Here is a 71812-nt window from a genome sequence, read left to right on the forward strand (position 1 = left end):
TTTCCATGAGACATGCATTTTATGGTGATTCCTAAAATCCTAAATTACCTTAGTAATAAAGACAGCTCCATTAGCGCACTATATAGATATAGGCAGTCCATATCCTGGAATAATTTCTTTGAATTTTGTCATGTTTTGTTGAGGGCTACTCCTGATTTTATATACAGGATATCATGTGGTCCCAAGGATCAAATCTGGACCTCTGGCATGCAAAGTATTTCTCCATCTTGTAATTCTTTTAATAAAACCTTAGCTTCTTCCCAAATTTTCTAAATTCAAGTGAGATAGGCCTCAATCTAGCCAATGAAGGTATCCACAAAGACCTATGTGTATCTAACATTTCTAGGCATTAACAGCATCAGATAAAATAAGTACGCAAAGGGGTCTGCTCTCAGTATTGGTTTGCTCTGAATTGGGGACTTGGTCTTTGGACCTAATGAGCACTGCTGGACAAATATATGGATCAATTTATATAAATTGGAGCTCACTGGGTACTTCTGAACCCACTGGAATATGACACCCCCCCAATAGTGAGTGCTTTCTTAATATCTTCTTAATTTCTTCTTAATATATCTTAATATTTTATTAATTTCTGGTATAGGATAATGCCCTTTCATTATATTTCTAACCAGGGTGGTCCTAAGAGGAAGCCTCCAAAGCCCAGTCTTTTAATCTTTTAAAATTTTACCTAGTATAATGAGACTAATAATGTCCAAGGCAAATTTGTGACATTCAAGGAGTTAGAAGAGCCTCAAAGTTTACAGCTCTTGTGTCTGAACTGGTTTGGATTTAATCATTGGCACGCTGGGAGAGACCCCAACTGAGCACAGAACCAGTGTAGCCCAAAAGAACCAATAAGGTATGGCCCAAAATCAAAACAAAATATCAAACAAACAAACTAAAAACCTATTTGGGGTCTGAGAAATATAGTACAGAAGGTAAGGCATTTGTCTTGCATGTATCTTACCTGGTTTGATCTCCAGTACTCTACATGGTCCCCTGAATACCACCAGGGTTACTCCCTGAGTCCAGAACCAGCACTAGCTCCAGATCACTACTGAGTGTGTGTCCCCCCACCACCAAAAAAAAAACTATTTGGAGATGAGACAGTACAAAGGTAAAAGCACTTCCTTGCATGATCCCTATCACTATATATGGCCCTCTGAGCTCTTTAAGTAATGACCTCTGAATATAAGACCAGGAGTAGCCCCTGAATACCACTGTCCAAATCCCATTCCCAAAAACATTCATAATTTAAGCTGCCTTCTTTGCAATTTGATCAGTCAACTGGCTACTTTTGGCTATAGCAGTCTCCCTTTTGATAGTCCAGGCAACGCATTATAGTCACTTTATTTCAATCATTGACTGTCTTCAATAGGGCTAAGATCTTAGGAACCTGTTTAACACTTAATTCCTTACTGCTAGACATTAACGAACTTCTTTCTTTCCAAAAGGTTCCATGACAATGAACTACAGAAAAGCATACCTAGAGGCCCCATAGTTGCTACCTTTTTTGAAGGGACGCATACCTGGTGGTGTTTCAAGCCTACTCCGGGTTCGTGCTCAAGAGTTATGCCCCATGATCATTGTATAACTGAAACCCAAGCACAAAAGTTTGTAAGTCTAAAACTTTACCTCATGGTGTTTCACTAACAAAAATTAAAAAAAAAAAAAAAAGTTATGCCCCAGCAGTGCTAAAAAAAGAATCTGTGGTTCTGGAAATTAAACCTAGGCCTCCCACATAAAAAGTATGCACTCAGATGATTGACTTATCTCCCCTGCCCATAATTTTTTTTTCTAATGTATACAGTTCTACAGCTATATTCACAACTGGCCTTCTGTGTTCAAGAGTCTGGGTTGACACAGAGACTGGCTCACATCCAAAAGAACAAAAGCAACCAGTGTTGGTGTGGATGTGGGGAGAAAGGGACTCTCTTTCACTGCTGGTGGAAATGCTGACTGGTTCAGCTCTTCTGGAAAACAACATGGACATTTCTCAAAAAAGTTAGAAATTGAGCTCCCATTTTACCTAGCAATACCACTTCTGGGAATATATCCCGGAGATGCAAAAAAGTATAGTAGAAACGATATCTGCACTTGTATGTTTATTGCAGAACTATTTACAATAACCAGTATCTGGAAAAAACCCGAGTGCCCGAGAACAAATGACAAGTTAAAGAAACTTTGGTACCTCTATATAGTGGAATACTATGCAGCTGTTAGAAAAGATGAAGTCATGAAACTTGCATATAAGTGGATAAACATGGAGAATATCATGTTAAGTGAAATGAGTCAGAAAGAAAGGGACAGACATAGGAAGATTGCACTCATTTGTGGAATATAAAGTAATAGAATGGGAGACTAACACCCAAGAATAGTAGAGATAAGTACCAGGAAGTTTGCTCCACAGCTTGAAAGCTGGCCTCACATGCTGGGGGGTAAGGCAGCTCAGATAGAAAAGGGACCACCAAGTAAAGGGTGTTTAGAGGGCCTGCTCAGGATGGGAGATGCGTGCGGAAAGTAGACTATAGACCAAACATGATGGCCATTCAATACTTGCATTGCAGACCACAACACTCTAAAGGAGAGAGAGAGAGAGAGAGAGAGAGAGAGTAAAAAGAAATGCGCCTGCCACAGAGGCGGGGGGTGGGGAGGGGTGGGATACTGGAAACATTGGTGGTGGAGAACAGGCACTGGTGGGGGGATGGCCTTCTGTGTTCAAGAGTCTGGGTTGTATGACTGAAACATAAGCATGAAAGTTTGTAAGTCTGTGACTGTACCTCACGGTGATTCATTTAAAAAAAATTTAAAAAGAATAAAAATTAAAAGGCAAGGGGGAAAAAAGTCTGGGTTGAGGGGCAGAGTTTGAATTTCATTGACTCCTATCAGCTGGAACTCAGCATGGAGTTGTCCCTGATCCATAAAGCTGCTGGTGTGTGTGGACAGTCCCATACTGGGTTCTTCCAGCAGTTAATCAGTCAGATTTGATAGGCTGAAAGCTACTGTTTAATTTTTTCTAGACAACTGTAGGCAGTACACCAAACTCAGTGGGCGGCAAGGCAGCAGGGTTCAGCTTGGAGACAGCCTTTATTTTTATAGTGGTGTTGTCCTTGTGTTTTCATAAATGAGCTGAAGTAGGACATTACTTTCCCCCTTTGTCTTAATAAAGAGAAAGGAGAAGTGTATATGGTGGTACACTATCCTAAAGTGAATTTTTCAGTGGGCTTAAAGCATGTCACAGTTAGCAATAGCTGCCTGGAGGCAGGGGACTATTCCTTGGCAATTAGACCCAATTGCTTTGAGAAATGTGGGTCAGCAAGAGAGCCAAAAGTCTCTTGTACAAAGAGATCAAGAGATTTTTCTTAGATATGGGAGGCCTACGGTTGGAGCAGTGAATGCTGTACTTGATTAAACATTATTGGCAGTCTTTAGTCTGTGGTAGTGATTATTGGTCTCCTCCAGGGCTTTAAAGAGAAATTTAACAAAGTTATCTAACAATGAAATAGAATCATTCCCAGAAAGCCTTGCTGCTGGCAGTAAGTAGTGAGAGTTGTTACTCAGGACATGCCTCTTTTCTGTAGAAAAGTGATCTTCTGCATTTCACATTCCTTAGATAATTGAAATCCCAAATATTTAAGTCTCTTGGCAAATTTGGCAAAAATCTTTTGGCAAACATATAAAATACCTTAGTTTTTAGATATTTTATATCTCCTCTCAGTCAAGAAATTTGAGTTCATATGGTATTTTCAACTGATGCATCCTTTTCCTTACTGGCAATTGAGATGTCATTCACATACTATTAAAATATTCCTTCCACTAGAAAAAGGCCCACTTAGACTCAGAACACAACATTCCTAAATATATTAGAGGGAGTTCTAAAACCTGTAAAGGAATACAGCAAAACTATTTATCAAAGTTATAAGGATATTTTTATAGGAAGATGCAAAAAGCATCCTGTAAGTCCAGAAATGAGGGTCAACATGATAGTACAATGGTTAGGGCACTTGCTTTGCATGCAGTCAACCTGGGTTCAATCCCCAGCATACCATATGATCCCCCAAGCTCTGTTAGGAGTGGTTCCTGAGTGCAGAGCCAAGAGAGACCCCTGAGCATTACCAGATGTGACTCCAAAAAAACAACCAGTAAGTCCAGAAAACAGTCAGGAGGCATACACTATTACATTATCAGGAAAGGGTAGGGGTTGGGAACAACTGTACTATATTTGTTGAACATCCTCCACTATATGGCAGCTTTGAATCATGCATGAGGCAATATTCTTAAGAGTTTGACTCTGTACCTGAAGAATGGCTATAAAAAGGAGAGGCATGACCTTATGATATATTACTCCAAAGAGACTGTTAAATATATATATTAATTATATATTATATATTATATATTATAAATATATATTATATATAATAATTATATATATTATATAATATATATAATAAATATATATATTAAATATATATTACTCCAAAGAGACTGTTAAAACAGGCAGTTTTATGCTTTTGTGCTTTCACTGTAAATGATACTACTTAGGGCTACAAGTCCAAAAACACTTTAGGAGTACCTGAACTTGAGTAGCCATCTAAGTGTATTTGGCGTCCCATCTTCCTTTAAGATGTCTTCTTGTACCACTGTGTCACCAGATTAAGCTGGTGTAGAAATAGGAAACTGCATGTTCAGAAAGAACAACTACCTCCATTCACCTTGGTGTGAAAATCACTTGCACTTTCTATGTTTTTTAAAAAATATATCGCTCTTTTTTTTGGGGGGCTTGGGTCACACCCGGCGATGCTCAGGGGTTACTCCTGGATCATGCACTCAGGAAGGACTCCTGGAAGTGCTCAGAAGACCATATGAGATGCTGGGAATCAAACCTGGGTCGGCCTCATGCAAAGCAAATGCCCTACCTACTGTGCTATCTCTTCAGCCCAACACCACTTTATTTTATCCCCTTCCTGACCCATTCCCAATGACCTATCCCCATTACTGACTCACTGTTTTCCTTACTGCAAAGTCTGATGTTCACTTGATTGTAGTGGTTTTTATTTTCACTTTTTAATTATATTTTTGTTTGCTTTTCCACCATGTTTTAAATTCCTACTTTCAAGTTGATAGTCCACAGACCATAGGAAGGGATTGGTCAGAACTTATGAGACCTCAGCTACAGCCATATGATTCTTACAGTTCTGTCTGTAGACATTGGCTACAGAACAGAACAGGCTACTCCTTTGTCAATAAGAAAAGTCAATTCATTTTTCCCCATTGTCATAATTGTATGCAGAAATCCTAGGGGGTTTTGGCCAGAATGAGACTGATAGAGCCCCTAGGATTCCTCAGTCTTTATAAGAACCTCTCCCAACCAATATTGTCATTTGCATAATATGGCTCTGCTGGATTATAGTTCTAAACATTTTAAGAAATAACATTGGTTTGTCCTTTCTTCCCCTGCTTAGGTCCCACTACAGTGCTCCTGATTCCATCCATCCACCTTATTCCTTCAGGAACTCCCAATCCCCTGTGTATCTTTTACCTCTCCTTTGTGCTCTTCTTCCATTAATCTGTTAATCACTTACGTGCCCAAATCAAAACTATAACTTGTAAAATCAAATTCTTCTAAGGGCTCTGGATATTATATATGTAAATGATATATTGATTTTCTCTGTCCTTTATGTCCTTTGCATAGTTTATTTTAGAGCAATGTTCTTTTTGTATAGACATAGGAAGACAGCTAATGTCATGCTTTTGTAAAGTGGAGGTTAATTGACTCTGAATAATGTTTACTCCAGGCATTTACTTAAGTCTCAGTTGCCCTTAGTTCCTAACACCCCAAAAGAGGATTCCCGGCAAGAAACAAGGATGGACCCAGGCAGGGCAAGTTGTAAGCTACCCTGGCATCAAAAAGGAACAGGCTAAGTGCCATAAAAAGTATAATTTATGGCACAAATTGTCATGGAACAAACTCAGTAATGACCCAAAAAGAAGCTGTGCATTTACTAAATAAAATACCAAGGTGCCTTGGTGGCAGCTCTCTCTCTTTCTGCTGCGTGTGTTCGGTAGTCTCACACCGCTTCCCCTACCCCGGGCAGGTCGATGGCAAAAGGAGGATGAAGGAGGAAAAGAGGGACAGTTGCAGTTGCAATTTATTCCAATCTCCTCTCCATTCTTCTCTGATTCTCCCTCTGCTTCTTCCTCCCCCATTTTTTCATTCTCTTTCTGGATCGTACTTCAATCTCCTTCTCACTCCTCAAGCCCACTCTTACAGTCTTAGTTAAATCCCAAAAGCATGAGTGGTTGGGGCTTACCCATAGGTGTGGTCATACAATCAACAGAGGTAAAGTCCTTCCCTCAGGGAAAGCTGTTTCTAGGACAGATTCTCACTCACCTAAGAGCAGAATCCAATGGGTGTGTTTCTCCTCACCTTGTCCAACAAATAAAACGTTCATAAATTCATAAAATATAAACATTAACAATATTAATCATTTTGAATGGACACAGTAAGAGATACATTAAGCTTATAGAATTACTCTCCTGGGGCCATCTTGCTCAGACTACTGTCAGGCCATATTAGTCTTTCCTAACCCTAGCAGGGTCCTAATCTCTTCATTACTTTTGGATCATCACAGCATTTGTCCATGACCATGCTCTCAATTTACAGTTGAATATCGTGGCCCTTTGGCCTGGCCCATTTCGATGCCAGGATAGCATGACCATGGTCTCAACTTACAGTTGAGTATTGTGGCGCTTTGGCCTGGCCCATTTCAATGCCAGGATAGCTCACAGCTTGCCCTGGGTCTATTCAGTCCCTCATCAGGACCTTGCTTTTGGGGTGCTAGGAACTAAGGGCATCTGAGGCTAAAGGAAAGGAAGCAGATGCCTCGGAGTGCGTATTGTTCAGAGACAACCCCAAAGTTACAAAAGCTTAATATTAACTGTCTTCCTTTGTCCATAAAAAAAAGGATATTGCTTTAAAGTAAACTATTCAAAAGATATAAGGAGAGGAGAAAGGTAATATTAACTTACAATACAAGTTTAATGCCCTTCTTAGAAGGATCTGACCTCAAAGTTAACAGAGTTTGATTAGGGAAAAAAGGTGATTAACTGATTGGGGAAGAGAGCACAGAGAAGTTACAGATAAGCACAGAGGAATGGGAGTGACTTGGGAGCACTGTGATGGGTATAATCCGAAAAACCAGAGCTCCTTGTGGCAAGGGAAAAAGGAAAAACCAATGTTATCCTTCAGAAGTAACTGAACAAGGACCCTGATGGGGTTAGGAAAGACTAACCTGGGCTGAGGACTGTAGTCTGGGATATATAGCGAGATGTCCCCAGGAAGAGCCAACCTTTAAGCTTAATATATCTCTTACTGTGTTCATACAAAATGACTAGAAGTATTAAGAAGTAAATATAAAGTGATTGTTTAAATGGATACTGACAAAAGAAAGGAGAAAGCAATATATCTTTAGATGGAATTCCACCCTTCGACAGATCTCCTAGCAGGAATCTAGCATGCTGAGCAATTAGATGAGATTTTGTCCTTGAGTAATTCTAGAAGAAATTTCCTTGACGGAAAGGCTTTACGTCTGTTTTTTGTTTATAGTGGTCTATGTTTAATTGCTACCCAACCCTTCATGATTTCTTTATAATTAACTTTGTGAGATTTGAATAAATGACCACCAATTACCAAATAGCCTGGTGGCCCCTGTTCCTTCATCCATAGCCATAGGCTAGTGGTGGGGGACTCTGGATGGCCCAAAGTCTCCAGGGGACCCTTGGGTGACCATAAGCAGGCTAGTGATCTGCTGGAACAGGGACAGTGCTCTCCCTCTCTCTTTCTTTTGAGGGAGGGAAAGATGCTACACCTATTGGTATTCAGGGTCTATTTCTGGCTCTGTTCTCAGTATTGACTCCTGGAGGTGCTCAGAAAACCATATGCGGTTCCAGGGATCAAACCCAAGTCAGTCCCATGCAAGGCAAGAACCTTACCTAGTGTACTATCTCTTCGACCCCCTGCTATTTTAAACCTTTAGAGCCACAAGTGTCTGCCAAAAATATCTCACATGTTTTTTTTTGTTTGAATTTCTTTGCTTTTCTGCTGAGGGATTTCCTTCCGGAAGCCTAGTTATATGCATACTCTATAATTTATTTGTTGGGGAGCATGCCAGGGATTGAACCCAGGGCCTCCGTCATAAAGGCAAGTCTTTACCACTTTACCATTGATCCATATCCTTTATAATTTTAGGGACTTGCACATTCTCTGTCATTTATATTACAATTAGGTTCCACTGTTGGAACAGCTTTATTTATTTATCAGGCCTCGCAAGATTTAAGATTCCCTGGATTTGCAACCTAGCACTTTCTGTTTTCTTCAATCACTTCCTGCTACTATATGGCATTCCTCCATAGCACATTTATAAGAGCCCGAGTATCAGCTCAGGAGAAGTGCCATGAAGTAAAACTAAAAGTAAACCAATGTTTTATGCATATGGGGGTTATTATTTTTCCACTTAAACAACAAATCAGAAGCAGAGAACAGAGAATGCTCCCAAAATACCCCAGTCTATTTCCTATCTGCATTTAGCTCCCAGTTAGGATCTGGTGAAATGGATAGTGCACTATCTAATGGCACCTTGATTGCTTTGCTACCCAGACAGGTACGTGATCATCAAAACATTCTTGAATCTTCCCCCAAAACTTGAGTGATCCCCTTTTCATTGTGCCCTTCAAATGTATGAGATGCCTCACCATTTAACTCGATGGGTCAATTGATGAAACCATTCTATTATATTTTGCTCCATGAAGTAAAGATGAAGACTTAAGTGAAGAATTTCTTTGTTGCCTTGACTTACTTGAATGGACCACTAGTTCAAAGAAATTTAATATTTTTGATGATTATCTTCAATGGTACAATAGAGTGCTGCCTTGCATGCATCCCACCCAGGTTCAATCCTCTGGCACCCAACCCTACTAGGAGTGATCTTTGAATGCAGAGCCAAAAGTAAGCCCTGAGTACCACCAGGTGTGGCCAAAAAACAAAGCTATCAATTTTTTTGGTCATTTCTTTGTCTTCCAATTTGTGTGAAAAAGACATTTTCAGTCATGTCAGTTATAAAAAACCACAAAGAGAACTCAAATGGATGTTTTGCAGCACTTTCTCTCAGAAATAATCTGTCACATATCAAACTTTCTAACCTCTAATCATCAGCAGATGTTTTGCTATCTAAAAATTGTAATTTAATGACATAGGATTAAATAAAATATTATCTACATTGGTGGGTGTTTCTGCCGTAGCTGTTAGTCAGTCTGTGAAATATTTATCCAACTTTCCATGGTCCTCAGTTGTATAAAGATTAAATAATGATGCTCTAAACCACTTCTGCAAGAAATATTAAATGGTCCTCTAAAAAATGCAAGGAATCCCAACTAAAAAGTAGCAAGACATATAATAACTTACAGTGGGCAAAAAAAGACTAAAAAGGGGACTTCCAGAATGAACTCAAGGTTTACCTGTTCTCTTTTTTTCTTTTTTTTTGGGGGGGGGTTCATGGTCACAGTCACGGTCCTCCCGTTGCTCACTGATTTGCTCAAGCGGGCCCAGTAACATCTCCATCGAGAGACTTGTTGTTACTGTGTTTGGCATATTGAATACATCATGGGTAGCTTGCCAGGCTTTGCCTTGCAGGCCAGATACTCTCGGTAGCTTGCCAGGCTCTCCGGGAGGAACGGAGGAGTCGAACCTAGCTCGGCCGGGCCTGTTTTAAACCTAAAAGGGGAAATACGCTTAAAATTTCAAGTGTAAACTATATGGACAACTCAAATATATATATATATATATATATATATATATATATATATATTCACATATATATGCACAGAAGAAAGTTATAGGAATATGAACGCTATTTCGAGGGCCCATATCAAAGGAAGTCACTGTCACTGTCTTCCCGTTGTTCATCGATTTGCTCGAGCGGGCCCAGTAACGTCTCCATTGGAGACTTTTGTTGTTACTGTGTTTGGCATATCAAATACATCACGGGTAGCTTGCCAGGCTTTGCCGTGTGGGCGAGATACTCTCGGTAGCTTGCCAGGCTCTCTGAGAGGGGCAAAGGAATCGAACTCGGGTCGGCCATGTTGGCTGCATGCAAGGCAAACGCCCTACCACTGTGCTATATCAAAGGAAAAGTGGAGAAAATAAGGGAAAGTCAAAAAAACAAAGTACAAAAGCACACAAAATTTTCATATAAAATGGTAATACACTCCTTATGACAATAATTTCTCTAATGGTAAAGGGACTGAACTCTCCAGTCAAAAAACACAGAGTGACTAAATATATCAGAAACCAAAATCCAACCTTTTGCAGCTTTTAAGAAACAAACTTGAACTTTCAGAAAACACAGGCTCAAAATGAAAGACTGAAAAACTATTATATTGATTCCAGCACTTGAGGTACCCCCTGTGTACTGCCAGGAGGGACCCTCAAGCACAGAGCTGGGAGTAGTCCCTGAGCATGGTAAAGTGTGGCCACTGATTTTTTTTTTAATGTAAGAGTACGGCTATTTATTCAGCCACTGATTAGCTGATTGAATTGAGCGTGAACTCTACCTTACTTTTTTTTCATTTTTTATAATTTTATTTATTGAATCACCATGAGAGCAGTTACAAAGCTTTCGGGTCTAAGTCTCAGTCATACAATGAAACACCCGTACCTTCACCAGTGCCCATTCTCCACTCCCAACAACCCGAGTATACCCTACTCCCACACCCTCCCGCTACCTGTGGGGCAGATGATTTCCACATTACTTTCTCTCTATTTTGATCACATTCAATATTTTGACACCAGACCCACCATTATTATTTGAGATTTTACCCCAACACTCAGATCTGCTGAAAAGGCAACAGTAGACAATTTGTTTTCTATTGTTGGTTATGTATAACATATGATGTCGCGTGGCTGCAGTAGTGGCTGTGCGATTTTGAAATTCTGAAATTTTAACTTAAATCTGGAGGGATTTCTGCCAAAACCTGCTGGGTTCCGAGATTTGCTCCTGAGTCTCTGGGATCATGGCCGTTAAACAGCTTGGTCAGGAGCCAGAGAGGCTGTTCGTGGGCGATGACTTGGGGTCTTATTGGGGTGGGGAGGACAGGACCGGCTCCACCCCATCCTGTGAGACCCAAAATGTCGCGTCACTGTGGGCCCAAACCTGACTGTCCAATAGCTTCTGGAGGATGACGGCCACTGAGCTACCAAGGGGAAGCAGGTGGAGGGACAACACCCTTTCCCCCCTGGGGTGGCCCGGCGACAGTAACCTACTGCGTGGTCTGGACGCATTTCTGCCAAAAGCCACTGAGTTTTGAGATTTGTTTCTGAGTCTCTAGGATCATGGCTGTGAAGCAGCTTGATCAGGAGCCAGAAAGGCTGTTTGTGGGTGATGACTTGGGGTCTTGTTGGGGTGGGGAGGACAGGATCGGCTCCACCCCCACCCTATGAGGCCCAACATGTCTTGTCACTGCGGGCCCTAGCCTGACTGTTCAATGGCCTCTGGAGGATGGCAGCCACCGAGCCACCAACGGGGAGCAGGAGGGATAGCACCCTTTCCCCCCTGGGGTGGCCTGGCGACAGTAACCTACTGCGGGGTCCAGACACATTTCTGCCAAAAGTCACTGGGTTTCGAGATTTGTTTCTGAGTCTCTGGGATCATGGCGGTTAAGCAGCTTGATCAGGAGCCAGAGAGGCTGTTCATGGGCGATGACTTGGGGTCTTGTTGGATTGGGAAGGACAGGACTGGCTCCACCCCCATCCCATGAGGCCCAACATGTCTCATCACTGCGGGCCCAAACCTGACTGTCCAGTATGGCCACTGATTTTTATAAATTTATTTTTAAACACACAAAGCAAGGGTATGGACAGTATCCAGTGAAAACAAACCCTTGGACACAGAACTGAAGTTGTTAGTCGGTAAATTTCCCAGCTAGTGGTTTCTTGCTCTGTGATGTAAAAGTGAATTATTGCACAACTGGTCTGGACTTGCAAAAAGGCCAATTTTATTTCTTCAAACCAAAGAGTACCTGAGATGGTCAGGTACTGAACATCACTCAGATAGTACAGGGCAGGATTCTCAAAAATGCCATGGTAGCATCAAGCTTTAATCTCTTCCCAGCTTGGGACAGGCCCAAGCTGTGATGTAGAACTTTAGTCTGGTCCTATGGGGTAAGCTAAAGAGACAGATCATTAAGATTCAAAACTCCCATTTGTTTCCTGCCCTGATTGGAAGGGAGAAGACGCCAGAATTTTGAAAGAGCTCTTTTCTTCTCAACCACTGGTTAAAATAGTTGGGTTTAGAGACAGAAAAAGCTGTGTTTCTTGGTAATTAATCTCAGTAAATGACTAAAGATAATAAAATCATCACTTAATCTTAATCACTTAATCACTTAATCCCCGTTATTCATCGATTTATTCGAGCGGGTGCCAGTAACGTCTCCATTCATCCCGGTTGCGTGCTAGCGTAGCCCAATGGTATCTGTTCGTTTTAGGAACATGTAGAGCCTCAAACCGATCATTTAGGGTCTTGACGAAGAAGTCTGACCATCTTATAGGTGGGCGTCCACGTGATCTTTTGATGTCTCGTGGAATCCAATCAGTAATGGCTCTAGTCCAGCGGTTGTCTGTAAACCTCATTACATGTCCAGCCCATCTGATTTTTGATGTCTTGGAAAATGAGACAAAAGATAATAAAAACATTATTAAAATAAAATAAAACTAAGAAGGTTGAAAGGGGAACACAACAAGAGAGGTAGTAGCCTAGAAAAGTCTTAGGGATAGGACTGGAGGATTTGGGGTACTTCAGCAGATGTGGTGGTGTTGACTATGGTACAGTAACTGTATACCAAAAGCATGAATACTATTGGTAAACTGTCTCAGCACTATAGCACTGTCCTCCTGTTGTTCATTGATTTGCTCGAGCGGGCCCAGTAATATCTCCATTGTGAGACTTATTGCTGTGTTTGGCATATTGAATATGTCACAGTTAGTCACGGGTAGCTTGCCAGGCTTTTGCCGTGCGGGTGAGATACTCTCGGTAGCTTGCCAGGCCCTCCGAGAGGGGTGGAGGAATCAAACCCGGGTCGGCGTGCAAGGCAAATGCCCTACCTGCTGGGCTATCACTATAATAAAATTTTTAAATTGAATTTGACTAAACACTTTTGAAAATAAATTAAAAATTTATTTTTAAAATTTTATTTTTTACCCCAAAGCAAACAAAAAAGCTGTCTTACAGATATCTGCTAATTGACTCATATTCCATTCCGAGGCAACAACATATCTGTGTCGGTTGTTTTGTTTTTGTTTTTCAGTTTTTGGATTTCGGGGCTACATTCATTGCCACTGAGGTGGAGGTGTGGTAGCGATGAAAGGCTATTTTCAGTTCTGTTAAGAATTACTCAAGGGGCTATTCCCAGTGGTGCTTGGAAGACCAAACAGGACCTCCCCAATATAAAACATGTGATCAACCTATAAGCTATCTCTCTGGTCCTTCTTTCTGTCTTTATATAAATTGGTCTTTTTGAACTTTTCATGGAAATGGGATCATATGCTCTGTGGTCTTGTCCATCTGGCTTATTTTTCTGGAATATTTTTGAAGTTCACCCATGTTTTAGTCTCAGTCGCTCATTTTATTATTGAATATTCAGTTGCATAAACCACATTTTGTTTTTCCAGTCACCATTTGATGAAAATTTGGATTGTTTCCACATCTGAGCTATTATCAATACTGCTGCTATGACTACTCATGTGCAAGTCTTTATTTTCACTTTTCTCAGGTAGAAACCTAAGACCAGAACTCATGGATAATATGGTAAGTGTATTTTTAGCATTTTGTGAAACTGTCAGTCGGCTTTCCAAAGTAGATGTGGAATTTGACATTCCCAACCAAAGTATTTGAAGTTTCCATAGTTTTCACATCTGGAAAATTTTAGCTGAAGAATGTGAGTTGGCTATTGCCAACAATAACAACCATTCATCCAGCGAATATTATCTCTGTATCTACGACAAAGAGAGTGGTGAGTTCTGGTTTTTAATTCTACAAGGGATCCCCGACAACACTGTTGATGAAAAAGATAGTACCCAATAACTATTTTAACATGCTGGTCCTGGTTCTCCCAAGGTCGTTCAGATAGAGGAGAGAGTGAGTTTACTAAAAAGAGTTGGGTGTGCTGCAACGGTCAGGGTCTACTAGTGTATCCCTATGATCCAAGTAAGTCCAGAGTGTTTTCCTCACGTTGTGCAAGGGAACATCATCCAGCCTTGAAAACTTGGGTACCACAGAGAGAAACAAGGTGTGTATAGTGCTTGGCAATGTGTTTTGATACCAATGGAAATCAGAGAATGGCCGTAGATGCCTTAAGAGGGGCCCAAGTAAATGGAGGAAGAAATGTGCTCAGATCAAGCAAAGATTTTCTGTTGTTGTTGTCATACTGGGTGTTGCTCTCGGATTACTCCTAGCTCTGTGCTCAAGGATTACTCCTAGCCGTGTTTAGGGGTTTAGGGGACAGTATGTGATGGCAGGAATTGAACCAGGGTCAACCTCATGCTGGGCAAGTGCCCTACCTCTCTGGACCAAGAAATTTTTTTTTAAGGACTTGTTCTTAATCATATTTGAGAGGCCCAAAGGCTAGAATTCTGTTGGTGCATGAGGGAAATCAGTAAACCAGGATATGCAGATACAGATGTAGATGCAGGGAGAAAAGAAAAGGACAAATGGCAGAAAATTAGTGGACACACTATTTTATCACTGGATCTTGTGGAAGGCTTTGTTACTGTTTTTGTATAGAACTTCAAGTTTCCGACAAAGATTTTGTATTAGTGGTTGTGGTTTTTTTTAAAGTAATGAATGTTAATTTTTTTTAAGACTTCCAGAATATTCCTTTCCAAGAAGCACAAAAACCCTGGAAGCTCTGCGCAGCTGGGATCCAGCATTTTCCTGTTTCTACTGCCAAGCCCCTTTTTCGCGCCCCTGGGCCCCAGCTAGCAGTTCTCGCCCACTCCCACTTGTGCCCAGTATCCAGTTGCCATGGAAACAAACCAGGTTGTGTGGAGACTTCTGAGGACCGGGCATTGAAGCTCCAACCCGACCAGCCCACTTCAACAACAGGCTGGGGGCCGAAGGAGGAGCCAGGGGAAGCGAAGCCTTTGCTGAGAGGCCCTGCAGACCCTGCAGAGGCCCCAGGCCCCGCTGGCTCCGCCCCTCGCCGCCCCCTCTCCAGTGGTAGATATACAGCCGCAGCCCCTGCAGCCGCCCACTGCGACAGGAGCTGCCAGAGCGCTGCCTCTACAGACCCAGCCGACCAACGAACCGCATTTTCTAGCGATGGCAGACGGCTTCTTTCAGCGCAAACCCTGGGACCCCGAGCACATTCGCCGAAGCCCCGACCCTGAGTCCGAAGGCCTGTTCGACAAGGCCCCTCCGGAGGAGCCCCCTGCCCGCAATCCCAAGTGGGGCGGCAAGAAGGGTGGTCGGCGCGCTGGGAGGGGACTGGCGGCCCGCTCTGGGCAGTCCCTGAAAGCTGTTGCGCGCCCCCAGCCCAAGGAAGAGGCGCCTCCACTGGATGAGGGCTGCTATCTCGACCATTTCCCGCACCTCTCCATCTTTATCTACGCAGCGATCGCCTTCTCCATCACCTCCTGCATCTTCACCTATATCCATTTGCAGCTTGCCTGAGTAGCGCGGGCAGGAGGCTGGGCGCAAAGCCAAGGTGGGAGGAGGGAGGGAGGGAGGGAAAGGAAGGGTCTCAGCATTTGATGTTTTGGTGACGCGATCTACCCCCTTCATTTAGCTTTTGATGCTTATTTTCACTGTATCGTAATACCTTTGTCTAAGTATCAGTAGGATAGCCGAAAGCGACGGGTAAATACGTAGGAGTCTAGCATACAAAGTTTAGAGACGGGAGCAGTTAGTTCCCAACATTTCGAATCTCTGAGTGTTGTTAAGGCGCATTTCCAGTTAGGGTGCTGTCTCGGGATCCTTCCACTTTGAGTGGTAGGGTACGCTCATCATTTTGTGTTCGGACCGCTAGAGCGGCCCCGCCTTCTCTTCTTAAAGGAATGGATAAGATGATCCAGGGCCGCGGTCTTCCAGAAAGAGCCGAGAATCGGCGCCCTGTCTAGTGACGCTGCATGGCCACCAGGAGGAGCCAGCTGTGCCCCTGAGCTGCTGCAGACCGAACTCGGAACGCGGGAGCTGGCTATTCAGAGCTTGCAGCTGATGCCAGCAGAGCGCAGGATAAGGTAAAGGTGTTCTGGGGTAGCGCACGGGTCGCCTTGGGGCCTGGGGGGAGACGACGGGATTTGGTGGGGGGAGGAGTGTTCTGATTGATTTGGATTTTTGTTTTTTTTGCTGCTGCAGGTTTGTCACCGCTGCCTAACCAAAAGGACCCCTAGAGACAGTGGGCTACCCTGCCCGAAGGCCACATCTCTGGTTTGTGCCGGACAGCGCGGGACCTGCGGCTGCAGGCTTCCCGTGACGCAGGATCACTTTTCTGCGCGGCTAGCGCAGGGGCGCAAGTGTGCGCACGCGCATGATGCGCCAGAAAGGACTCGGGCTGGGACTGAGGCGGGAGGGTTCTCTGGGGATTGCAATGGAGTTTGATCCTGACCCAAACCCTTAGGAGCCTAAGGGACCAAAGACAACTGGGGGAATTTGTTCTTGATGATATCTTGTGTTGGAAAATTGCCCGACTCCTAATGGTTTGTGATCTCAGACCCAAAAACCTAATACTAGAAACAACTTGTCAGGCTATTCACCCACCAGTCATCTGTTTACTCGTGAATGTTAAATGTAAAAATGTAGTGCTCTAATACTGCGTATACTTGGAAATGTAATTGTGGTATTTCTGATATAATAAACCATCTTTTTCAGTCTCTATATTCGTTCTATGTTAATTTTCAGCTATTCAAATGGTCCCTCAAATGACCTAATCTGTCCCAGGTTTCACCTCATAATCTTCACAATATCCCTTCTCGCTCCCAGACTAAGATCCCCATTATACAGTTAGCCAGTTCCAACATATATCATCTCCCTCCTTAATTTAAGTAACACTTAGAAGTCTCTCAGGTGCATTGTTCTCCCATACTAGTTCAGGCAATACGCCAATGCCCAGTTCTATCCCCTAACAGCAGGTTTGCTAATATCCCATTGTGGCTTTATCTATTGTTCCTCAATATTCAGTCCCCACTTCCTCCAAGATCCAGCTGTTCCAGAACAATGCTTTTATGGTCAAGAATTTATTCCCAATATACCTAGCTTTTGATAAGCTATAATTTCTAGTATTAGGGCCTCGTCATTCCCCAGTTTTAACTTCCTGCACTCCCATTAATGCTATATTTCTTAAAATCTTGCCTATCCGTGAGACAAGAAGCCTTGGAAGGATCTCTCATATATGGGATATAAAAAAATTTTGTAGGGCAATAGCAAATGCCCAAAGGCAATAGAAATGAAGAACGAGGAACAGTAGAACAGGTGGTCCTCAGTAGGAAGCTTACCACTGGGACAGGAGAGGGGTGGGGGTGGGAGGCTAATAAATTAGGGAAGGAAACACTAGGGCAATGGGAGAAGGGGAAACATGCTTGTCACAGAGGCAGGTTGAGGGGCTGGAGGGAAACGGGATGTTGGTGGAGAGTAGTGGAAACTGGTAAAGTGATTGGTACTGAAACATTGTGTGCCTACAATTCAATCATGAATATCTTTATAACTTTGCAATTCAGTGATTCAATTTAAAAAGAAAAATCTTGCCTCTACACTTTCAGTACCATAACTGACATACACAATTCACACTTTATAGCCAATTTACTGCAATAATTCACCTCATTTTTCCATAGTACAAAATATTCTCCACAAAATATTCAAAGTAGCCTATATTTTTCCAGCATTTAGTCCTGGATATTGGGTCTTCTTTTAATATGACTATTAATAGTCCATTTTTCTAAACATTTGGTCTCAGATTATCAATCACACAATATACAATCATATACACTGCACAAACATATCATTATGCAATCTTTCACTTAGTGCTCAGGATATAACTCCACCTCATCCACTCCCCCCACTACACACACACAAAAACACATACACACACACCTCTTCATTCAGAGAGTCCTCATAGAAACCCTCATTCCAACAACAAAAGCTCCCTGTTTCCGAATATTTGATATTTTTACATACGTATCATGACCCTTCCTGTGCTACCAAATTTAAACCTCTATTTTCTGAGTTCCATGATTATATCATTAGGCCCAAATTGCCTCCATATTCTGAACACTGGTTCTAATTGCCCGGTCCCATTATTTGAGGATTGTATTGCTCACAACTGAACTGTTAGTCTTGTCAATATTATGCTCCAGAATTTCTAAGCATCCACCCCATCATAGCTGTCTTCAATATTAAGTTCACCCAAGTCCCTAAAATTAATGCTTTATTTCCATAACCAGTCTCTATTAGTACTTATTTTCCTCTATATTTTGAATACGGGGTGTGGGTAGGGCAACCCCAGTTGGGGCTACTCCTTACTTTATACTCAGGTTTGCTCACAGCATGTGCTCAGCACTTTAAACTAGCTCCACAGCCCCTCCACCAGTTATACCAGGTGATCCTTTTGCATCTTCATGTGTCAGACCAAGCCAACATTCCCTTATAATAAACCCCATGTCATTTTATTACCCTTCACATCCCCATCCCACTGTAACTTCAAGATTACTGCTGTCTTTGCTGAGCTCTCAATTGTTTCCCAATTACTGTGCTTCCAATGAAAATTCCCTTATCAAAATGCCAAGTCTTCGGCTGAGATAATACAATACAGCAGGTATAGCACTTGCTTTGTATGCAGATGACCAGAGCCAACCCAGATCGGGTCCCCATCACCACATATGGTCCAGAAACTTGCCAGGCACTGAGCACACTGGGTGTAGCCTTAAAAAAAGAAAGAAAAAAAAAAGCAAACACCAAAAACCAAACCTTTTTTTTTCAAATAAAAATGAATAAGCTCATTTTAGTGTACCTATCTTTTGCCTTTTTATTTTTAAACCATTTTATTCATTTTTATTTATTTCTATTGGGTTTGACTTTTAGCACTGGATGATCCCTCGAGCACTTTCTGATGTGAGAACCATACCCCACACCCCTCAAATGTGCAGGGAACTTCTGATAATTGAGCTTATTTTTTTGATCCTGTGTTCTGTTGCTCAAGGATCAAATTCTAATAAGACTTACTGACCTGCTTAGTCAACTGCCCTTCATTAGACAAAAAGAGGGTATCTAAAAAGACTATCCTTTGATAATAACATGCAACAGTTGTTTGCCCAAAGAAAATGTTTTCAGTAATGTATACTAGACAAAGTTAACAGATAACTAGTAGGCCAACATTTACTAGATCAGAAATAGTCAAGGCAATTACTGTTTTATTTTGTCTTTTGTGCCACATCGAGCTATGCTCAGGACCTACTCCTGGCTCTATGCTGAGATTGGGATCACTCCTGGCAGTGCTCAGGGAATCACAGATGGTGCCAGGGATCAAACCTGGTTCATGTGTCTGCAAGCCAAGCACCTTACCCAAAATACTGTTTCTCCAGTCCAATTATATTATTTTTGTTTGGGGCAATAGGGGAGAGTCAAGAGTATTGGGAGACAGAGAGAGCAATCCTTGAGCACAGAGCTCAGTAGTAAACCTTAAGCACTGGCAGGTGTGCCCCCTTGTTCTACCACTGAAGATATATATAACTGGGGCTGGAAAGACAGTACAGTAGGTAAGGTGCATGCCTTCCATGCAGCCAACCTGGGTTCAATCCCTAGCATCCCATATGATCCCCCAAGCACCGCCAAGAGTGATTCTTGAGTACACAGGCAGAAGTAATACCCAAGCATCAGAGTGTAGCCCCAAAACAAACAAAACAGATATAATCATTCCACCCACAATCCTAATGGACTTTTTAGGAAAAAATATGAGGAAATTTTTTTTCATTTGGGCAAAAAGTTGGTACCGAGGGAAAAAACATCATAAAAAATTTAAAAAGTTTAAATACGTATTTTGGTTGGGAATATAGCTCAGTGGTCCAGTGCATAATTGCAATATGAAAAAAAATGGCATACATATCTCAGTTAGTATTGATTTAGCTATTACATTCAAATCAAGATCTTCTATTACTGGGCTCCAATAACACATTTGGTTTAACATTATCAGACCTTTGTCTGGAAAGAATTTACCTTAGAAATAAAAACAATCACCTTTTTTTGTTGTTGTTAATTTATTCTTACACCTCCCGTTTGATGTCTCTATTACAATAACCAAAGCTCTCTCACATGTGCCTGGTTATGGAGCTCATACATTTTTAGCCATGGTGCTTGTCAGGGTCTCGCATCTGGTTGCGGTGCCTGTGCATTAAACCAGTGTTCATCAAGGTATGAACTCCTTTGTTTTCGGTGCTTGCATACATGCTGGCCGAGGATCATACTCGTTAGTCGATGCACATATACTCTGGATGCAGTGTTCACTATGAATTGTGGTGGTACTTACACATGTACTTGCCAGAGGTCACATTCTCTGACCACAGTGCTCACACATCTTTTGAGTTAAGGTACTTGCAGTGCAGCCAGAAATCACTTGTAGCACTAAATATCATATATAGTAGAGGTGTGAGGCTCAAATAGACCCACCAAGATCATACTCCATATACAAGTAGGATACCAGAGATTTTAAACCAGATATTTTAAGAAGCCATCAAAGGGCTGAGGAGATACCTCAATGGGCCAGAGGTACATGCCTTGCATGTGGGTGTCCTCAGTACTGCCAGAAGCAATCTCAAGCACCAAGCCAGGAGTAGCCTCTAACATGTCACCCATTTAATCTTTCTCTCATTTAGTTTCATCCAAAAGATAAGGTGAAAGGATCAAGGTTACAAAAGATTCATGACCAACATACAATTTTACAAATATCTTTGACCAGCCAGGGAAAGACTTCTTCAACCACGTCCCTAAACAGTTATTACTGAATGGGGAATTGCTCTTTACCAACTTTAGTCTCTTAAGAGATGCTTCAAAGATTAGTTAAGAGTAGTACACAGATACTTCAGGCAAATGAATCAACACAAGGCACAAGGAAAATCCATTAAAATGCACTCTTAGACTAGGAATCATCATTGATGTAGATAATTTACGAGTCCCAATTTCTGAGTCACCTTTCACAATTCAGAAATTAAGATACTTTCAGTTTTTTGGCTTCTTTTCCCACATTCTCTCTAATATTTTGTAGTTTTCTAGAGTTTTGGACTAGGAACACTAAGCTCTCCCTAAAATCACTAGTTCCATTTTTCCTGCCAGCATTTTCTAGCTCATCAAACATGGTCAATGTCTTTTTGAGTCTGGCCTGAACAATTTTTTGTTCTTCTAGTTCAGCAAGAAAAGCCTGTTTAGTGCATAATTCAGTTTTATATTTCTCCTGTAATTGCTCAATTTCTTTATGGAGAAGCTGGAACTCTTCCTCACTGTAAGTAAGCGCCTCCTGAGATTTATCTTCCGGAAGTAAGATGTTTGGAGGAATTCGCAAGATCAGCTGTAAAAACAGTTGCTCCATTTTGCCAAAAAGGTTATCAAAACGTCCCTTCATGAAGCAAAGAAACTTCTCTGTGCATTTACGAATCTGAACTGGACTAATCTCACATTCTGGGATGCCATCCAACTTCTTCAGAATAACCTGTTCAACAGCCTGCATTACTTCAAACAAGTAGTCTTGAAATGCAATGTAGATCCTAAGCATGCAAGTTTGTGGTGTGAAGCCAAAGAATTGGGCCTCGTAGGTCATTGGATCAACAGACATCTTGACTGACTTTGCTGTATTAATTTTGACTGTGAAAAATCTTTAAATGTAAAAAGAAAGAAATTCATTTGGAAAATCATCTTAAGGAAAGTAACAGTATCATAAATACCCAATGCTACTTCCAATTTTATCAACAATAAAGACCCTTGCCTATGAGATTCAATCCATAACCTCCCTTTCCAAAACCTTCTCACTCTTCAGTTCATTCAAATCTCATCTGTTGAGGGCACTAGCTTTGGTATCAGTCTTCAGAATTGATATTATCCTCGACAAATTAAGTTTACAACCTAATTCCTTAGAAATTCTGGTTTCTTGAGTTGCAATAATCTTTTCTACTCTTAGCCAACCATTAGTATTACCTCCCCTTGAGTGTACCTTCTTTTTGACCCCAGCCTCATATGCTATCCTTTTAAGTTTCATTTATCTACACATATTGTACCTTTAAATCAAGACTTTCAGTCACTTTATCTTCTTTCATGCTCTCTTCCACTTTGCTTAATTCAAGCTCCATGATTGATCACCTTGCCAATATCTTCACCTCCTTTGTCTTCCAACCTAACCATCAGTTACAAACTGATAAAGCTTCCTATATAATTTACAGGCCTGATGTATTTTTCAGGGACCTGGAAGTCTTTCCTTTCAAAGGTGAGTGTCTAGGAAAATAGCATTTTTACCTCCCTATCACTGTGGGAGTTTAAGCTAAGTAATTTTTCTTACCTGTAACTATATCCTTTTCGTAAAAATAAGGTAAGTTTCATTACTCTTTTAGAAAGAAAATTAGCCAAAACAAAAGGCTACCTCAATTAATCAAGTAATTCTTGGGTAAAGTTCATGAAAGAATTTGAAGCAAATAGGGGTCAAAGCAATAGTACAGTGGGTAGAGTATTTGCCTGGCTCTTGGTTGACCTGGGTTCAATCCCTGACACACCACATGGTCCCAAGCCCCACTAGAAATGATCCTTGAGCACAGAGCTGAGAGTAAGCCCTGAGCACAGGATAGCCCAAATTCCAAAAAAAAATTTTTAAATAGTAAGATGGGGGGGGGAGGGGGAAGATTTTGAAGCAAATACTGCAACCAAATCCTTTTATGGCAAGAAAAATTGTCATAAAATCTTGAGAACCTAGACATATAATGGTTAAAAATAGAATAGCTGTGGTCCAGAGAGCTGTGGTCTTGCTTGTAGTGAAAGTTGATTTGATGCACGGTACAACTGATCCCAGAGCACTACCAGGAGTACCTCCACACTCCTCAATCGAAACAGAATAGATACAATTACTTGGCTATATATGGAGGACAGAATTTCTTTTGGGGAGAAGGTGGTGTTTTGGGTCACATCAGCAGTGGTACGGGCGACTTGCATTGTGGGAAAATGTGATGCCAGAGTTGGTCACATGGAAGTCAAGCACTTTAAGGCCTGTTATTATTTCTCTGATCCCTAGGGTACAATTTTTTTCTCTGTAACCTCATTCATAGGTTACCTATAATAATCTGCATATATTTAATAATCATACTTTTTTTGGCTTTTTGGGTTATACCCAGTGATGCACAGGGGTTACTCCTGGCTCTGCACTCAGGAATTACCCCTGGCAGTGGTCAGGGGACCATATGGGATGCTGGGAATCGAACCCAGGTCAGCCACATGCAAGGCAAATGCCCTACCCACTGTGCTATCACTCCAGCCCCAAACCTTTTTTGTTTTAAAAACTCTTTAGATTAGCAGTTTTTTTGGGGGGGTAGGGGGGACTGCCAAAGATGGAGCCTGGGTTAGCTGAATGCAAAGCAAGCACCCTACTAACTGTACTATTGCTCCGGTTCCCAGATTAGCAGCATTTTTATCTCCTCTATATTACTTTATGCCTGCAGGATTAAGTTCATTTCAATATAATTTACAAGATTCTTCATACTCCTTTTTTCTATTTTTGGTGTTCAGGGGGCCATGCAGTATCAGGTCTAGAACCAGGTTCCTACGTGCAAATTATGCATTCCAGTCCTTCAAGCCACCTGGACAGCCCGTCCTTTTACACGGCACTCTTTTTGATACATGCTAGATTCTTTACTCTTGCTTCCTTAATCTCCCATAGAAACTTAAATGTTTTAAGTATATGCCTTTTAAGTCATCTTTAGATAATCTTAAATAAGATTTACATAATGTAAAAGTAATTTTTCTTTGGTTTTTGTTTGGTATTTGCTTTTTGTTTTGATGCTACACCTGGCAGTGCTGAGGGTTTACTCCTGGCTATGTGCTCAGGGATCACTCCTGGCAGGGCTCGGGAATCATACATCATGTAGGACCTGGGTGTGTCACAGGGAAGGCTAGCACCTAACCCACTGTATCATCTCCAGCTCTTGTTTTCTTTTCCTTTATCCTTTCGTTTTGGTTTTGGGGTCTATCAGTGTTACTAACCGGGTATAGGGACTGAAACCCAACGCTCTTGATTGTGAAGCATGAGGTCCAGACCCTTAAGCTAGACCCTTTGGGATTGGGGATCCAATCCCAAAAATATTTTTTGTCTATTTACAATAATTTAACATTGTTATACTTCATTGGTTCTAACTCAAGTATTCAGTAAGTTTTATCACATATACATATCACACTTAATGAACAAGTTCTCCTTCAGACAATTTACTTTTAGAACCTTGCTACCAAAAATGTTGTGCTCTTCTCAGAGATTCTTGATCAAGTCAGCAGTTCAATTTGAGAGTTAGAACATGGTGGAATTTAGGGCTTGCAGTAACAGCAGGGAATCTTACCACTGCAACCCCAGTGTATTGCTGGGGAGGTCTACAAAGCTGCACCCAGCAATGCTTAGGGGGTCCATGTGGTGCGAAGGATCTCACAAGATTAGCCATATGCAAGGCAAATGCTTTTAACCCACTGGCTCCTATAACAAATACCCTTTTCAAATGTCTCCTTGGGAGTTCGCAGAATATTTACAATGGTTTCTGGGACCTAGTTTACTCATATGCAATTTCTCTAAATAATTCCAAAATGTTCTTTAAAATCGGGGAGGAGGGTGTTGAGGCCAGTTTACACTACCTGCACATGAATTTTTTAATTTCTTTGACCACCTGATATTATTCAAGATTTTTTTTTTTTTGGCCAACTTTTGCCAAGCTCTTTCAGTGTTGTTTCTTGAGAATCTAAACCATCTAGCCATACATTGGTTAACCACTAAGTTACACTCCACATTCGCACTTGGGCAAGATGGACCAACTTGTCAATGGGAAGCATTGATGATTTGTATCCTGAAAGTCTACATTATCCTCTCCTCAAAATCCCAGCTGTCTCTACTAATTCTGCATTATTTTCTGATCTCTATTCAACAAAATCAAGCCCCCAAATTCCCCAAATTGAAAAATCCACCTTAAATCTGACAATTCTCAAAAACTTCCTATCATGCTTTTCTCTTGTGTAGGTACTGCCAACACCCTATGCAGATGGAGATGATGGTCTAACAGGTTAAGGAATACACTCAGCACTGTTTTAAGGAAATGTGCACGTGTTTGGGGCTAGGGACAGGATGTATTTTAATGTACATTCTCAGACCGCCAGTTAAAATTGAGTACCACGTAAATATTAGTTCTTCAGATCAGCCCTTTTTATAAGTTACACATTCACATTTCTGTGTGTGCTACTGGAGATGGAACCCTCACATTCTTTGTTAAAACCATTTCTTCAGTCTCTTATTTGGTTCCTTAATACAGACTTGATAGTCGTTGTTTCAAATTATTTTAATGCTTTCTTATAACCCACCAAACAAAGAATGATAGCTATCTGCCTGTCATAATGTCTACTTTGGTTTTGCACAAATTGGGCCTTTTTCCTCCCTGTGATGCCTATCCTAAAAGAATCAAGATACCATACCCCTGCCCTCCCTCCTCTAAATTCCCATTAGCACTTTCTTCAGAGACATTTCAACTTTAGAATTTCACTACCCCGAGGTCTGTTAATTTACTTTCCTTAGACTTAGAGGTCCGGAGGGTGGGGGCTGTTTAGCAGGCCTTAAAAAACGTCTGCTGCCGAAACACTCCAGGGGAGGCGCTAAAGACGTGGCAAGTTGACCAAGAGCCCCAGAATCCAAAGTTAAGGGAGTACTTCCGGCCGCAAGGACCGGCTCCATCCGGCCCTGCGCCCCACTGCATGCCGGGAGCTTCGGGTCCTAGACTCGCCACCGGAGCGATAACGCCGCTCTCGGAGGCCGGTCCGGCATCCGCGATGTTGCCTAACCCGTTTCACTCCTCCCCGGGGCTCACCACTGAAAATGCTGCCCCGCCACACTTACCCTAGTCTCTAAAACCGGAATGAATGCGACCAAACACCAGCTTGGCGCCACCTCCTTTAAACGACCGCTCGCTGGCAACGGTAGGCAGGCTCGCGAGCGTCGTAAAGTTCCGACGGATGCCTGCCTCAGCGAATGAACGCAAAGGCGGGATGCCAGCGCGTTTCTGATTGGCTAGCTGTACGTTCGGGGCACGACCTAAGTTGGGTGACGCAGTTGGGCCGGACGGGAAAGCGAGCGGTGGCCGGCAGGGATTGGCGGAAGAAACCGGTACTTACGCTCTTCTTCCGGACGTTGGTAGATGGCGCAGAAAGGCTGGAGCGCTGCAAAGACACAACTCATGATTGGCAGCTGGGCTTCCCTAAAGACACTAGCGATTGGTGGATGGTCGGCCGCGCGCCATTGATTGGACGGTAACGGGAGGCTAACCGAGGGTCCCGCTTTAGTCCCTCCCCGTCGCGCGGCTTGACTGGCGGAAGGGGAAGTGGAGGGGGGCAGGCGGTGGTGGGGAAGATGGCGTACCAGAGCCTCCGGTTGGAATACCTGCAGATCCCACCGGTCAGCCGAGCCTACACGACTGCCTGCGTCCTCACAACTGCCGCTGTGGTAAGCAACTGGAGCGCCAGTGTGCACCCTCCGGGCTGGCTCCGACGTGGTCTTAAGAGAACTGCTGTTGGGGCCTGGGAGGGGTCGGTCTCGGGTGAGCGGAAGCGTCCGAGGTTCACGCTGAGTTCGGGGTCTCGCTGGAGCCCGACCGTGTTGAAGAGAAGGGAGCACCTCTTCCAGAGGGAAGGCGGGTCAGTTCTTGAAGCTGGTCCGCTGTGAAGGTGACTATTAGTCAGCCCTCCGGGAAGCGCCCACCCAAGAAACACGTCTGAAGACTCTGGCCGGGGGGATCGTAATGTCTCCTGGGGGGAGGCCCCGCTTAATAAAATTAGATGTTGCGGTTAGAAAGCGGGAGGTTGTTGAGGGAAGAGCCTTGAGATGGGCTATAAGCAAGCGCCCGGTCCCGACTTCGAGTCTTGCTTGCTCTTAGTCAGTAAGGCTGCTTCACAACTGTTACCAGTTGCTGCCCATGTAATGGGCAGATTCATTGCATCTGTGCTTGCCAGGAAAGAGCCCGGGCGCCCAGGTTTTCACGCCAGCTGTAGCTATTGCCCCCCACAAAACAAACTTTTGTGTTAGGTATTGGGGATACAAAGAAATATGCAGTTCTACAGAGTCCTTAACCAGTCTCTTTCCCCAATCTACGCGACCTTTAAAGGGTTTAAGTGGGACTGGAGCGATAGGCACAGTGGTAGGGCGTTTTCCTTGCACGCGGCCGACCTGGGTTCGATTCCCAGCATTCCATGGTCCCCTGAGCACCGCCAGGAGTAATTCCTGAGTGCAGAACCAGGAGTAATCCCTGTGCATCGCCGGGTGTGACCCAAAAAGGGGGGAAAAAGGCTTAAGTGTCTAAAAGATGAAAACTGTGTAGTCTGTCCTGTAAATGGGGAAAGTTTGATTTGCTATAGGAACTTATGTATTTAGGGCCAGGGATATAGTACAGTGTTTACATGCCTTACAGCCTTGGGGTGATTTCTGGCATCACCACCATAAATAAATAATCTCTTTTTCTCTTTCAGCAGTTGGAATTAATCACACCTTTTCAGTTGTATTTCAATCCTGAATTAATCTTTAAACACTTTCAAGTAAGTAGTCCATCACGACCAACGTTAATGTTTTATAGCTCTTCTGTTTAGTAACAGATCCGGGGAATACTTGGTTATATTCAGAGGGATAGAGGAGACAAACTAGTGATTTTGCAGCCTCTGTTTGCTTTATGAATCACTTAAGGAACTTTTAAGAGCTATTCAAGCCTCTCTATGGATAGGAATTAAGAATTTTTATTTGTCCCTAAGCACTGTAGGGTGTGGGGTCCTCCCTCCCATCCCACACACACACAAAAGAAAAAATTTTATTTGGGCACTGGGGTGTGACTGCATGGTAGAGCATTTGCTTTGTATGTGTAAGTCCCTGGGTTCAATTCCTACACCATCTACGGCCTCCCCCAAGGTGGGGGAGGGAGGGAACAACTGATGTTTTGTTTGTAAAAGTTTTCTGTATCATTCTGATTTGACTTTTCCAGTCCCTGTAATTAGGAATTATTAGTTCAGAGTTAATTTGTGGTCTAAAGGGTCATAGAGATAGTTCAAGTGTTAGAGTACATGCAGGCCCTCAGTTTGATCTTCATCTGTGTGTGGTGCTGGTAACCCCCAAATATTCTCTGTGGGGCCCCACAAAAATAGAAGCTACTTAACATCAGGAAGAATCTCACAATGACCTTATTTTGTCTACTCACTGCCTGGACACACCACCACTCCCCACTTTTTTTCATCACCATGGTTGAATTCAGAAACTCATATCTCTTAGTGCTTTTAAATTTATGCATAGAGCTGGAGTGATAGCATAGTGGGTAGGGCATTTGCCTTGCACCTGGTCGACCCAGGTTGGATTCCCAGCATCCCATATGGTCCCCTGAGCACCGCCAGGAATAATTCCTGAGTGCAGAGCCAGGAGTAACCCCTATGCATTGCTGGGTGTGACCCAAAAAGCAATAAATAAATAAATAAAGTAACTTTTTAAAAAAATAAATAAATTTATGCGTATTCCAAAAATCACATCATGCTAACCAAAACTCCCTACTTATATGTCCTGTGACTTCACCTAAATAATATTTGTATGACTAGGGTTTTTATTTGTTTCTTGTTTTCGGTCCCTACCTGGCATTGCTCAGTACTTACTCCTGACTCGGTGCTCAGAGATCCTCATGGTGGGGCTTGGCACCAGTTGTGTGTGAATTGAACCAGGATCAACCTTGTTCAAGGCAAGCACCCTACCAGTTGTACTATCACTCCAGCCCTATTTGACTTAGTTTTGCCCAGTGTGAACTTTTGATAAAATCATGTATCTGTTGAAATTCTTATTTTGAGTTCATAGTGTCCCTCTACAAACTTTCCTTTGGGCAAGACATACTTAAATTATTCAAGTCACTTAGTTTCCTGTCTATAAAATCTGGATAGCAGTTTCTACATACTCATCTCACAGGATTATTAAGATTCCATGAGATAATAGAATATGTAAAACACTTTAAAATGGTAAGTGCTCTCTACCTTAATGAGTAAAGTTGAATATCTGGACTAAGTAGGGAAAGGTTAGGGTTTCACAAATGAAAATGAGTGTTCTTTCATTTACCAATAAGAGTAGAACTTAAATATTTTTGTTAGAATTATTGCTATAGTCATAGGACATTTCTTTTGTCTTATTAGATAAGTATTTCCTGGTAATATATTGTACTTATATCTGTTTTCTTTGATTTTTTTAACAGATATGGAGGCTAATCACCAATTTCTTATTTTTTGGGCCAGTTGGATTCAATTTTTTATTTAACATGATTTTTTTGTATCCTTTATTAAGTGGGGTAGCAGAAAACTTTAAGTGTTCTTAAATACAGTATTTGATGGCCACAGATACAGTTAAGAGAAATTTACATATATGAACTCCTGAGTTCTATTCCTACCACCAAAATAACCGACAAAACAAGAAACAAAACTCTAATAGAAAAAATAAAAGAAAAAGGTGTAACTTTTAAGTTGAAACTATTAATCCGGTTGATTTTCATATTAGTTGTAACTACTCAGTGTAGTTGGTCAAATAGTAATGTTTTAAGAGTGTTTGCATATTACAGTTCCAAAGGGAAGTGTAATATAAATGGCAAATTACAGCATTTTTTCTAGTGACATAAAACAAAGGGAGAGTAGATTGAGAGTAGACTCAGGAATAGAGCTCCCTGGATTTTAATTGCTGGTTCAACTAACTGAAAATACAGTACCAAAATGTCTAGTCCCAGGTTCTGGTTTGTTGAAAAAGAATGGAATTGTGTGCTGGTTTGTGTGCTGGGGTGATTGGGACTATGGGGTAGGACATTTCTCTCCCTCTCCCACCCTCTGGATTTAGAGGGAAATTACATCTCAGCGCATCGGTAATAAAAAGAGGGCCTCCAAGGGGTTATAGGATTCCTACTACCTTTGTGATACACATTCTGGTAAGTTTCTAAGAATTCACATTTAATTTAAATCACATTTTTATTAACTAAGGCATAGAAATATTTAAACTTTTGCCTGAGAAAGTAGTTATCACAAAAGGTTTCTTGGTGGGGACTTCTTCCAAGCTAGTTTATGAAAAATTAGATGTGGCCTGGTTAAACATGGGAATAAGTAGGTGACTATAATTATGTTTATGCAGGATTTGACTTAGTTTCCCAGTAATGAAAATTTTTTTTTAAATACGGCCTTTGTCTTGTCTAAAATCCCTGGTAAAAGAGATTTAATCATGCCACCAATCATAAAAATTCTTACAGAAATGAAGACTTGGCTTCTTATAAATAATATGGAGTCCAAGTGTACTTAAGTGATACATTAAATACTTTTTTCTTATTTATGTGCTTTATATTTTCTTAACTTGGAACTTAAGATATCGTTACTGTCGAATGCTAGAAGAAGGCTCTTTCCGAGGTCGGACAGCAGATTTTGTATTTATGTTCCTATTTGGTGGATTCTTAATGACTGTATCCTTCAACAACTAGAACAAACACAGGAACACATTGAATTACACCCTCTTATAAACACTTCATTTCCCATTATTCACTAGATATTTTGAACAAATAGATCTCTTTATTTTAGCAGCAGACTACAACTGTTTATTTTGCAGCACACTTTCTAAACCTAGAGATAAAACAGGATTTTTTTTTTTTTTTTTGGCTATGAGGAATTCAAGGAACTTTTAGCCCAGGTGGGTTACTATTAAGCATCTTAGATATATTATTAATGATGAATGTGCTTTATTTTTAAACTAAGTTGGTAAGAAACATTTTTGGCCACTACCAAAATTTTTTTAAAAAAGAACCATTACCTGTATAACACACTTGAATGTAGTCCTGTTTGACAAGATGATTTTGCTCCAGCTGACTTTATTTACATCTGTAAAGATGCTAATGGTGAGTGCACGTCATTGTAATTATTGACCAAGGAATTAATGTGTTTTTCAAAAAAGGAAGGAACTTCACAAGAATAGAATATTAATTTGAAGTAGCTACAAACCAGATTAATTTACCCTATGTGGGATTTTGCCTGATTGCTCTGGGTTTTGTTTAATTTGGTTTTATCTTCCGTTTTTCGGGCTTTTTCTCTACTTAAGTTGTAGCTACAGTTTACCTTTCCTACTTCGAACTTAATTAGAACACAATCCTTAGTTCTCTTCTCCAGACTTCCCTATTGCACTTTTAATGTTGATGTTTTCCTTAATGCCATCTGCTAGCTTTTTGGTTTGTTTGTGAGTTTAGTTTTCTTGGGCCAGGCCTTTACAATAATGCTTGTCTACGTGTGGAGCCGAAGGAATCCCTATGTCCGCATGAACTTCTTCGGCCTTCTCAACTTCCAGGCTCCCTTTCTACCCTGGGTGCTCATGGGCTTTTCCTTGTTGTTGGGGAATTCAATCATTGTGGACCTTTTGGGTAAGAATCTTAACACTACCTTTTCACTTGTTAACTTAGTCACCATTTTTCATGTTTATTCTGTCAAGCTTTCATGTATAACTGTTTAGGATGATTTGCTTTAATTTCAAAGACTAATAGTTTTTTTTTAATAATTATACTGACATTCATTCTAAATACAAAGAATTTGTCTTGATATATCTACCTGCGGTGGAAATTTTAATCCTTTAATTTCTGGTTACTTTTAGGTATAGCTGTTGGACATATATATTTTTTCTTGGAAGATGTATTTCCCAATCAGCCTGGTGGAATAAGAATTCTAAAAACACCATCTATTTTGTGAGTATTTAATTCACATGTCATATATTCTTTGCAGGCAAATGAGAACAGTGTTCATGATTTGTGTTTTCTTGAAACTCCCATATCTTCTGACACGCTTAGTTCTGTTTAGTAAATATTTACAGACTGAACACTCTGCGCTTGAAGAACATTTGGTTTCTGTAGGAACAGACTGCCAGAGTTGTGATATGAGCAAGGGTAACTGGCTTAGGATATCACAGAGGTGACTTTGTAATTGTTGCAGATAACCACAAGCACTTTCTGTTCTAGAGGGAACCTGATGGTTTCATGAAAATTGCTGTAGTAATTTAGGACTAAGGTGGCAAAATGAGTAAAACCAACTAGTGGCAACTAGTAATGAAATAACTGGCCTCTCAAGCAGATGATAAGGATCAATAGAGAAGTAGTATGAAAATACTATAAATTTAGGCTGGAAACCATGTGTAGCTGTTCTGAAAATCAGCTATGTGATTTTAAGCAAGTCCCTCTCCTTTTGTACTTCAGTTTCCTGAGGGTAGAGCTTTGATTTATAAGACCTCTATCTACTCCAGATTTTGTGTCCTTGGGATATACTTCATTAAAAAGGTTCACTTGAAGAATAAAATGTGAGTTTCTGTTACAAAAGGTTTGTTGTAGACTAATCAAAAATAAGAAAGTTAAAGCCTTCATAATCTCTCCACTTGGATATAACCATGGCTAACATAATTTTTTTAAATGTATTCCTCGGTCTTTTATTGTCTGAACATTTTTAAATGCTATTTCATAACCTATTTAACTTAATAGAAATTTTTCAACATAAATGTCCTATAAATTATAACAGCTATATGATACTCCATGACATGAATAAAGTATAATTTTACTTAGCCCCTATTGCTAGGAGCTGGAGCGATAGCACAGTGGGTGGGGCATTTGCCTTGCACGCAACCAGCCCGGCCGAGCCGGGTTCGATTCCTCCACTCCTCGGAGAACCCAGCAAGCTACCGAGAGTATCTCGCTGACACGGCAAAGCCTGGCAAGCTACCCATGATGTATTTGATATGCCAAACACAGTAACAAGTCTTACAATGGAGACGTTACTGGGCCCGCTCGAGCAAATCAATGAACAATGAGAGCACAGTGCTACAGTGCCCTACTGATAGACATTAACAGTTATTTCTTTTTTTCCCCCTATAATTGAAGAGGTAAATATCCGTTTAGCTAAGACTTTGCACACCATTGGTCATTTTCAAAGGCTAACTTCGTAAAAAAAAATAGTAAATAGTAAAAAGAATTACTATTTATGTTTTTCAAAGGGTGGAAGATTTGCAGGGGACATACCCTTTGGTGCTGGGGCTACTCCTGGCACTCTGTTGGGATGTCACTCTGGGTGGTGCCCAGGGGACCATACAATGCCAGGGTTTGAATCAAGGTCAACCACATGCAAGGCAGATGCCTAAACCCCTATACTGTCTCACTCACCTTCAAGTTTACATACCTATGAGCAATATATAGGGGTTTGTTTTGTTACATCCTCAAAGGAAGAACCTTAAAATTTACCCTTTTCTAGTTTGAGTTTATAAGATTAAATGTGTCTGAACCGTATTTTTTTCAAAAAGGAAAAAAAGAAACCATAACTGGAGATGTGGTTCAGTAGAACACTTGCCTTGAGGCCATGGGTTTGATTCCCAGCACTGCAAAACAGCAAAAGAAAGAAAAAAGTCACAGTTAAAAACGACTGTTTGCAGGTGAGGGATTGGGATTAAATTTAATCCTCGTACACGCAAGTCACATCCTCTAACACTGAGCCACATCACCAGACCCTATGAATTTCCCCCCCTCTCCCTGCAGTATTTAAAAGTTAAGTGTCAGTGCCCCATGGCTCCCTTTAATATGTATTTTTCTATAAGCAAAGACAAGTTTCTACTTGAGTAAAATCAGGAAATAGGGCATGGTGATGGTTCAGAGGGTTAGAGCATGCTTTGTATTATGCAGGAGCCCTAGTTCAATTCCTAAACACTAATCTGAGTAATGTGGCCCCAAAACCTGTGGGTGTGGGTGTGGGTGTGGGTGTGGGTGTGGGTGTGGAGAGAGAGGGAGAGAGAGAGGAAAGAAATATCAAAAATTAACAGCATTCTTATAAATTGCAGCATGTTAGCACAGGCTTTCAGTTCATCAGATTGTCAACAGTATAAAAGCGACTATAGGGCTGGAGCAATAGCACAGCGGGTAGGGCGTTTGCCTTGCACGTGGCCAACCCGGGTTCGATTCCCAGCATCCCATATGATCCCCTGAGCACTGCCAGAAGTAATTCCTGAGTGCAGAGCCTGGAGTAACCTCTGTGCGTTGCCGAGTGTGACCCAAAAAGCAAAAGAAAGAAATAAAAGTGACTATAAAGTTTTATTTCTTTTTCTAATTAAGTATTTTGTGGATAGGTACTTTGTATACATATTCCCTTCCTTATCAAATTTTTCATATTTGCATGATTTCATGGTTTTACATTTTGTTTACATAGTTATTAATCCCTTGTTATCACTTTATTTTGATCCTGGTATTGTCCCAGATTTTGGCCAATAGAATCCCTTCCAACTGCCTTCAAAGTATTCTGTTTACTGCTTCTGTCACAGTTTGCCTGACCTGATGCTAGAATCAACTTATTTCTTCAAGAAGCTTTGGGTTTTGTTTTTTTTTTTTTATTGAATCACTGTGGGAAAGGTTACAAAGCTTTCAGGTTTATGTCTCAGTCATGCAAATATCAAACACATTTCCCTTTACCAATACTTATTTTTTACCATGAAGAACCCCAATAAAATCCCACCCCCCACCCCTCCCCGTCCCTGTGAGGCAGATGAATTCTAGTTAACACTCTGTCTGCTTTGATTAGATTCATTGTTTCAATAAAAGATTCACCACTATTATTTAGAGTTTCCCCCCCCCCAAATCATACATGCTGAAAAAGCATTGTGAAGTGATTTGCTTTCTACAGCTGGGTTCAAGAATTAAATGTTGGTTTTGGATTTCTGCTATTTTACCTATTGACCCTGGAAGTATTTCTACTGAAAGTCAGATAGTTAAGAAATTGGTTTCTGTGTTCTGGAGTCGTGGCCGTGCTGGAGAGCCGCTCGCGGGGGGCAACCGGTGGCCTCGGCAGGCCTTTTTTTGAGGAAGATAGGAATCAGGTTCTGGGTCCTAGATATACTCACTGATTTTGGAATGTATCTATTCCTAGTTCCTCTTTATTAACAGCATATGTATACAATGTATACATCACGATCTTGATCATCCTGTTGTTCGTTGATTGCCTCAAGCAGGCACCAGTAACGTCTCCTTCATCCTAGCCCTGAGATTTTAAAGTGCCATATTCAAGGCTCTTTCATGGTTAGGAGAATGAGACCCATCATTGTTACTGGTATTTCGCATATTGGGTACACCATGGGGAGTTTGCCAGACTCTGCTGTGTGGGCAGGTTACATTCGGTAGCCTGCCAGGTTGTCCAAAGTAAGAATGAGATAATAAGATGTAGCGCAGCTGCATATGCGACCATGCGCTTCCGGGAGCTGGGTTTTGTAGTCTCTGGGTCTTGTCCGTTGATGGGATTACACGGCGCCAGGGGGTCAGTTGGTGGGTGTGACCCCTGCCTACTGGAAGATGGAGGATCTGGGTGGAGGATGCTCAGCCCCAATTCGAGCAGGCTTGGAGATCTCAGCCCCGGGACTTGCATGCCTTTTCTTCTTCTGCCTATACCTTCATGCGTGTGGAGAGTGGTCTCAGCATGGTTGTGGCTGGTTCTGGAGGTCTTTGGCTTCCGGAGCTCTGCTCGGAGTGGGGAGGGAAACTCAACCCGCCCCCTCCAAGGGGCCCCTGCGAGGACAGCCAGGCACGGGGGCAGGAGAACTCTATACATATGAATGTATATACAGCTATATTTTTAAGCTACATAAAATTTTTCCTTGTTTTATTAAAGCACCTTATGGAGGGGCGGGGGGTTTATTTGTTTTTGGTTAGTTCGTTTGTGTGTGGAAGGGGGGAACAACGGGGAGGAGGCTTTTGTTGTTTGTTTTTTGTTCTAGTTTTGGGGTCATGGAGATACTCAAGGGTCACTCCTAGCTCTGTACTCAGGAATTACTCCTGGCAGTGCTGGGGGAACTGTGTGGGATGCTGGGGATCAAACCCTCATCTGGCATGTGCAAGGCAAGTGCCTTACCCTCTGTACTATCTCTCCATCTCCATAAAGCACCTGGTTTATAATTACTCAGAGTTCAGGTTTAGACATAAAGTGTTCAGTACGAATCCCACCCCCATTGTCAGCTTCCCTCCACCAGTGTTCCTAAGTTTCCTCTCACTCCCAAGTCCCCCAGTCTGCCACTTTGACGGGCCCATTTTTAAATTTGTTTGTTGAAAGTTTGGATCTCATGTTTTCAGTGTGATTGACGCTATTTATCCTAGTACTTTCAGTTCTAATACAAATCTGCATTGTTTTAGTTCACTTTCTTTTAATACCATATGAAAATTTCCAAATGTCTAGAAAAGTGGAAAACATAAATGACCATTATGTTTACCCACCACATAAGTTGTAAATTAATATTTTAATTACTGCTCTTGCTTTTTGTCCATCTTAATGATACACAAAAGTATCATTGGAGCTCTTGATATATAAAAAATATATAAATCATAAATCATAAATCTATTGCTATCAAAGTGTAATAAAGCTTACCAGTTTCCAGAAGTTTCCTCATGTCCCTATCAGTTCTTGCCTCACCACCCTCAGACAATACTGCTGTACTGATTTTGTTTCCTCTACACATTAGTTTCGCATGTTCTACAACACAGGATATATGGCCTCTCATGTAAGTTATCTTTCATATAACATTTTGTTTTTTAGGGAAAGGAGATCATACCCAGTAGTGCTCGAGGGACAGTATGGTGCCTGGGAACAACCCCAGGATTCTTACTGTCATGCCCTTTAAGTCATCTCCCCAGCCCTGAACAAATGTATTAGAAATTCGTTCATATTGTGGGTCTTTATGAGTTTTTTTTTTTTCACTTAAGTAGTATTGTATATCACTCCTTACTGCTTTATTCCATCTTTGCTATCCAGAATGGGATACCTAATTTGTATTATCCTTAATGTATTTATTTAATGACACCCCCTCTTCCTTATGTAATCAGTCTCTCATCACTGTTTTCTCCCACCCACAATGAAGACGTGCATTGCTTTCTCTCAAATTCTATACATCAAGCTACAGTCTTATGAGAACGCACTCCTTACCCTACTGACACCTTGCCCCAGACCACATTCATGTGTGCATGCCTCAGTTGGGCTCTTGACTCTATTCCAGGCTTCTTCCCATAACCCTGTTCTACTCTGATCCACTGAGACTCCATTCTGCGTAGACACCTACTTTGTTCTGACTCACCTAATATTAAGGAAGTAATAGAGTTCTCAGTTTTTAGTATACTCTATTATTATGAAGGCAAACATTTTTTAATAGATTTTTTAATAGAATCACTGTGAGATAGGCCCTTACAAGGCTATTCATGATTAGGTTTCAGTCATAGTGTTCCCTCTACCAGTGTACATTTCTCAGCACCAGTGTCCCCAGTTTCCCTCCCATCACCCCCCAATCCTGCCTCTATGGCAGGCACTTTTCTTCCCTCTCCATCACACTCTCCCCCTCACCGCCCCCCCACTTCTTTTGGACATTGTGGTTTGCAATACAGATAATGAAAGGTTATCATGTAGATCCCTTTACCTACTTTTAACACTGTTCTTGCCCAGTATGATCATTTACAACTATTATCATACTGGTCCCTTCCCTATCTTACCTACCCTCCGCCCCACAAACACTTGTGGTAAATTCCAACCTTGAAGACAAACATTTTCATGTTTATGATCAATTGAATTTCTTTTTGAATTGCTTATATTTGTCTAATTTATGTTTGTTTTTATAATAAGAATTAATGGAGTTCTTTAAATTTTAAGTAAAGTATGAATTTTCAGATTCACTTCTAAAATGTTACTAGTCAAGTGCAATTAGAAATATGAGTGAGGGGCTGGAGAGATAGCACAGCGGGTAGGGCATTTGCCTTGCATGCGGCTGACCCGGGTTTGAGTCCTAGCATCCCATATGGTCCCCTGAGCACCGCCAGGAGTAACTCCTGAGTGCAGAGCCAGGAGTAACCCCTGTGCATCGCCAGGTGTGACCCAAAAAGAAAAAAAATATGAGTGAATGTTGCTCAGTGGTAAAAAGTCTTGCATGTATTAAACCTTGCAGGTTTAATCCCCAGTACTGAAAAATAGAGGGTGCTGGGTTTTCCCCCTTTCCCTTCCCTGTCTGTCATTGTTGAAATGATGGGAGTAATTTAAGTCAAGGGGGAAAGGGGAGGTCACACATTTTCAGTTGTGCTCAGACCTGTGCTCACCTAGGGTTGCTCATCAATCTATAGTTCTCATCAGAGATTACACAGCACCACTGGGGTGTCCCAAAGAGTTGAGCCATCAAAACTGCATTTGGTAAATTTAGGCTGCACTGGAAATCAGATGCTTGGAAGGCAAGTACTCTTTGCTTTTTGGGTCACACCCGGCAATGCTCAGGGGTTACTCCTAGTTTTGCACTCAGGAATTACTCCTGGCAGTGCTGGGGGACCATAAGGCATGCCAGGGATTGAACCTGGGTCAGCCGCGTGCAAGGCAAACTCCCTAACCACTGTACTATCACTAGGCCTTAGTTGAAGATTTCGATTGACCCCATAATAGTGTTCTAAAAGACTTTAAACATGCTTCTTGGTTTATCTAGCTACTAATGAATAATACTTTGGTTGTTGGAGGCAGGTTTTATAAAATAAGTGAAAATTAGCATGCAAAACAGAAATAGCCTGATTCAATTTTTGTGAAAGTATATATGTAAAAATTTTACAAGAATAATGAAAATGTCAACAATGTTCCTAAATATTTAGGACATTTTGCTCATAGAGTTGCTATTTTCTCTACAGTTAACATACATTGTTTTTATAGAAAGGGTTAATAATAATGTTGGAAAATTATGGATATTTTGTTAACTTACATTGAGAGTCAGATGAAATGTTTTTATGTTTTTTTAATTAATTTGTATTAAAAACCCTGTGATTTACAAAGTGTTCATTATACAGTTGTTTCAAGCAATTAATGTTCAGACACTATTAGTGTAACCTTCCCTCCTCCAGTATCTTCAGTTTCCCTCCCAGTTCCAACCTGCCCCCTTAGGCACGTAACAAATCTACTTTATATTGCTTATTCCAACAAACTTTAAGAAATGGCAAATATATGATCAGAAAATAAATCAGCCAATTTGTAATTACTGTATGATTTTGACCTATGTAAAAAATTTTAAAGCCATGAAATATAATACAATGCCTATCCTCATGTATATGTGTTTTCAACTCTGGAATCTAAAATATATTATGTTTTTATTTATTTATTTTGCTTTTTGGGTCACACCTGGTGATGCACAGGGATTACTCCTGTCTCTGTACTCAGGAATTGCTCCTGGCAGTGCTCGGGGGACCAAATGGGATGCTGGGAACTGAACCCAGGTCAGCCGCATACAAGGCCAATGCCTTACCTGCTGTAACTGTCGCTCCAGCCCCAGCCCCTAAATTTTATTTTATACTTGAATCTCATGGTAATCAGGTCTCACCTGTAATTAATAAAAATTTTAAAGCAATCCCATATTAATATATGTTGGAATTTACATGGAATAGGTAAAGCATGCATATGTAAATTTTCCCCTGCACTTTATATAAACACTGTGGTTCACAAGGTCGTTTGTGATCATTTGTCGCATGTATTCAGTATTCCAATACCAGTCCCACCATTTCACCTTCTCTCTACCCCTTGAGTGATAGCCCAGTGGGTAGTGCATTTGCCTTGCATGTGGCAGACCTGGCCAACCCAGGTTCGATTCCTCCGCCCCTCTTGGAGAGCCCGGCAAGCTACCGAGAGTATCTCGCCCTCACAGCAAAGCCTGGCAAGCTACCTGTGACACATTTGATATGCCAAACACAGTAACAACAAAAGTCTCCAATGGAGACGTTACTGGGCCTGCTTGAGCAAATCGATGAACAACGGGAGGACAGTGCTACACTTACCCCTTAAGTCTGCCTCCATAGCAGGCCCTCAATAATTTATTTTATATTGCTTGATCAATAAGTAAGTAAGTAAAGGCCCTCCCGTTGATCATCGATTTGCTCGAGCGGGCCCAGTAACGTCTCCATTGGAGACTTTGTTGTTACTGTGTCTGGCATATCGAATACTCTCGGTAGCTTGCCGGGCTCTCCGAGAGGGGCTGAGGAATCGAACTCGGGTCAGCCATGTTGGCTGCGTGCAAGGCAGACGCCCTACCCGCTGTGCTATCGCTCCAGCTTGATCAGTAATTTTGCTAAAAGAATTATCAAAAAAATTTTTTCTTAGAAGAAAATTAGTGTAAATTGTTGTATCTCACCATGGAGTCATTAAGTCATTGTAGAGATTATGAAGATATTACAGGTTAAGTCCCTGTGTTTATGTTTTGTTAATTGAGTTGGTTGCCTTCTACATTATATCCCTTCCAATTGATGTGCTACTACTGGTTTATTAGTGTTGTAGAGATTGAAATTTCACATTTGCAGCCATGCACTTCAGGAACTACAGAATGTGTAAGTGGCTGTTACATCTGTAGTTAAATTTATATCTGGCTGGTGGCTTTGTGCTATGGGTATGACTGCTAGGGCTTCCGGAAGTACTGGGAAGTAAGAGGAGGTAGCCCACCCTGACCCCTGAGAAAAACCTGGAGATTTCAGTCACAAAACCCGCATACCTGATTGTTTCAGCATATTAATTTCTAAAGGGTAGGGTTCAATCCCCAGAAAGTGGAGTCCAGCCAGGGACATGGCAACAATTTTGGAATATCAGAGCAATCAGCCACTGAGGCTCTGTTTGGGTGGGCACTGGGCTTACCCCCCCACCCCCCACCCCACCCCCGTTCCCTGGGTGCTGGGTGTCTTAGCTATTCATGGGTGTCTGGAGAAATTTTTACGGCTTTTTGATCTCTTTTGAGATCCATTAATCTCTTGAGCAAGGCAGGTAAACGAGCTTACATGATGGCAGTGCTGGAGGTGGTTTGTGGGTATGATTCGCAGGTGTAATATTTGTCCATTGATGGAAACCTTTTTGGGAGGCTGATCTTAACTTCTTTGGGAGACTGTAGGTAGGACTTAAGATGACTCTGGACTAAATTATATCTGTTGTCTGTCTTTCAGAAAGGCTATTTTTGATACGCCAGATGAAGATCCAAATTATAATCCACTACCTGAAGAGCGGCCTGGAGGCTTTGCCTGGGGTGAGGGTCAGCGACTGGGTGGTTAAAGCAGCAGTGCCAATAACGAGACCCAGCTGGGACGGACTCAGTGACATGCCCAGGGGATTCTTTTATCCTTTGTGTTGCGAAAGTGTGGACACTTTTGACAGCTTGACAGATTTTAACTCCAGAAGCACTTTATGAAATGGTACACTGATTAATCCAGAAGACATTTCCAGCAGTTTACCAGTGGTTCTTCACTACACTGGTAATGAAAGTGTAATCTCTTAGAGCCAAAAAACCTGGAGAAACAAATAACTTGCCAACGCTAAAGTTACAAGTACAAGAGTACTTGAGTTTTATGGTATAAGGCAGAAGTTTTCCTCCTCTTTGATTGACGAGGCCATGGTGTAAATGGAATTTTCAGAGAGGACAAAATAAAACTGGATTCCATCTCACTCTCACTGAATTAAAGCTTTTTGTGTGATCTTTTAAAATTATGATAATGTATTCTAGCTCTCCTGCATAGGTCTGAGCTCAGAGCAGTTTACGTGCCTGTTCTTCGTGTGTCCTCACAGCTTTCAACTGGATTTCATTTCATAATTGGAAACACATGGCAGTTTTTATACTTTGGCTATATACACTTCTTACTAATTCAGAAGTCCAGCTCCAGTAGAAAGATTTGTTTTTTATCTCATAGTTTCTCAACTGGGTTCTGCAAAACTTCAAGTTGTCATACAACATGGAAAAAAAGGGGAAGAGGATGGTTCTTGCAACAGCAGGATTCAGCCATAGGAAAGTCAGCTATAAATGAAAAAATTAATGTGGCATCTTGTTTTCTCTTACATTTCCTCATTAAGATATAGTCAGGGGGCAAAATAGATAATTCCAACATCTTGTGAAGACAACAGGAAGATCTTTAGACCTAGAAATCAAGTAAGAATTTGACTTTGTTGGAGCCAAAAGAACAGGAACCTGTAGGCAGGGTTAATTTTTTTTTCCTGGGTCTTTAATTGTTAATGTTTGTCATTTGCCTCATGAAAACTCAAGTTTTGTAGAGCCAAATACTTCTCACACAGATAAAAGTTAAAACAAGGTGAACAAAATTAGGAGTAAACATAATGCCTGTCCAGAATATTAATTTTCTGGGTCTCAATGGTTTTGCATTCATACTGCTTTATGTAACTCAAAGAACCTAGAAGAGTATGGAAAAAATTTTGGATAGTTTCATAAATAATTGCATGTAGACCTGGGACCATTTCACAAAAAGGTTCCAGCTTGGCTTAAGTATAGCTTTCTAGAATGAAATTTTCTTCAGAAAGATGGAACTCGGAAATCATAAATATTCTACATGGAAATTTTCAAATTGTGAAGTGAAAAATATTTCATTATCTTTAAATGGAATATGCATAAGTAATGGAATTAGTATAAATATTTTACATGTTGCTAGTCAGTAACTTTGAATATGATTGTTGCAGTGTTACTGAACTTGGGTTAATGAGACTGAATTTTTTTTTCTTAAGTGCTTATAAAAGATCCTTAAATCCTAGAATGTATAATCCTTACAAGATTCTCAAATTTTGTCTTACCTTTTCTGTTCAAGAAAGCTTTATCGGTGAATTTAATTAGATGTGGTTTTTAACAATGTTTATTTAGAAATAGGTATCTTAGTTAACTGTGAGTTGTACAATTTATGGAATGCTGCAAAAATTTTTTAATCCTAAAATCTATTTGCAATCCATTTAATTTAATCCATTAACTAGGTAAAATGGGAAACATTGAATTCATGACCTAAATGGCAGTCAGTTAAGCAATTTTTATTTATTTCATGGGATGAGAATTTCTAAAGACAGGATGCCATACTGTATTGTTATGCTGTCCTGGGCAGTGGTAATTTCAGTCACTACCACCATCCCTATAGCAGGATACCGTAAACTTACCTAGACACGAGGAAAAGTCTCTACTTAGTTCCCCAGCATATTTCCTAGTCTTGATTCTTTCAGAACACGGTTCTTTTTCATAATGCAAGTCAACTGAAAAGTGACGTTTGATACATGGAGTTGTGACCAATTTAACTATATATAAAATGTGTGTGTGTGTGTGTGTACACAATGTAAAGGATTTCTGGATCCTACGAGTAGTACTGAAAAGCACACCTAAGGCATCTTTGTTGTTTTATTGTAGAAATATAGTATAAGTTCATTTTTTAAAATGGACATGCAAATTGCATCTCCATAGGAGATACATTTTATATACATTTTGGTGGGGGATTTTTCACTATGGATTTCTATTTGCTTCTCTTCACTTGTTCTTTTTCTGTGTCACCCTATATGTCCTAATATCCTTCATACTCTCTTGTGTAGTCTCTTCAAATCCAGAGGACCCAGGTTCTAGATCTTTGTCATGAAACTCATTCTGTCTTTGAGGCCCAGGACAATTAGGAAATAATTGGAGCTGTTGACTTGTTGAGTAAGGGGCTTCCTAGAATTGTCATCTATCCTTTATAGAATTTTAAGTTGTAGATGTGTTTTCATTTGACAGTTGAGTGTCATCTGTGTTGCTAGTTATATTGCAATTATTTTTAGTGTTCTGCAGGATGTCTTTCTAAACTGCTTGCGTGTTTCGTGAATTTTTATTTAAATTGTTCAACTCTGATCAAATTGCTTCTCTGCTCAGAAATCCACAGTGACTTAGTAAGCTGCCATATTAAATGTATATTGTTTGTCTTCCTCTGGACCTTACTTCCACTTCTGCCTAACAAGGACATAAATTTAAATCTCTTCAGTCCTTCAAGACCTGGCCCTGTTCCTGGCTCCTCAAAGAAATCTTGACTCTTAAGTCCTATTTTATGGTCTTTTTTTGAATCCCTACCAAGCTTCAAGTCTGTAAGACATACTCTTACACCAAATTATATATTGTCTTGTACTGTTCCTAGCTGGTACATGTATATTAGTCTTGTCTCCCTCCTGAGAATGTAAGCTCCTTTAAGGGCAGGGACCACGTCTTAAATTTTTGTATCCACCACAGTGCCTAGCAGTGCTTGGCACATGGGTGCTGAATAAATACTTTGTTTCTTGATCAGCAAACTATCATCTGGTATTATTAATTTAAATGGATTAATATGTGCATGCAAGCTTGTATATAGTTGTTGAAGTTAATTGACTGGAAATGGGATGGAACAAAATGAAATATAATCAAGGGCGGTGGTTTGGTGGTCAGAGAAGCCAGCCAACAACAGTGACTACCACCTGGTCTGGTCATGTTAAGAGAGAATTAGGACTGGTGAGGTAGCTCAGTGGGATCAGCATATGCTTTGCATGCAGGAGACCTGGGTTTCATCTCTGGCACCACATAATTCCCAGCATGAGCCAGGAATAGCCCCTGAGCAATGCTGTGATCCCAAAACGAAATATGAATAGGGTTGGAGATGTGTTTCAGTGGTACAGAACTTGCCTTTCAAGTGTGAGGCCCTTAGTTTGGTTCCTGACTCTGCGTGGTCTCTCAAGCACCACCAATGTGTATACCCCTTCCTCCAAATTAGCCTTCTACAAAAAGGAAGTATTTCCGCAGCCAAGTGCAAGTGCATCGTAACAATTAAATACGTTCAGTACTGGTTTTGTTCACCAGCACACAGCATGGCTCCCCAGGTATTGTCAGAAGTGACCCCCTGGCATCTAGTCAGGAGTAACCCATGAGCACAACTTAACACAGCCCCAAAACAAAAATGGGTCATAAACTGCTCAATAAGCTAAGCACATGAAGGAGGCTAGGGCTCAATACCCTGCTACCTGGTGCCACCACAAAGACCCTGAGCACTGAATGTGGCCCAACCTTACAACAAAAAAATACATATATGTCTAATTCCTCACCTTTTGGAAGAAGAGTTCAGATATTCTTTGAATAATTATTTGCTTGTTATCTACATCTAAAATTCCTTTACAGGATTTTACTTTTGTGGGGGGACGGGGTGCTTGGGCAGCATCTGGCAGTGTTCAGATACAACTAATGGTACTTAAGAAGCAATGCAGGTCAGGAATTGAGCCTACGTCTCCCACATGCAAAGCATTCACTTAGACCTTAGAGCTATTTTTCCAGGGGGCTGGAGTGATATCACAGCAGGTAGGGCATTGCCTTGCACGTGGCCAACCCGTGCTCGATTCTCAGCATCCCATATGGTCCCCTGAGCACCACCAGGAGTGATTCCTGAGTGCAGAGCCAGGAGTAACCCCTGAACGTCGCCAGCTGTGATGTTCTTTCTTTCCCAAAAAGAAAAAAAAAAAAAAACCTCTCCAGGGACCAGAGAGATTGTACAGTGGGTAGGGCATGTGACTGACCCAGGTCAATCCCTGACATCCCATATGGCCCCCACTGCACCACCTCAAGAAGTAATTCTTGAGGGCAGAACTTGAGTAAACCCTGAGAATTGTTGGATGTGGCCCCCAAACAAAAAAACTGTATCTTTGTTCCATAGGATTTTATTTTTATAGCCCTATGTTTTACTTTGAGACTGCAGAATAGCTGGGTCATTAGGCCAGACATGATGGATGAGATATCCGCAAGTGATTCATTTTTCCCAAAACAATTTTTTTAGAACTCTGGAGCCAGCTTTTTTTGAGGAGTACTAGGACTCAAATTCCAGGCCTAGAATCAACATTTAAAGTTGTAAGGGCCAGAGATAGAGTACAGCGTTGAATGCCAACACAAGTTCCATCCCCAATACCATATATGACCCCCGAAGCCTTGCCAGGAGTGATCCCCAAGTGTAGAGCCAGTAGTAAACCCTGAGCACATCTAGGTACGGTTCAAACAACAAAATTTTTTGAGGGAATGGGGGTTTGGTTTAATGCCAAGCAGAGAGTGATGTATAGCCAAGTATATTTTCCAGGAAACTCAGGTATTCACGGGAGAATGACAATAATGCACAGTTGAGAAACATAAAATGAAAAGACATTGGGTATACAGAAAATGGCAGAGAAACATCATTTGGGAATGTTGTTTCTTAGTATGGTAATAAAGTTGTAGAATGCTTAACTGCATAGTTTCCACCTACCATTACTGGCCAGTCACTATCCTGGGATCCTTATCTGTACAAAAATATTCTTAGAGTTCCTCCTTGACTTAGTTCAAGCCAATAAAACATAATGAAACAGTTTCTTCCAAAGAAAGATTGTTTCTTTTTCCAAACTACAAGCCTAAGGCCCAGTTTGTTTTTGCTTTTCCTAACCCGAGAGTTAAAACTCCTAAATTTTCAATGCGTAAATAAAAAGGGAGAGGTTACAAAAAGCTTATACAGTTCTATGAAAATATTTCACTCACAAAAAATTTGTGCTGCGATTTACTGTTGTTATTGCTACACTTTCTGTGGTAAATTAGCAAATAACTTAAATTCCTTGAATTTAGGAAAGGAAAGGGTAGTCATATTTTCCCACTCTAATTTTGAATCTTTTCTTTTGAAGTTAGGTGACCCCCTTGGCAATGAACTTCAGTGACTAATAAAACTAAAGCCTGGTTTGGACTCAGTGACACCAATCCAAACAGAGAAGCTGAACCATCTTTGAGAGAAACTTCAGCAGGGGTTATTCCAAGCTCTGTACTCTGGAGTAGCTCCTGGTAGTGCTTGTGGAATCATATGCAGTGACTAGGATTAACCTTGGATCTGATGCATGCAAGGCAAGTGCCTCGTCACCTGTACTATCTGGCGCCCCTTTTTTCTCAGGTCCTTTTATTTCTGATGAAATTTCTGCTCTTGGGTCACTCTTGGCGATGCTTGTGAAGACTATGTGGTTCTGAGGATAGAACCCAAGCCTGGTGCATGTGGAGTATGTGCTCTAGTTCATTGAGTTTTCTCTCTATCCCCTGTCAACTTTCACAAGCATGGAGAACCCCAAATCATGTAACTTGGAGAAATCATAAATAACCCCTTCCAAAAGCCATTTCAGCATCTCTCTTTTCTTTGAAGAAGCTTGCATTCTCTCTTAAACATAGCTTTTTTTCTTCTCCCCTTTTAATTTTTTTAAAAAATTTGTTTTTTAATTCTTGGGGCCACACTCAGCAGTGCTTGGGAGACTATGCCAGGGATCAAATTTGGTCCCATGCATTCAAAGCAGGGGCTCAGCCCTTTGAACTCTTTGAACTATTTCTCTGACTCCTCTCCTGCTATTCTTTTCTTTAAGAATAGGTGAAACTGGAATGAAAATCAGAGGACTTTCATTTTCCAGTGAATACCAAAACTGTGGTTCAACTTGAGAACCATCACTCCCCAAATCAATTCTGACAATAAGCAGATAAAGCAGGTCTCAAGTCCAGCCCGATAGCTACATTCATGCCACTGACAGGACCTGAGTCTCCCTGAAGTGTTCATACAGACTTTTTTGGAAAGAGGGGACAATTTGGACCACATGAGTAGATGCTCAGGACTTACTCCGGTTTCTGTGTCACTCCTGGCAGGGCTTAGGGAACCATATGCAGTGGGGCAATTGAACAAAGTCTGCAGCAGGCAAGACAAGGATATTACCCTATGTACTATCTATCTCTCTAGCCTCTATTATATATATTTTATACCTATTAATATATTTTGTTATTATTTTTCCATAGTGCTATAGCTGTTTTAGACAGAGCATGATCCTTGCCACCACTGCCCTGCTGGAGCTGCCTCCGTTCCTGAAGCAAGAAGAAAGATTTCCTTGACGCCAGATAGTACAGTGGGTAGTGTGTTTGCCTTGCATGCAGCTGACCCGATTTGATCCTTGGCATCCCATATGGTCCCCTGAGCACTGCCAGGAGTGATTCCTGAGTTCAGAGCCAGGAATTATCCCTAAGCATCACTAGGTGCGATCCCCCACCACCACCAAAAAAAATAAATAAATAAATAAATAAAAATAAAGCAAAGGGAAAAGGATCCCCCTTTAAATTTCTGGTTATATCTCCTCTCTCCTTTCAGAGCTGGAAAATGAACGGAAAAAGTTTTAATCCTGATGACTCTCATTGTCTCCCTCCGTTCTTCTCATAGGACTGGGAAGTGCACTGAAGACTGACATGGCCACTGAATCTGCACTCAGTTGGGAGGTGACAAGGCTCAAGTAGAGGTGCCACTCTTGAAAACCCTAATATGTGTTTCAAGAGTGCAGAGTTGGGATTATGGCACTTGCCTTGCACTTTGCCAGCCAGGGTTTCAATCCTTGGCACCCCAATATGGTCCTTGGAACATGACTATGAGTGACCACTGATAGCAGAGTCAGCAATAAGCCCCAAGCATCGCTGGGTGTGGCCCCAAAATCAAAACCAAACAGTTAAATGTTGGGGTTTCTCCTGTATGGGTGTTTGTGCTCCTCCTCTTGGAGAAATTTTAAAAAATTCACATTTCAGATTCCAGGTTGGTCCAATAATTCAATTTTGCCTACAATAGGAACCTACCAGTTTGAAAGTTTTTCTGATAACAAATTGTTGCAATCAAAGTGAGGTTAGAGCTACTGGCACCAGAGCAGTAAGAGGGACCACCCAGCAGTTTTTTTTAAAAGGGGTCTTTAGTTTTTGTCACAGTGGCATTAGAACAATTTTATAGAATAGCAAAAGATTTTGGAATGATCACTATCAAAGGTCTCATTAGAAGGGCGAGAGAGACAGTATTGCAGGTAAGGCACTTTCATTCAGCCAACCCCGTTCAATCACAGGCACCACATAGTGTCCCCAAGCACTGAGGGGACTGATCTCTGAGAACAGAAAAAGGAGCAAGTCCTGAGCATAGCCGGATGTGCCCTGCCGCCCCCAAAGTACTCAGAGATTCCCTATTACTAAATTTAGTACAATTTTGTAGAACACTTGGACACACCTTTAAGATATAGTCCTCTAATATTTTACTAAGACTCAGTGTTATGGCTTTAACTATGTCAGGAGTGGAGAGTCTTAATTGAGTTAACTGGAGTCACTATTTTATCTGAAACAACTTTTTTTATACTCTCTTAAATTGGTAAAGTTTAATTTTTGCAAAAATTTTAGAGAACAATTATTAATAGAATTTTTTTGTTTGTTTTTGGGCCATACACCTGATTGATACTGAGGGGTTACACCTGGATCTGCATTCAGGTATCACTTTTGGTGGGCTTTAGAGATTACATGGGGCACCAGGGATTGAACCCGGATCAGCTGTGTGCAAGGCAAGAGCCCTGCCTACAGTACTATTACTCCAATCCCTATTAGTAGAAATTTCTATCACTTGTTTGTTTGTTTGATTTTGGTTTTGGGGATACACCTGGAATGCTCAGTGCTTATAGCTGGCTCTGTACTCTGGGATCACTCCTGATGGTGCCCAGGGGACCAAACATGCAGTGCCAGGGATCAAACTGGGGTTGGCCATGTGCAAGACAAGTACCTTACCCCTGTACTCTCTCTCTCCTTTTATTCTTTTACATCTCAAGAAAGTTTACCTGACCTGGAAGTTTCATTGGTATTGGCATTAGCACAAGTCATTCTATTTCATTTCTATATTAGTCAAAAAAAAAAAAAGCCTTGCAAGATGAGAAGATGATGCACGTCACAAGATGAAAAGAGGTTTAGATGTCAGGACATGAGTAGAATGCTTCAGGAAATATGGCACTGGATCCACTAATATGGTGAGGTCAGGTGTGGGAGCTGTGGGGAAGTGAGTAGAAGCTGCCTCTTTTGGAAGATGTCAGCCAACTAATCTCACCTAGAAGGGTGGGGAAGTGAGCAGAGGGTCAGGAGATTTCTAAGCTACTATATTTTAAGCCAATTTTTGTTTACCAGTATTATTTCACATAAAGCATTTTTGTGCTAGGATTCTAAAAATTCTATTCAGACGCAAAAGAAAAGTGGGGAGACATGCAAATGTACATACGGACATGAAAAATAAATTTCTTGGTTTTTACTAAAATTTTATATGCCTATAAAAGAAAATATTTGAATTACCACTGTTTGTAAAAACACAAGAACTTTCTTTTAAATTTCAATTTAAAATTTAAAAACTATTTAAATTTAATTTTAAGAGTTTTATGTCTCTTTTTAAAGAGGTTTTTCTTTTATAGTGACTTTTAAAATAATATTTCTTTTATAATAACTTTTTTCTCTTATAATAACTTTATTTATTGGGGTGTGTGTGTATGTGTGTGTGTTTGTGCATGTGTGCAGTAAAATAGTTTTACTTAGGGAAATACTAGGAGGGAGAGAGAGACATACATACATATGTGTTAAAGAGAGTGTGGATTTGTCTAGCAGGGAGAGAACGGAGGAACTCCATAAAGATTTTTTACCCATAAAAGATAGTAAATACACGTCTAAGGTTGAAATATGGTTGACTTTGAGAATGGGGAATAAGCCCATTACCTTTATTTTAAAGACAAAGACAAAGTCTAGTTCCTGGTCAAACTTGGTCTTGGCTTTTAATATAAGCCTACAGATATTCAACAAAGATCTTTTATCGGGGGAGGGGAGGAGTGCAGTATGCTACCTCAAAGTGACTAGAGTTTACACTTGGTTCTGCACTCAGGGATCACTCCTGGCAGGCCCAGAGACCATATGGGATGACAGGGATGGGTTGATTATGTGCAAGGCAAATGCCCTATCTGCTGTACCATCGCTCTGACTCCTCAACAAAGATCTTTTATCCCATTCTCTATAGTGCCTAGACCCTAATCAATTTTTTTTTGCTATGCCCAGTGATAGTCAGGAGTAACGCCTGTGCACTCAAGAATTACTCCTGGTTGGGATTGGGAGGAAACGGGATACTGGTTGAGGGAAGGTCACACTGTTGGAACACTATTGGAACATTAAATGCTTGAAACAACTGTATAATGAACAACTTTATAAATTACAATCTTTTTTTTTTTTTTTTGCTTTTTGGGTCACACCCGACGATGCAGTAACAGGGGTTATTCCTGGCTCTGCACTCAGGAGTTACTCCTGGCAGTGCTCAGGGGACCATATGGGATGCTGGGAATTGAACCTGGGTCGGCCGTGTGCAAGGCAAACGCCCTACCTGCTGTGCTATTGCTCCAGCCCCTATGAATTACAATCTTTTAATAAAAACAACAACAACAGCAACAATAATAATGATAATTACTCCTGGCCATGTTTGGGGAACCATATGGGGAACTTAGGATCAGATCGTGTTGGGTGCAAGTCAGGAAAGCATCCTACCTATTTTACTATTTCTCTGACTCTCCAAACTTTTTTTATAGGTTCTATAACCACATTAGAAATCTTCCAACTTGGGGCTGGAGAATGTACAAGGATTAAGGTGCTTACTTTCATCCTGCCCATTCCAGTTTGGATCCCTGACACCACATATGGTCCCCTAATCATTTCCAGAAGACACTCCTGAAAGAGCCTTGAATATAATCTCAGGGCTAGGATGAAGGAGACGTTACTGGGGCCTGCTCGAGGCAATCGACGATTAACAGGATGATTTGTGACTTGTTGTTTGTGACTCCTGAGCCTCTGAGCACCACCAGGTGTAACTCGGCCCCCCAAATAAAAGAAAGAAATATTCTAACTTAATTGTGATTCACCAGAATAATAAACTGTATTGTTTATCCAAAAGATTTCAAGTTTATTTACCATATAAGACAGGACAAAAGGATGGGGACCAGAGAGATGGTACAAAGGTTAAGACACTTGCTCTACATGCAGGAGACCCCAGTTAAATTCCCAGCACTGTGTAGTTTCATGAACATAGCTAAACACAACACATGAGTGCAGATCTGGGAATAGCCCCTGAGCACCAGTCTGAACCCAAACACACTCCTTCATAAAAAAAAAAGACAAGACAAGGAAAGAATTGTCATATCAACTGTCCTAGTTAAGTCAAACTCTTAGAGTGTTAGGAATATCAGACCTACTAATAGTGCTGCTTTTGTCTTTTCTTTTTATTAATAACAGAAAAGACAGGACATAGATTTCACATAAGATAAATAAAGGAAATAATCATTTAACCCTTGGAGTTACAGAAAAATCTAAAACACACATCACAATATATAACAAATAACATATGTGTGTGGTCACATAGACACATTTGATCAGTTTGATTATCCTGTTTGACCATTAGGTTTGGCGCTAGTGGCAGGCGGCATGAGGTAGGTCAAGAAGGGCACAGTCCCCCAGACAAAGAAAACCCTATCACGTGACGGCCTTACCTGAGAGTCTCAGATTTCTAAGGCTGCCTCATCATAACAGTTCCACACTCCTGACTGAACTTGCTCAAATTTGCAAGAGAATGATGGCAGGTCTAAAAAGAGCTATGTTAGCAGTAAGCTGGCTGGGAGATGCCATTTTCTGATGGAGTTTTACAGAATGAGAACGGGGGAAAAATATATATATAGTCATGGACCTCCCGTTGTTCATCGATTTGCTCGAGCGGGCCCAGTAACGTCTCCATTGGAGACTTTGTTGTTACTGTGTTTGGCATACTGTGAAATACGTCACGGGAAGCTTGCCAGGCTCTGCCGTGCAGGTGAGATACTCTCGGTAGCTTGCCGGGCTCTCCGAGAGGGGCAGAGGAATCGAACTCGGGTCGGCCATGTCGGCTGCGTGCAAGGCAAATGCCCTACCGCTGTGCTATATATATATTTGCTTTTTGGGTCACACCTAGTGATGCACAGGGGTTACTCCTGGCTCCGCACTCAGAAGTTACTCCTGGCGGTGCTCAGAGGACCATATGGGATGCAGGGAATTGAACCCGGGTTGGCCGTATGCAAGGCAAACGCCCTACCTGCTGTGCTATCTCTCCAGCCCCTGGGAATATATATTTTAAGAAAAGGATCAGACAGACCAGTGGGCACAAAAATGAATTATTGAACTCCTTTGTGGGTTGATCCACTGAGGTTCACTCTTATTCAAACATAAAAATAAAATAAGAATTTTCCCCTACACCAGACCCATTTTGCCATGACATTTAAACTCCACATAAGGAGGTCCATGGAAGAGAGAAAGCTCAGAGGAGGGAGTGAAGCCTACCCATGCTTCTGCCCGAACCTAGACAATTTTACGGGGGAAGAAATACATGATGAATTGGAGGGATAGCCAAGTGGGTAAAGTGCTTGCCTTGAATGCAACTGACCATAGCTTAATTTCCAGCACCACCTATGATTACCCAAACATTTCTGGAAATAAGAATTTTAAAAATGTAATAAAATTTTAATTTTTTAGGGGTCAGAGAGGCAGAGAATTTGCTTTACATATGAGGCCAAGGTTTGAACCCTGGCACCAAATGGTTTCCCCAAGAGCTACTAAGCATTAGCCCTGAGAACAGAGCCATAAATAGATCCTGGACACTGCATGGTGGGTTTAGAAATCCATCCCCACAAAAAATAAAATCTTTACATTATTAAAGAGATAGTGAATATGGGAGGTCTTAAAAGAACTCTGTTTACCCCCTTAAAGTAAAAAAAAAAATGTGGACTCGTTTGGTTTATTGAATGCCTTCTCAAGAAGGGCATTCCCACACAGGGAAACATATCTAGCTTTAAAATAATTTATGAAAATAATGATATAAATGTTTTACAATTATATGAAACCCCTGAAAATCTAATATGCTCTGGTAATATTGGGTACTATTTTGAAATGTTATGGTCCAATATCTACTCAGGGCTAAAAATTAATCACAAATTTTCAAACCTTAAGGTCTCTTTCTGTCCCATAGAAAGAGACAGGAGGCAAGACTGTTTATATTTCCAACTATATTACTTATGGATTCTACCCAGAAAGTGACATAAGGTTTGAGGTTTTTAAAAATCTTCCGAACTGGGCCTCTTCCCACCAGTTTATTTGTGTTCTTTTGACTTGGAGAAATAAAAGCTAACTATGGAGTATGGATAAGTGCTAAACTCGATTTTGCTTCAGAAAGTCTAACCACTTACAAAGGAAAATTTACCTGTGATAGTATCGGTATCACTATTGCAGGTGACTTAGAAGTAAGGAGAAGAGAGGTGGCAGCCACACACACCCCACACACACACACAGCAATGTCTTTTGCTAGGATTGTTGTCAAGAGATAAAGCTTTAGATCTTAGTGGGTTTTTTTTGTTTGTTTGTTTTGGGGCCACCCCTGGCAGTGCTCAGGGCTTGCTAGGATTGTTGTCAAGAGATAAAGCTTAGTGGGGTTTTTTTGTTTGTTTGTTTGTTTGTTTGTTTTGGGGCCACCCCTGGCAGTGCTCAGGGCTTACTACTCCTGACTTTGCCTTCAGGGATCACTGGCAGTACTGAGGTCTGGAGGAGCGAACCCCGGTGGGCCACATTCAAGGTAAAGTGACCCTACCCTCTGTAGGGTCACTCAGGCCGCTCCTCTTATTTTGATACTTAGCATGGTCTTTGCTTCTGTACTGCTAAATGGGCTCCACCCAGGAGGTAGAACCACGTTCTGAGCCTAGAATTTTGCATCTCAGCTGGGCACTGTATTTCAAAGGCCTTCATGTCTTTGTACTGGTTTAAGTTTCAGCATCATTCCCAGGACACATTCTAGGGTCCGCCTACCTCCCTGCGATGCTACCCCACAGCATAAATTGTTTGACACTTGTTTCATGTCGAAGTATCAAAATTTGTGTGTGAATTAAGCACTGTCCTCAAGGGGCTAGCAGAATTACAGACAGGAGAAACCGAGTTGCCGAAGAGAGATCTGAACACTGTCAAGAATAGCGCCTTGATGATCCAAAGCGCTTGGGAACCTTGCTCCTACTCTCCTGCAGTGTTGCTCGGACCCTTTTCCCCGTTGGACCGCAGCCTTCTCGCCCCGCCCCCAGGAAGTGAGGCCTTTCACCTGGCCACAGTGGGAGGAGGAGCCGCTTCCCTCGGAAGAGACGGCGCCGAGACGGCGTCCGCGGTCGCCCGGAGTAGCCCGCACGCGGCGGAAGGGGCGGTGCCCGCTAGCCGTCCGCTCCCGCGAGCGGCGCGCCGCCTGCCCTGGCGCCCGCCTCACGCAGTCCCCCGTCGTGCCGAGGAGGCGGGCTCGCCGGCAGGAGGTCCCGCCGAGGCTTCCGCGGCGCTCTGGTCCGGCGTCCCGGCGAGCAGGCGGTGATGCTGCTGGCGGCGGGCGGCGGCGGCGGCGGGAGCCGGAGGCAGCAGGCGCCGCCGGCCCATCCCGAGGGCGGCCCTCAGCCCGAGGCCGTGGAGCAGCAGCGCCGGAGCCTGCCCATCTTCCAGGCGCGGCGGCAGCTGCTGGTCCAGCTCCGGAACCTGGACAGCGCCATCCTCATCGGTGAGTTGCGGGGCTGGCGGGTCCTTTCTTGCCCCCGTTCCTGCGCCCGAGCGAGCAGTGCTTCTTTGGCGCCTCTCATCCCACACCAAACCTGCCCGCCTTTCTTCCTGTGCCGGCCGCGGAGAAAAGTCGGGCACGCGGTTCCCAGGCCAGTGGCAGCCGGTGTCTTGGGCGGAGACTCATCTTCTGTGTGAAAGAGCAGAGGGGAATCCGGGGGCTTTGGAAGATGAGAAGAATGGGTCTGAGCGTTTGGAGGAGGCCGCGTGGGAAGTTGCCCCCGCAGGACATGCTACCCTGAGCGGAGTGCCTGATACAGGAGAGACGCCTCATACATGGGAGTGCAAATTCGTCCGCCTACAAGTAGTAGTTTTTGCATTGCAGCTTTGTTTTTGTTTGCAGTACGAGGGATCAAACCCTTTTTATATGTAAAGCAAGTGCTCTGTAGCCAGACTATGCCCCTCAGTCTCATAGAAGTTTTTGGTGGATTATTGTGGGTTGATCGTAGCAGGGAGTTTTGATCCTCAGCATTTAAGTATGAACGCTCCTAATGGTTGGAGAGGATGAGCTTCCAAAGAGAAATCTTAGGGGGAATTGATAGACAAAGGGAAAGAAGGGAGTGAGCAAATACATCAGTATGGTCTCCTAATACAAGGACCCCAAAATACCCACTTGGATGGAAGGTATTGAGTGTTGCTCCCAACTAAGCAGAACTGTGGAGGGTAAGAGCTGATATGTGGCTGTGCTGAAGAGTCAATAAGAGAGAGATAAATGAAGGCAGTAGGAGCAGCCTATTTTCAGGGGAAATGGGAGGGACTGAGAGAAACTCAGAGGTAGAATGAAGTAACTGGAGGAGACTGAATATGGAAAGCAGACAGTAATAGAGTATGGGGAAGTTCTACTCTATTCAGTAAAGAATAGAACTCTGGTTAACAAAATCTTAAGGCAGAGTTGGTCCGGATTAGAAGAAAGAATAACCTAGAGGCTGTCACAGGAGGTAGAAGGTAAAATGGGTATACCTGTCCAAAACCTTGTTGGGAGAGGTAGAGAGAGAACACTTGAGGACTTTGCTCTTTTCTGTGAAAATGATGCAGGAGCTTTGCTGATAATAGGAGTTGTATGGCGTTAGAGAGGCCCCTGGGGAGAATGGAAACACATGACGGACTGCAAAAGAAAGATTATGGATTGATGGTGGCGCTGATGATCTCGGACATTGTCCTCATTGCAGTTGGGTTATTTTGATTCTACAAAATAGGTGAAGGGGGAAATACGTGTAGGGAGACATTGATCCAAATTTGGGGGTTTGCCAGGTGGATTCAGTGAAACAAATGCAGAAGAGTTAAATTTTTAGTCCAGGCCAAGAGTAATGAGCAGTCAGGATTTCTTGGTGAGAGAGGTGTAGTAGCAGCAAGGGAGGGAAAGGATGTTCAGGTTTACTTAATCCTTTGTACTAATTAAATATTATTAAAGAAACTCACAGAAGGTAGAAGATAACATTGGGTGATCACTATGCACAAGGATTAAGTAAATCTCTGCCCACCAGGATTTAAACATCTGCACAAGCAGGTTTGGAGTGCTGGATGAACGATGAAAGACACTGAGGAGTACAGAGGAGGCCTCAGATGTAGCCACAAAGGAGTAAGTTTGAGGTCTAACTCATTCTGTAGAGTTTGCCAAGCAGACAGCACGAGAGCAAGCATTTCATATCAGACCAGAATCTATAAGGTACATTGAAGAAAAAGCCTGCAAAATCCTCCACGACACTGAAGCTAAAGGTATCTTTCTTCAAAGAGGAAACTAACCAAGCAAGTGGAAGCAGAGATAAATAAATGGGACTATCTTAAACTAAGAAGCTTCTGCACCTCAAAAGAAACAGCATCCAGGATACAAAGAGAGCCTATAGAATGGGAAGGATATTAACCCAGTACCCTTCTGAGAAGGGGTTAATATGCAAGGATATGCAAGGCACTGGTTGACCTCTACTAGAAGAAAACGTCCAGTCCCATCAGAAAATGGGGTGATGAAATGAACAAACTTTTTCAAAGAAAAAATCTGGCTAAAGACATAAAAAAATGCTCTCATCACTAATCATCAGGGAGATACAGATCAAAACAACAATGAGGTATCATCTCACACCACAGAAACTGGCACACATCCAAAAAAACAAAAGCAATCAGTGTTGGCTTGGATGTGGGGAGAAAGGGACTCTCCTTCCTTGTTGGTGGGAATGCCGACTCATCCAACCTTTTTGGAAAACAATTTGGATGTTTCTCATAAAACTAGAAATTGAGCTCCCATTTGACCCAGCAATACCACTTCTGGGAATATAGCCTGAGGGTACAACAAGCCACAGTAGAAATGACATCTGCACTCGTACGTTCATTGCAGCACTATTCACAATATCCAGAATCTGGAAACAACCTGAGTGCCAAAGAACAGACGAATGGATAAAGAAACTATGGCACATCTACATAATGGAATACTATGCAGCTGTTAGGAAAGATGAAGTCATGAAATTTGTATATAAGTGGATTGACATGGAGAGTATCATGCTACGTGAAATGAGTCAGAAAGAGAGGGACAGACATATAATGACTGCACTTATTTGTGGATTATAAAATATGAGACTAGCACCCAAGGACAGTAGAGACAAGGGCCAGGAAGATTACTCCATGGTTGGAAGCTTGCATTTTGGGCTGGGGAAGGCAGCTGGGCTAGAGAAGGGATCACTAAGTCAATGATGGTTGGAGGGATTCCTTGTGGTGGAAGATGTGTGCTGAAAATAGATAGAGGACCAAACATGATGGTCCCTCATTATGTGTAATGTGTATTGGAAACCATAGTACCTATAAGTAGAGAGAGTAGGTGGGCAATTGTCTGCCATAGAGGCAGGGGAAGGGGTGGAACAGAGGCAGGGGTGGGGGTGGTGGTGGATACTGGGGACATTGGTGGTGGAAAGTGTACACTGGTGGAGAGATGAGTGTTTGATCATTGTATGACTATAATACACATGAATATTTTGTAACTGTAGTTCACGGTTATTTAAAAGAAAAGAAAGGGTAGAGAGAGAATGACTAGAACAGGGTGAAGAAATTTTTTTTGAGGGGGGAGACATTTGTTTTGTTTCAGGCTGTATCTGGTGATCCTTAGGAATCACTCCTGGCAGGGCTTGGGGAATCACCTTATGTGGTGCTGGGGATGTCAGCCATATGCGAGGCAAAAAATGCCCCATCTTCTGTACTCAGGTCTGGTGAGGCATTTCTTATGGTCACAGTATGTAAATTGAAGACTCTTCATGTCAGAACATATAAGTCTGATTAATGCTTTTGTGCTTTTGCAAGGTATAATAGCACTGCAGCACTGTCTTCCTATTGTTCATCAATTTGCTTGAGCGGGCACCAGTAATGTCTCCATTGTGAGACTTGTTACTGTTTTTGGCATATCGAATATGCCATGGGGAGCTTGCCAGGCTCTGCTGTGCAGGCGGTATACTCTCGGTAGCTTGCCGGACTCTCCGAGAGGGATGCAGGAATCAAACCTGGGTTGGCCACATGCAAGGCAAACACCCTACCTGTTGTGCTATCGCTCCAACCTGCAAAGTATAATATTTTTATATAATTACTTTTTAATTTTTTTTTGCAACACACCCAATGCACAGGGGTTGATGCACAGGGGTTACTCCTGGCTCATGTACTCAAGAATAACTCCTGGCAGTGCCCAGGGGACCATATGCGATGCTGGGAATTGAACCCGGGTCAGCAGCGTGCAAGGCAAACGCCCTACCCACTGTGCAATCGCTCCAGCCCCAGTTACTTTAATTTTATGTTCTTACAACTTACTGTTGAATAGTGTTTCAAATTTTTTGCTTTTAGGAGCAAAGTTGAATAAAGTGTGTTTTCTGTGGATCAAACCTAGGGGTCATGCTTGCAGGATGTATGCTAAGCCACATGCCTCACCCAATAAAACATCTTTGAAGCTATGTACATCCTTACAGTTTCCTTTGGAATCAATTTCTCCAAAAGGAACAAGGATTTTCAAAGTTTTCTAATAAAATATGGCCTTTTGAGAAACAATTCCTGTTGACCTTCCACCAGTAGTAGATATCACTATCCATTTCCTTGTGGCTCTCAGCTTATCCTTTCCTTCTTGCTTTTCTTTTGTGGGGCAGGGAGTGGGGTACTGTGGGTGGTATTCAGGTGACCGTGTGGTCCCAGGGATTGAATTTCTGCGAAGCATGTGTACCAACCCTTTGAGACATCTTCCTGGTTCCCTTCCTTCTGGTTTTTATCTGGTGAAATGTGTTTCAGTTTGCATTTAAATGAGACTTTTATTTTCTAGGTGAAACTGGCTCTGGGAAGACGACTCAGCTCCCTCAATACCTCTATGAAGGAGGCATTAGCCGCCAGGGCATCATTGCTGTGACCCAGCCTCGTCGAGTAGCTGCCATCTCTCTAGCTACTAGAGTCTCAGATGAGAAAAGAACTGAGCTAGGGAAGCTGGTATCTAATTTCCTTCTTTGCTAACATTTCTTTTCCTCATACCCCCACACACTGCCCCCTACTTATTTTTGTTTGTTTTGGGCCACACCCAGTGGTACTTGGGTTACTCCTGGCTCTGTACTCAGGAATCACTCCTGGTGGTGCCGTGGGGGACCATGTGGGATGCTGGCATCAAATCTGGGTTAACTGCGTGCAAAGCAAATAAATGCCCTGTATGTCGCGCTAGCCTCTACCTTCTCCTGCCCCTCTTTTAATACATTCAAGCTGCTTTCTTGCCCCAGTTGTTTAAGCCTATCTTAGAGGAATTTATTGTTTCTGTTTTGAGTCACAATTGGAGGTGCTCTAGGAATACTCCTGGTTCAGTGGTTGAGGGTTGCTCCTGACATTGTGTTGGGGGACCACATGTGCCAGAGATTGAACTTGGGTTCCTTCATGCAAAGTTTGCTCTCCAGACAGTGGAGCTATCTCTGTGTGTGTCAGAGATTGTTATTTTGTTTTTAATCAGTTCTGAAGAGATCAGAGGGTCTGACAGTCCCATTTGTTCAGACATGTTTGCTTTCTGTCACCATTTGGCAAGTTGTTTTTCTTGAGTATTTTATTTTTTGGTTTTTGGGTTGCACCCAGCTTTGCTCAGAGCTTCTCCTGGCCCTGTGCTCATGGATCACTTGTGCTTGAAATTGAAAGATTATTTGTGGTGCTGGAGATTGAATTGGAATGGACAAATGCAAGGCAAACGCCCTACTCACTGTGCTATTTCTCCAGCCCCTCTTGACCATTTTTATTTATGTTAGTTTTTGATCTTACCCAATAATACTCAGGGTTTACTCCTGACTTTGTACTCAGGAATTACCCTGGCTGTGCTCAGAGGACCATATGAGATGCCAAGGATCGAACTTGGATTAGCTGTGTGCAAGGCAAACGTCTTACCTCCTGTGTGATTGCTCCAGAAACCTCTTGAGTGTTTTAAATGTTTTAGTAGCTTCTGTTGAATCTTCTGTCTACATATCTTTCTTTACATATATTATCTTTCTTTAATTATAAGCATTTGTTTGCCTTATGATTACAGTGAGTTTCAGTACTGTATATAAGATTTCATTAATGTTTGTTTTTTATTTCACATAAAAACATTTTGGACAGGCCAGAGATATAGTTCAGTGGGTAGGGCACATGTCTTGCCAGTGACTGACCTTAATTCTATCCCCTGTACTTCATATGGTCCCCTCCCTACAGGTTTGCCAGGAGTGATCACCGAGCAAAGCTAGGTGTGGTCTAACAATAAAAAAAAAAGAAAGAAAAAAAACTAAACCGTGGAACTCTTTTCATGTATGTGCATTGCTTCACTAACAATTAGTTGGGATTAGGAGACTAATTATAATTGTTTTTGTTTTGTTGTGGTCCTCGGGATCAGACCCAAGTCCTCAAACACATTCTGATGCTAGTTTTCATATTCTTTGTAATGCTTATCTTAATTGCAGCTAAAGTGACATGTCATTGCCACTAGACTGCATGTTTCTGAGAGAACAGATCAGGATCAGTATTGGTCTTATTCATACTGATAATACAAATGCCTGGTATGGTGTGGGATACTTAGTAGATGTGCAGCAAGCATGTGATGAATGAATAATTTCTTCTCAAAGGTTGGCTATACAGTACGTTTTGATGATGTCACCTCAGAAGATACCAGGATCAAGTTCCTGACAGATGGCATGCTTCTTCGTGAAGCAATTTCAGACTCCTTGCTTCGAAAGTACAGCTGTGTCATTTTAGATGAAGCCCATGAACGGACAATTCATACAGATGTGCTCTTTGGTGTGGTGAAAGCTGCACAGAAAAGGCGAAAGGAACTGGGGAAACTGCCCCTCAAAGTAGGTAGAGCCAGACTTGTGCCTCCTCCTCAGTTTTCTTCTTCATCCATTCTGTTTTAGAACTATGCAGAAAGATAAGTGGAATGGGAGTAATACAGGCCTCCTCCTATGCTTTTAGGACTTGAGAGTGGCACAAGGCTGTCACAAGTGTTGTTCTCTGTTCTTCTCTTATCTTTACCTAGATAGTTGTGATGTCAGCTACGATGGATGTAGACCTGTTCTCTCAGTATTTCAATGGTGCCCCTGTACTCTACCTGGAGGGTCGGCAGCATCCAATCCAGATTTTTTACACAAAACAACCTCAGCATGATTATCTGCACGCTGCACTTGTTTCAGTCTTCCAGATCCACCAGGTATGGAATGGGGTGCAAATGCATGCATGAAAAGGTTAATTTTACATTGCTGTTGGGTAGAATATTCAGCTCTGAAAAGAAAAGCTACTCTCTGAAATGACTTTGTAAGTTCTTTCTTTACAATATTTGGTATAATGAGTTCATTAACTATGCCCACGTTTTTAATCCTTAATTACAATATCTCTTATTTCTCTAAAAAAAAACAGGAGGATGACTCACAGGTTTGGAATGCGTGTATTACAATCTCAGGTGGAATCACTTGCACTCCATGGTCCCCTAAGCACTTCTGGGAGTGCCCCCCATCTCTAGCATTGAGCTGGAGTAGCCCCCAAGTATTACAGGTGTGGCACTGAAAAAACAAATAGTTGAACCCTGTCTAGCCTCAATGGAGCCAAACAAGCCCCCTATGTATGTTATAGCATGACTTGTAGTTTTTTAACTGTAAAACCCAGAATGAAGCACAGGTGTTTTTTTTGGGGGGGGGGGGGGGGAATGGGCATTTGATGGTGCTGAGGGATTATTCCTGGCTCTGCAATCAGGGATCAATCCTGGCGGAGTTTGAGGAACCATATATAGTTTCAGGGATTGAACTCAGGCAGGTTCAAGGCAAGCATCTTATTCTCTGTACTATCACTTAAGCTTCAAGAAGCACATTTTATGTTGCAACCAGTGTAATACATACTTAATTTTTAAAAGGGGTTATGACTGTTGTCATAGGCTCTTGACTCTGCACTCAGGGACCCCTCCTGGCGGGCTTGGGGGACCATATGGAATGTTGAGGATGGAACTCAGGCTTGGCTGCATGGAAGACAAGCACCTTATGTACTGTATTATCTCCCCGGCCCCACAATGCATATATAGCTGTACAGCTATATATTTTGCAAGTATAAAAGCCCAAATTCAGTCCTAATTTTGCATGGCCTCCTTACACCACGGGCCTGAGGAGCACTGCACTAATGAACCCATCTCTTTTTTCTTTTCAAACTTCTTTTTATTGAATCGCTGTGAGATCGACCCTTACAAAGCTGTTGAGGGTTAGGTTTCAGTCATACAGTGTTCCAGCACCCATCCCTCCACCAGTATATGTTTCCCAGCACCAGTGTCCCCAGATTCCCTCCCATCACCCCCCATCCCCCAGCCTGCCTGTTTGGTAGGCACTTTTCTTCTTTCACTCTCTCTCTCTCTCTCTCTCTCTCTCTCCCTCTCCCCCTCTCCCTCTCCCTCTCCCTCTCTCTCCCTCTCTCTCCTTCTCCCTCTCTCCCTCTCTCCCTCTCCTTTTGGGCATTGTGGTTTGCAAATTGGTACTGAAAGGTTATCAAGAATATCTCCTTGCCTACTTTTAACACTCACTTCTTGTCCAGCGTGATCACTCACAGCTACCATTGTCATACTTCTCTATCTTACCTACGCTCTGCCCTTTACCTACACTTGTGGTTCGTTCTAACCATTGACCAGTCCTCCTAGCCCATTTTCCCTGGTCATGGATGTTAGTCTTCTACTATATATTTTTTATATGCCACCACAAATAAATACAGTCTTTCTATATGTGTCCCTCTTCTTCTGACTCATTTCACTCAGCATGATACTCTCCATGTCCATCCATTTATAGGCAAATTTCATGACTTCATTTTTCCTAACAGCTGCATGGTATTCTATTATGTAGATGTCCTATAGTTTCTTTATCCATTTGTCTGTTCTCAGGCACTCTAAAGTAGCCAGATTCTGGCTATTATGAATAGTGCTGCTATGAACATAAAGGTACAGATGGTGTTCCTGCTGTATGTTTTTGGTCCCCAAGGGTATATTACCAGTAGTGTTATTTCTGGGTCAAATGGGAACTTAATTTTTAGTTTTTTTTTGAGGAATGTTTTTGAGGAATGTTCATACTGTTTTTCTAAAAAGCTGGACCAGTCGGCTTTCCCACCAGCAATGAGTGAGAGTCCCTTTCTCCACACATCCGCACCAGTACTGGTTGTTCTTGTTCTTTTGGATATGTGCCAGTCTCTGTGGTATGAGATGATATCTTGTTTCGATTTGCATCTCACTGATGATCAGCAGTGAAGAGCATTTTTTCATGTGCCTTTTGGCCATTTGAATTTCTTCTTTGAGGAAGCTTCTGTTCATTTCTTCTCCCCATTTTTTGATGGTATTAGATGTGGGACCCGGGGCTGAGATCTCCAAGCCTGCACGGTTTGGGACTGGACCTGTCAATAGCTAGACAGTTACACCCTCCAACTGCCGTGTAACCCCAACAAAGGCCAGGATCCAGAGATTATCACAACAAGCTCCCGGGAGAGCACAAGGCAGAGTCTCCTACCCTGTGTCTGACTATCCTCGCCAGGGCCCAACAGCTGAAGACCTGCAGGCCCCAACCAAGGCCTTACTGGGGCCACTCTCCACACACTTGGATAAGCCTCAGACATAACAGAACTGGCAGAGGAACCCAGGTGTGTGGGACCCGGGGCTGAGATCTCCAAGCCTGCATGGTTTGGGACTGGACCTGTCAGTAGCTAGACAGTTACACCCTCCAACTGCCGTGTAACCCCAACAAAGGCCAGGATCCAGAGATTATCACAACAAGCTCCCGGGAGAGCACAAGGCAGAGTCTCCTACCCTGTGTCTGACTATCCTCGCCAGGGCCCAACAGCTGAAGACCTGCAGGCCCCAACCAAGGCCTTACTGGGGCCACTCTCCACACACTTGGATAAGCCTCAGACATAACAGAACTGGCAGAGGAACCCAGGTGTGTGGGACCTGGGGCTGAGATCTCCAAGCCTGCATGGTTTGGGACTGGACCTGTCAGTAGCTAGACAGTTACACCCTCCAACTGCCGTGTAACCCCAACAAAGGCCAGGATCCAGAGATTATCACAACAAGCTCCCGAGAGCGCGCGGCCTGTGGCCGTGCGACTATTTATTTACTTTTCTCTAAATTTTCAGGGTACCGTAAATATCCTTAAATATCCAACCCGCACGGCAGAGCCTGGCAAGCTATCCGTGGTCTATGCCAAATAGACCAAATTGATATGCCAAATCCAGTAATAAATGGATCTCATTTCCCTAACCCTGAATATGCAGAGTCGAGAAGGATATGGAAGGAGAGGCTGATAAAACACCAAGGCAGACATAGGCTACCAAAACGCAGAAAAACAAAAATGATTGTCTGTACTTTTAATGCTCGTACCCTGGCATCTGCTGCATCTATTGAAGACCTTGTGGTACAAGCACGAAAGATCAAGTACGACATCATTGGTCTGACCGAAACGAGAAGACATCAATTCCATCATGCTGTTTTCGACACTGGAGAAGAACTGTTCCTTGGAACATGGGATAAAAGAGGCGTCAGTGGTGTCGGTATCCTTGTCAACACAAACTTAGTCACGAGCATTGATTCATTTGAATGCCTAACAACCCGAATCGGACGATTACACTTGAATAAATGTGGCTCACTACCGGCAGTTTCTATCTTTGTTGTCTATGCACCAACATCCAGTTATGGTGAAAGAGAAACTGAGAAATTCTACATGGAGCTGGAGAAATTCTATAAAGAAGATCACACCTTCTACAAGATCATTGTCGGTGATTTTAATGCCAAGATAGGACCAAGAAGATCAGTCGATGAACTCCACATCGGAACCCATGGCCTGGAATGGAACGAACAGGGTGACAGACTGTCTGAGTTCATCATGTCAACCAAAACCTTCCATGGTAACTCACAATTCCAAAAGGCTGAATCTAAACGTTGGACATGGGAGTCTCCCGATGGACGGTTCCACAATGAAATAGACCACATCATATTCAATCGGCGGTTTTGCCTAACCGATGTTGCTGTTGTCCCAAAATTCCAAATGGGATCAGACCACCGTCTTCTTCGTGCAAAATTCTACCTCACAGAACGAGGAGAAAAGAATGCAAGGTTTAAGAAGAGGACTCCCAGAACAACCACCAACTGGGAACTCTTTGGCTCTGTTGCGGCAACATGGGAAGATGCCGTCATTGACAACATTGATGAGGAATACGATCGAATGATTCAGCACCTCCATGATTGTGCAAGGAATGCCAAGAGAGAGATAACCACAAAAAACCGTCTTTCTTCGAACACTCTTGAACTTATTCGACAACGTGGCTTGGCACGTGCCTCAGGCAACCACAAGCGAACGAACTGGCAAAACAGTGCAGAGAAGCCATCAAGGATGACCTCAAAAACAGGAGAGCAGCAGTACTGGTAGATGCAGCAGAAGTTGGGAAAAACATTCGTAATGCCCGCCTGTCCTTCACCAACTACAAAACCAAGATGACTGCCCTCCGACATCATGATGGATCTATCACATCTTCCAGAAGGGCAATGGAGAAGATTATTCATGACTTCTACTCAGATCTCTTTAATAGCCACATCCACTTGCCCACATACCACATACCACATGATGGATATGTCGTTCCCAATGTTCTTCCTTCCGAAATCCAACATGCCATCTCGTCGGTAAAGAAACAAAGAGCACCTGGCCCAGACAAGATCAGACCTGAACACCTGAAGAACTTACCATCAGTACTCATCAATACATTGGCTCGACTCTTCACACGCTACCTGTCTGAATGCATGGTTCCATCCCAATGGAAAACCAGCAAGACTGTACATTATACAAGAAAGGAGACATCCACGATATTGGCAACTATCGCCCAATCTGCCTATTGTCTATCATCTACAAACTATTCACTCGAGTCATCCTGAATAGAATTAGCAGAACACTAGATAAAGGACAACCATGTGAACAAGCTGGATTCCGAAAAGGATTCAGTACCATCGACCATATCCACACAGTAACCAAGCTCATTGAGGTATCTCGGGAGTTCAAGATGCCACTCTGTCTAACGTTCATTGATTTAAAGAAGGCCTTTGATTCTGTTGAGACGGAAGCGGTCATAGAAGCCCTAGCCAATCAGGACGTACAAACTCAATACATCAGGATCCTTCGTGAGCTCTATTGCGGATTCACTACCAAGATCTCACCATTCTACAAAGAAGTAATCATCCATATCAAGAGAGGGGTTCGGCAGGGTGATATCATTTCACCAAAACTCTTCAGTGCCACCCTCGAGAACATCATGCGACGACTGGAATGGGAAAACATGGGAGTGAAGATAGATGGTCGGCAACTACACCACCTCCGCTTTGCTGATGACATCGTTCTAATAACACCAAACATCAACCAAGCAGCACAAATGCTGAACGACTTTGACCGTGAATGTGGAAAGGTCGGACTACAGCTGAATCTTGCGAAGACAATGTTTATGAGAAACAGCCTTGTTCCTGACGCTCCATTCGCTCTCAACGGAACCACCATCTCCGAATGCAACAGTTATATATACCTAGGTCGAGAAATCAACATGATGAATGACCTGGCACCTGAGTTGCGCAGGAGGAAGAGAGCGGCTTGGAATGCCTTCAAGAGCATTGAAGAAATAACTAAAAGGACAAAGAACCTCCAGCTACGAGCACATCTCTTTGATTCCACTATTCTTCCTGCATTAACATATGCCTCAGAGACCTGGACCCTACGAAAACAGGATGAGAACACTATTCGTGTCTCTCAAAGAGGAATCGAAAGAACTATGCTTGGAATATCACGATTCACTCAAATGAGAGATAGAATCCGGAGTTCTGATCTTCGTCAACGCTCAAGAATCAGGGACGCTGTCCCATTTGCCAAGACATCAAAAATCAGATGGGCTGGACACGTAATGAGGTTTACAGACAACCGCTGGACTAGAGCCATTACTGATTGGATTCCACGAGACATCAAAAGATCACGTGGACGCCCACCTATAAGATGGTCAGACTTCTTCGTCAAGACCCTAAATGATCGGTTTGAGGCTCTACATATTCCTAAAACGAACAGATACCATTGGGCTACGCTAGCACGCAACCGGGATGAATGGAGACGTTACTGGCACCCGCTCGAATAAATCGATGAATAACGGGGATTAAGTGATTAAGTGATTAGATGTTTCATTCTACCAACTGGGTTACAGTTCTACTTCCATTGCACTTCTAAAACTGTGGGAGTTCCCTCTTGCCTAGGTGCTCATTAGGGCACTTTAGCCAAGTAGGGGTCTTCTAGTTCACTGTCACTGCTTGCTGCTATCTCTTGTAAAATGAAGAATTCATTTAATCTCTGAGTCTCAAATACTCTAACCACATGTATTTTTTTGCACATGAAAGTATGTGGTGGGGTGGTGCTTAGGGTTTACTTCTGGCTCTGTGCTCAGGATTAATTACTTTTGGTGGAGCTTAGGGGGCCATTGGAATGCCAAGGATTGAACTTGAGTTATATGCAGGGCATACACATGAAAGGCAAGCATCCTACACATTGTACTATCTAGCCTGAAAATCCTTTTGAATGCATCATTTAATATGATCTCCTTTACCTGTACGATGATCTCTAGCTATTTCTGTGAATCAGGATTTCTTCAAGTCGTTCCTCATTTTGGGCCATATCTGGGATGCTCGGAATAGAATCTGGGTTAGCTACCTGCAAGGCAGATACACTTCTTGCTGTCCTATCCCTCCAGCCCCATCTAAGTTGTCTTGTTACAGCAGCTTTATCTTTCAAGATAATTATGAAATTAGAAACTCTAAATTGAAATTATGAAAAAGTTTTCATAATTTGAAATTATAAAAAAAGAAGCTCTGTGCAGATATTTTTGTATTCCTGGTTGTGTTTTTTATATTTTCTTGTAAAGTAAGTAAAGTAAACGATTTGCTCGAGCTGGCCCAGTAACGTCTCCATTGGAGACTTTGTTGTTACTGTGTCTGGCATATCGAATACTCTCGGTAGCTTGCCGGGCTCTCCATCAGGGGCGGAGGAATCGAACCCAGCTCTGCCGGGCAGGCTGCATGCAAGGCAAACGCCCTACCGTTGTGCTGGGGCTGGAGCAACATCAGCATCCCAGCATCCCATATGGTCCCCTGAGAACCACCAGGAGTGATTCCTGAGTGCAGAGCCAGGAGTAACCCCTGTGCATCGCTGGGTGTGACCCAAAAAAGCAAAAAAAAAAAGTTGTTAAAAAATTTCCTTCAAAATTTTTGTAGTCGAGGCCAGAGAGGTAACTCAATAGACTGAGCATATATTTTCATGCAGAAGGCTCAGCTTCAATTCTTGGCACTGCATAGTCCACTGAACACCACCTAGAATGAGCACACCAACTGGAGTCATCCAAAAACAGATGAACAAACAAAATTTTCTTAATTGATATTTATATTATTGTTTTGGGAACTCACCCAGGGGACATACAGTGCTAAGGATTGAACCTCGTGTCTCATACATGCAAGACTTTTGATCTATTACATGAGCCACCTCTCTGACCCTTTGTTTGTTTGGGGCAGTAGCAATATTTAGGGTTTACTCTCTATACTCTGGGGTCACTCGTAGTGGTGCTCAAGGAGCCATGCTTGTGCTGAGGATTAAAGGCAGGCATCTGCATGCAAAGCATGTGTTCTAACCCTTTGAGGGATCTCCCCGACTCTGTTTAATTGCTATTTATTTATTCATTCTTGGGTCACACCCAGCAATGGTCAGGGGTTACTGATATCTTTGCACTCAGGAATTATTTCTGGCAGTGCTTGGGGGACCATATACGATGCTGGGGATTGAACCCAGGTAGGTCGTGTGCAAGCCAAACGCCCCACCCCCTGTACTATCACTCCAGCCCGTTTTTACTTTATTATTTGGAGAGGGCTTGGCTTATATCTGGAGTTTCTCTGGGTTTAACTCCTGGTTCTGTATGATTACTTCTATAGGTACTTGGGGGACCATAAGTGGTGCTGGGCATCTAACTAGGATTGTCACATGCAAGGCAAGAACTTTAGCCTCTATACTTTTTCTCTAACCCGTAATTGTTTAGGGTTGGTAGTTGACTTGGGACTGATACAGTGCAGTGGGTAGGGTCCTTGCCTTCCTTGTGACTGACCAGGTTTGATCCCTTGTACCCCGTATGGTCCTCCAAGCCCTGCCAGAAATGATTTCTCAGCATACAGCCTGGAATAAGTCCTGAGTACTACTTGGTTTATCCCAAAAGCAAAATAAAAAAAAAAAAGTTAATATAGCTCACTAGAGCCGGAGAGAGAGTTCAGTGGGTGAGTACATGGTTTTTGCATGTGGGAGACCTGGATTCAATTCCCTGTACCTTAGTCACACACAAAAATCATAAGTAGTAATAATATACCATATTGAGTAACTCAGGTAAGCTGTATGTTAGTATTATTGATAAGGGTATTCTTCCAAAGGTGACAGTAGTTAGGTGCATGTGCATCTCTGCACTTAGCAGGTAAAGAAAATAACTCTGGGAGCCAGGGAGATAGCTCAGAGGTCTGTCTTTAAAGTATATGCTTTACTTGCAGGAGGCCTGGGTTCAGTCCCTGGCACTGTATAGTCTCTGGAGAGCACAGCTGGGCACAACTCTGCCATACCAAACCAGAAGTAGCCCTGAGTACTACCTGGTGTAGCCCAAACCGGTCACTGGGAGTGACCCCAGAGCACTGTGTAAGGATGGTTCCCAAGTCCCCTGAGTAATACTACTGCCCCAATTCCCTAACCCCTCCAAAAAAAAAAAAAAGGAAAGAAAGAAAAAGAACATTGGGAAATCATCAGTGACCATTGTTTTGTTCTGTAAAACCTGTCAACTTTCGCTCATCACACTTTACCATTTTTATAGGAAGCTCCTTCTTCTCAGGACATCCTGGTGTTCCTTACTGGTCAGGAGGAGATAGAAGCAATGAGCAAGACCTGCCGGGACATTGCAAAGCACCTGCCAGATGGCTGCCCCTCAATGCTGGTCCTGCCTCTCTATGCTTCCCTGCCCTATGCACAACAGCTCCGTGTCTTTCAGGTGGCCCCAAAGGTGTGTGCAGCAGCTTGCCTGTCCATCTCTGTCCCTGGGAACCTCAAAGGACCTATCAGTGGCACTTGACATGCCCGTTTCTGGACTCCATATAATGTGTATGGGACAGAGTGCTCAATTACCAGATGCACTGACTGAAAAAAACTGCTGAAATATTATGTGTAGCTACAAATAAACCTCCCATAGTAAGAATAGGTAAATGGTGGTTGGGGAAGATGGAGAGTAAAGTGCAAAAGCTGACAGGTAAATAATATTTCTAAGGTTTTATGTAAATAAGCCACATTTGGCAATACTACCAATTAGTGGGTATCCTTGCTGTGCCAGGCACTACGCAGTAACTCTTACTATGTGCTGTCTCTCCTTAAGAATTGGCAAGGAAGGTGCTGGTTTTATTTTGTAAATGTTAGTGCCCTAAAAAGTAAAGTAACTGTTGCTCAAGGGTAATATAGTAAGTAACAGACAGGACCAGAACTCTAACCCACTTCTGTCCCTAAATCTTGTCCCTATTCTATATCCCATTGTCTTGAGAGAAAGTTTAATACTAAATGGGAAGTAGCTCAGTAGTAGAGCACACTTGTCTCACACTTGCATTGCACGTGAGAGGCTCAGGGTTTGATCCCTGGCACCACACACACACACACACACACACACACACACACACACACACAGCCTTTTTCCCATGTTCTCTACCCCACCT

General features: G+C 42.2%; 4 protein-coding genes across 4 annotated transcripts in view; 3 read left to right on the plus strand and 1 right to left on the minus strand.

Annotated features, from left to right (window-relative positions):
• The first annotated feature begins 15111 nt into the window (after positions 1-15111).
• Positions 15112-16133, plus strand: LOC130024262 (uncharacterized). Its single transcript, XM_056114948.1, has one exon. It carries the CDS (start codon positions 15369-15371, stop codon positions 15717-15719), a length of 351 nt encoding a protein of 116 aa, XP_055970923.1. The 5' UTR covers positions 15112-15368; the 3' UTR covers positions 15720-16133.
• A 4204-nt stretch (positions 16134-20337) lies between these two features.
• MIS12 (MIS12 kinetochore complex component) lies at positions 20338-26572 on the minus strand. Its single transcript, XM_056114947.1, has 2 exons — positions 26146-26572; positions 20338-21901 (listed from the first exon to the last, which is right to left on the minus strand). The coding sequence occupies exon 2, from the start codon at positions 21859-21861 to the stop codon at positions 21241-21243; it is 621 nt and encodes a 206-aa protein (XP_055970922.1). The 5' UTR covers positions 21862-21901; positions 26146-26572; the 3' UTR covers positions 20338-21240.
• A 69-nt stretch (positions 26573-26641) lies between these two features.
• On the plus strand, positions 26642-41759 carry DERL2 (derlin 2). Its single transcript, XM_056115102.1, has 7 exons — positions 26642-26748; positions 27768-27833; positions 29510-29583; positions 30655-30748; positions 31498-31693; positions 31921-32011; positions 41264-41759. The coding sequence occupies exons 1-7, from the start codon at positions 26656-26658 to the stop codon at positions 41367-41369; spliced, it is 720 nt and encodes a 239-aa protein (XP_055971077.1). The 5' UTR covers positions 26642-26655; the 3' UTR covers positions 41370-41759.
• A 10624-nt stretch (positions 41760-52383) lies between these two features.
• Positions 52384-71812, plus strand: part of DHX33 (DEAH-box helicase 33) — a 32206-nt gene continuing 12777 nt past the window's right edge. Inside the window, exons 1-6 of the mRNA XM_056114790.1 lie at positions 52384-52388; positions 55230-55504; positions 59840-60000; positions 61638-61865; positions 62048-62218; positions 70930-71115. Coding sequence (XP_055970765.1) covers positions 52384-52388; positions 55230-55504; positions 59840-60000; positions 61638-61865; positions 62048-62218; positions 70930-71115 — 1026 coding nt within the window. The remainder of the gene's footprint in view (positions 52389-55229; positions 55505-59839; positions 60001-61637; positions 61866-62047; positions 62219-70929; positions 71116-71812) is intronic.

This window comes from Sorex fumeus, unplaced genomic scaffold (genome assembly GCF_029834395.1).
Source record: "Sorex fumeus unplaced genomic scaffold, SorFum_2.1 ptg000028l, whole genome shotgun sequence".
Taxonomy (NCBI): Eukaryota; Metazoa; Chordata; class Mammalia; order Eulipotyphla; family Soricidae; genus Sorex; species Sorex fumeus.

Bases quoted from the DNA above. Each gene is read 5' to 3' on its own strand.
- LOC130024262 (XM_056114948.1), top strand. From the start codon at position 15,369: ATGGCAGACGGCTTCTTTCAGCGCAAACCCTGGGACCCCGAGCACATT.
- MIS12 (XM_056114947.1), bottom strand. From the start codon at position 21,861: ATGTCTGTTGATCCAATGACCTACGAGGCCCAATTCTTTGGCTTCACA.
- DERL2 (XM_056115102.1), top strand. From the start codon at position 26,656: ATGGCGTACCAGAGCCTCCGGTTGGAATACCTGCAGATCCCACCGGTC. The intron at 26,749-27,767 runs GTAAGCAACTGG...TTTCTCTTTCAG, and splicing joins TCCTCACAACTGCCGCTGTG to CAGTTGGAATTAATCACACC. The intron at 32,012-41,263 runs GTGAGTATTTAA...TCTGTCTTTCAG, and splicing joins CTAAAAACACCATCTATTTT to AAAGGCTATTTTTGATACGC.